Source organism: Mustela lutreola, chromosome 5 (assembly GCF_030435805.1).
Source record: "Mustela lutreola isolate mMusLut2 chromosome 5, mMusLut2.pri, whole genome shotgun sequence".
Classification (NCBI taxonomy): domain Eukaryota; kingdom Metazoa; phylum Chordata; class Mammalia; order Carnivora; family Mustelidae; genus Mustela; species Mustela lutreola.
The window spans coordinates 28,677,183-28,749,271 of record NC_081294.1 but is presented as its reverse complement, the minus strand read 5'-3'; the positions used below and the strand labels follow the sequence as shown (position 1 = coordinate 28,749,271).

The 72,089-nt window shown below is 40.8% G+C and overlaps 1 long non-coding RNA gene across 1 annotated transcript; it reads right to left on the bottom strand.

The window, feature by feature from the left end:
* Positions 1-38,379: 38,379 nt before the first annotated feature.
* LOC131831321 (uncharacterized) lies at positions 38,380-57,488 on the bottom strand. Its single transcript, XR_009353596.1, has 4 exons — positions 57,191-57,488; positions 42,982-43,094; positions 40,850-40,998; positions 38,380-39,013 (listed from the first exon to the last, which is right to left on the bottom strand). It is a non-coding gene; the product is annotated as an uncharacterized LOC131831321 (long non-coding RNA).
* Between the last annotated feature and the right edge of the window lie 14,601 nt (positions 57,489-72,089).

Here is a 72,089-nt window from a genome sequence, read left to right as displayed (position 1 = left end):
CAGGAAGCCTCACTCAGAGCATAGGGGCACTTAGCCTAAGTACTCTGTCAAGTTTGTGCAACCCTCCTTCGTCTTCTGCCTTCCTGTCCTCCACCCCACCAGCTGCTGGGTTTTTAGCCTAGTTATCCTTGTCTAAGGGAAAGAGGAGGGATGTGCATTGAGTCATTCATTGACTGGGTTTCTATGCACCCAAAAGACTTTGGCTTTTTCATCAGAAAGTGATTTCCTAGGTGGCTAAATTAATGCTTCCCAACACATTCTATGACACAGCACATTTGGAAAATGATAGTAGTTTGTGCAGCTCAGGATTGTTGGGGGGAAGTGGACAGAAGAGGATTGAACAGATGTGACTGCTCATGTTTGGAGGCAACTGGGCTTCAGGAGGTCTTATGGGATCAATGTCTCAGCAAAACTATTAGGATGAGAGCATAATCATGATGCACAAGTAAACTTGGGAGTCCGACACTCCCATATTTAAATCCTAGCTTTGCTTCTTGCTAACGAGACAAACTTGGCAAACTTTTAAACCTCCTCTGTAGAATGAGAATAATAATAAAAGCACCTATCTTATAGTGTCTATTTTCATATAAAAATGTGCATGTGATATATGCTTGTACTGCCCTTACTGAGGTGTGTGGTTATTAATCCTAAGTTGAATACATTCTCCTTCTGTTTTAAGTCAATGGTGCTTTTGCATTAAATGAATTTTCTTTACTGAAGAAAGTCTCCAGGAAGTAATAACTTCTAGCCCTTTGAACTTTAGTTTAAAAACTAAATTGTTTAGCGGCTTCTGGATTAAGCCTCTGCCTTCTGCTCAGGTCATGGTCTCAGGGTCCTGGGTTCGAGCCCCACATCGGGCTCCTAGCTCAGCAGGGAGTCTGCTTCTCCCTCTCCCTCCATCTGCTTCCTTGTAATCTCTATCTCTCTGACAAATAAATAAAATCTTAAAAAAAAACAAAAAATGAATTGTTTAAAAATTATTGCTTTTATTATAAAAGTTTTTTTTTTCACTTTGCCTTCCAAGTTTAAGCCTCTGTGGCCTGCATTTTTTATGCAACTCTTTTTGCTGTTCAGACACTCAAAGCCAAAGAATTCCTGCCAATGATACCCAGAGGACACTATGATGAGCAGCAATCTGCAGTTCTTTCTGGCCTATCTTCCTGCTTTCGAGACAATATACTAGAGGCGCTTACATCCTGAAATCCATAAAGAATTAAAACACAATCGTACAGGGTAAGAATTAAACAGAAAGTATGAGATGACATGAAAAAGTCTGGCACATGGTATGGGTTTGCTACGTATTGCATAAACACTTTAAATTAAGTAAAACTTTGGGTTGAGGAGTGTATCCTTAGTGCCAGCAATCAAGTCATTAATAACCACAATTTGCCGATGGATCTGCAGCTGAGCCACCTGGGGGCAATCAGCATTTGGCAGTGCCTGGAGAATGCATCCTCTGTCTCTGAGGCAGGAACCCTTCCAGGGGTCCTGAGCTACAACCACTGCCACAGCAGTAAGAGAGCAACGATGTCAGGAAGTGAAGGATCCCCTTACAAGTGGAAACCACAGGAATCCTGGGCAGGCAGAAAGTAATCAGGAAAATGGCTTTTTGGCAAGGTGACATGGGTCAGCTCTCCTGGCCTCAAGAAGAGGGCTCTGAGATCTGTTGTGGCTTTAATCACATTCAACCGCTCTGTGGTTATGGGAAGGCTGGTTGCAATGAGTTCACAGTACAGTTTTGCTTTCCTCTGCCTAATGCTCTGTGGGGGTGAAGAAGAGATGGAAGATTCTGTTTCTTCATCTAAGATCCTAAAGTCGGATGGTAGGTCAGTACTTCACGCTACAACACTTAAAGATAGTAAGTGATGGGAATAAGGAACTCCCGGCTAGAGGTCCTCCAAATTGCTCTAACAAAACAGTAACAAAAAGGATCTGAGATAAAGAGAGTCTGTGAAGCTCCAAATACTAAATTCTCTCCTAAGGAGTCATAAAGAAGTGACCATGTTAAAGGATCTGAGAAGTCCTGCATTAAATACAAGATGGCTATATCTAACCGAGTTTCACAAGCATAACTGACTTTGGTACCTGCCTTCCTCACCCTCTGCAGTGATCTGGAGTTCTTTGATTCTTTGGCTGAAAGCAGCAGATGCCAACTCTAGCTAAGAAGATGAAAAGCTAATGTTCTGGAGGAATACTGGAAACTTATAGAATTGTCAGGAAGGCTGGAGAACCACACTGCCTCCTCCTGTGGTTGTCTGAGAGTTGACATGACTTAAATTTACTACTGAAAACTGGGTCATTGTGAAGGCTGGAGGGAGACCATGTGAGTACCCAGAAGAAGCAGCTGAAACTGGCAGAAGGGAAATAGCTTAACTCAAGTCCTCTGGCTGGTCGTGGGAGAGTGAGGTAGTTGCTATGTCTACCACACTATCTCCTCTCGTTTATTCTGATCTTTTCTTTGAGGAGATCTCTTTGAGATCTTTTTTTTGAGTCATTTAAAGCACTAGACCTCCATTCCACACACGGAGGAGAAGCCTACATCCTGAGTGTTTGCTTGGGAACCAAGAGCTCTTTACTGATATTTATTTCTACCTCTACCGAACTCCACGGGAGACCTTATATTTTTACAAAATGACCAAAACATGTTTTAATTTATTTCCCTTTTACTTCCAAAAAGGAAGTATTTTGAGGTGGCTTGATACATCCCTATGAAAAAAAGTCCATTGGTCTTTTGAAAGTTGATAGTTTCTTGTGGTTGTGGCTCATCTGAGGTTAAAGGTTTACTAGTCCTTGCTTCCCTCTCTTTCTTCCCTTCCCATTAACCCGAATCTGAAGAAAAAGTACTCATCTTCAGGACTCACCTTCACTATGAATCATATCCCACTACTTCCTCTCTCTCTAGAATTTCCAGATAGAATACAGGACTCTAGTTAAATTTGAATTTCAGATAAATGATGAATAATGTTTTAGTAAAAGTATGTCACAAACACTGCCTGGGACTTATACTAAAAGAGCATTTTTTTGTTTAGCCAAAATTCAAATTTAACTGGGGATCCTGTATTTTTATATGCTAAATCTGGCAAGTGGAGGAAGGTTTACACCTCGGTAACACAGATGGCTTCTTCTCTTGTCTCCCTTCTCTGATAGGACAGGCCAAGATCTCAGCATTACGTCTAGCACTGTCAATCATTTTTGTTATCACTGTATTCTGCCATAGTCCTTGTAACACTTTAACACTCTATTACCTTCGTGTGGTTTGACCTTGACTTTTCTATCAGTCTGCAAATCTCATGTCAGGCGAAAGCGTGTTTTTACACCTTAATCACATTGTTGTGATTAATAAATGTTGAATGAAAAAAAGAAGGAAAGAAAGACACTTGCACAATAGCTAACTGATGTAAGAAGTAATCTAAGGAGAATAGAGAGCGACATGTTGAATAAATAGTGGTTTTAGTCTGTTTTGGCATCTGGCAGTCTTGGGTTTCAAGTCCTAACTCTACCACTGACTACCCATGCGATCTGGGATACAGTTGTCTGTCATCTTCCAGATTCTAGCTCCTCATCTGTGAAACGGGGATAATGCGTTTGTCCAGCATCATGAGATTGTTCTTGCCTGGGCCACATAGAGAAGGTTCTGCCCTGGTGCCCCCGGCAGTTTCCAGGTAGCTTCCCCATGCACGGGGCTTCACCCGCCTTCAGCCAGTTGACCGCACTGATACGGTGTGAGGAGGCAGCGGACTCATTTCCTAGAAAAACAGAACCTACCTTCTAAGGCACCCTTACTTTTCCCCTTTATCCATTTTAGGAGAAAAATCTTCAGAGATTATATACTTTTTTGCTCTTCTTTTTCTGTCTTCTTGTACTTGCATTTCTTTGTTTTTTTAAGATTAATTAACTAATTAATTTTTGAGAAAGGGAGGGAGAGCATGAGCAGGGTGAGGGGCGGAGGCAGAGGGAGAGAGAATATCACGCACCCTCCCTGCTGAGCGTGGAGCCTGATGCGGGGCTCCATCCCAGGACCCCGAGATCATGACATGAGTGGAAATCAAGAGTCGGGCCTTTAACCCACGGAGCCACCCAGGCACCCCTCACACTTGCATTTCTTTTGAATTTTTTTCCTTCCGTTAGCAGTGACAGGCCTCAAGTTCCAGAGCCTCCTTTTTTGGCACCAAGCAGTGTTTATTTCTTTTCCCTGCTTGTGTGAGAAAGGAAAGCCTAGAGGGCCAGGGTTTGTCTGGTCCCCTCATCTGGGGGAGCCCTCTCGCAGTGGGTGGGTTTGTCTCTGGGGTGCACATCCTGCCTTCCAAAACATTTTGGACAGAATGTAAACCGTTTTTGGTGGTGCAGAATTATCATTGTGGACTGTGGCTTTGAAGAGACCTAGGACTTTGAGATTTTGACTGAAAAAATCAATTTATAACAGGAGGAGAAAGAAAAGTTCCCTGCTTAACTAAGCACGATTTACTGTAGTTTAATCAGAGACTACCACCCTTCACCAACGAGAGACTTTCACCCGAGAGCAGGTGGTCAGTAGGTAACACAGCAGCTCATCTCAAAGAGACAGACTTTCAGAACGCAGTCGGCATCATACAGAAGGATCCCGGTTTGAAGAACGTTGATTGTACTCTAGGCACTGAATTTGCCTTGCATCTCCCACCAGTGCAGAGAGTTAAGTCCAGAGGGAAGTGGTTCAGATCTACGGGCTCCTGAGAAATGCTCTTGGTCCAAATCCCAGCTTTGCCTCTCACTAGCTGCAATGTCTTAGGAAAGATGCCTAACTGCATCTCTAAGATTAGAATAATAATAGTGCCTTGTGCTTCAGTTGTAAGAATTAAATGAGATCATGCTCATAAGAAAGCATGGCACAGACGCATTTAATAACTATTAACCTTTATGATTCTCATTTTAGAAAGAAAACTTAGTAATGAGTAGAGCCAAGGTTGGACTCCAGATCCCACTTTTTTCCATTTTGCCACAGGGCCACTGCCAAAGGATAGAGGGGAAGTGGAATTTGGGGGCCTCAATGATCCCCCCCCCAAATTATTTCCCTAGTTAAAAGTTTCACTAGTTGATTAGTTAGGATGTAGGTTCTGTAGCTAAAACCCTTGGCTTAAACAAGGCAAGTTGCTTTTCTTATCAAGAATCAGAACAAGCATAAGCGCAGTATAAGGTAGTTTGGTGGCTCATTATGTCAGTGATCCAGACTCTTTTTATTTATCTGTCATCCTAAATATGTGGCTGCTTGTCCCAGCTCCAGGCATTGGGTCCACACCCAAGCCAGAAGATGATGAGAATGGAAAGCATCAGACTTCTCTTTCAAAGAAGGACATGACCCAGAAGTTGTTTGTATCACTTCCATGCACACCCGATTGGCCATACCCAACTGCATGGGAAGATGGCAAAATGTTGTCTTTGTTTTGAGCAGTCATGTGCTCAGCTATTACACTAAAATAAAAAAAGGAAGAATGGTTGCTTGGAGCTTAGGTGAAATAGTTCTTTCAATGGATTTATTACCTTTGTTTTGTTTTGAACCCATTCCACTCCCACTCTAGATATGGCACAATCCATTTCATTGCCAATGGAGTGAATGGGTCTCTCTATTTCATCATTAAATATCCTAGACTGCAAGAATTCTTAGATTCCCCTTTTGTCATGTTTTTACTGCCTTTTATTTTTCATGTCATTTGTTAGACTATCCCTTCGCATTTTCCTTGGCTGCCCGTCCAGCCATTAGAGGCTCTCCTCTCCCATGCCTGCCTGGTCCTTCCCTTTCTTCACACACATATATGTTTGGCACTTCTACTTTTTAAATTTCTAGGTAGAATTATATGTAATGCAAAAGGGAACTAGTTTGAATGAAGGTTAAGTCATCGCAACTTTTGTGCTGAGTCCATGTTGGCAAAGGGCTAGTGCTTCTTGCTTACTTCCTGGTTCTCAGTTATGTTAGAATAGCTGAGATTGCCAAGTAAGCAAGGAGTCTCGGTATTAGAAGAAGAGAGGAGATGCAGGGAGACCAGGGATGGGGGTGAATGAAGCAATCAGAAAACAACACTCATCCAGGGAATTTTGCCAGAATTAAAAAAAAAAAAAAATAGTACTTAAGAATAGAAAGATGAGGCACATAAGGAATATGGCAGGATTAAGTACGGGAAAGGCCAACCAATAGCCAGAGATAAAAGAAGCTTTATTAAACTTTAATAAATAATTAGAGTTTCTGAATGTGGATGTCTGGAGTGACCCTCGCGACCAGATTTTGTTCTAATTGGAAGCACAATCTGGGGGCGGGGAAGGGTCTTCAGTTTGCTAAAACCATGGTTGAATTCATGTTGGGGAACGCGGGATCTGGAGCTAGTGCGCGGTTCATCATCCTGCAAGCTGAAAAGAAGGCAATTGAGATGCTGGTCACCCAAGACTCTGGCAAGGAATAATCAGGGAGCTGAATGCTGGTCTTCGCACAGTCCATTCTAATCACTGATCCTCTTTGTGATGGTCAATTTACATGTTAGAAGATCTAAAAGGCAGGAAGCATAGAAATGGGCTTTGAATTTTCTTCCTTAGAGCTTGTTTCCAATTAATCTTTCTGAGACAAGAATTGCAATCCACCACAAACTGTTCTGAAGCTTTTCAAGAGCAGGTTTTGCTGCTTCAGACAAGATGCTAACATAGTAAAAAGGAGGAAAACAACTCAGTGTTTGGTTGGATATCTTCCCCCCAAATATGAAAACCACCTCTCCTTATCAATAAAAGAATAGTACAGAAATTTCATTTATGGGGGACTTTAGGCAGCTTTCTTAGAATCACAAGGCTGGGGAGGACTGCCCAGATTTTTTAGAAATGAAAATCCGGAGGCCCAGAGAGGCCAAGCCATTCTCAGAAAGTTGCTCAGCAAATTCATGGTATAGCAGGGGAACTAATCTCCTGATCCCGAGGCATAGCATACTGCCATTTCGTCTCAGGATGTATCTGTAATGAAGAAAAACAGGTGGCAACCTAAGCCTGATCAGTTTCTTTGAAATTTTTTAAAAAAGCCTACATTTTGTATGAGTGGCAAGGTTTTTATGTTCAAAGAGAAACAGTGCAACCCAGCGAAGCTGTCCTGATCTTATGTAGAGGCTGTTGGCTATGATCTGAAAGGCAGTAACAGGATGTTTCCTGCTCCAGAGTCTTTCCTACCTCTCTTGCCATTGGCCTGAGGACTCTCCCATTATTATTTTCTGAAGCAAAGATATTTAAAACATTTTTAAAAAAAGACTTTATTTATTTATTTGACAGAGATCACAAGTAGGCAGAGAGGCAGGCAGAGAGAGAGAGGAAAGTAAGGCTCCCTGCTGAGCAGAGAGCCCAATGTGGGGTTTGATCCTAGGACCCTGGGATCATGACCTGACCTGAAGGCAGAGGCTTTAACCCACTGAGCCACCCAGGTGCCCCATGAAGTAAAGATATTTAACAGATGGTGGTTTCTCTTTCACATGGTGTTTAAAATGTAAACATGACCTGGGAAGAAAACTTCCTATAATTATCAGCTATTAATATTCACCATCAGTGGTTTCAACCTTTTGTGGGGGTCATAGACGTATTTCAGAATCTATTGAAATCTATGGCTCTTTTCTCCAGAAAACGCACAAGCGAAGCTGTTATATCTTACGGTCTTCGCTGCTCTCTGAAGCCTGTCTTGGGAACCAGGTGAAGGACTCCTGTTTTTTAAGTAAATTAGCTTGTCCTAATAGCTGGCTGGTCTTAACAAGCAGAGCCTAATGGGCATGGAACTAAGTTTCCATGGGAGAAAAGAGCCCCAAAAGAGCTTCCCTGAAGGAGGGAGAAGCCAAGATAGAGTCCTGGGCAAGCTCGAGAGAAGGGGACAAAGGGGAAAAATCAGAGAGGAGGGTTCTCAGGGAAGTTTGGAGGGAAGCCGAAGATCAATTTCTCAACTTCATCGCCTTGTCTAGGTTGGTGTAATTATGATTTTCAGACTTATTTAACTGACTTAGCTGACCTCTGTAATTATTCTAAATTCACACATCTTCCTGGAATCCTTCCCCAGTACCCTGACTCTCAAAGGCAGCCCTGTACTAATGAATAAGATATCTAGCTGAGAGCTGAGTCCTTGTTTCCTGGCATCTTGCCATTTTATGCTGCTTGTGGATCTTTTGGATCCCTAGAAGAAGTGGGAAGACCTTGCAATAAACTCTGGGGAGATGATACATCACTAAAACCGAGACATGATCTTGGCAAGCTCACCAGATGGTGATGCATTGATAAACATCAAAAGAAATCATGAATTCCAAGAAAGAAAGTGATTTGGAGTAATTCCAGTAAGTCAGATTTTTTTTTTTTTTTTTTAGATGGAAGGTGATTTGTACTGCTCAGCGGGACATGGTTGAGAAAAGTGTTCAGGCTCCTCTGAGCAGTAGAGTGCCACAGAAAATGACCCAAGCTGTCAGGATATATTTGTGCTCTGCACGCCCTTAGCAGTTCCAACGAAGTGAGTCTGGGGTGAAGCTTGGGTGCTGAGCAGCCATTTCAAAAACTGAAAAGTTGCAGCAACTTTTCATGGGCCCCTTATCAGAACTCCACTAATGCCATTTCAATGGGCAGGTTCTCAGAGACTGGTAATCCTGACAGGAAGAAAGGGAGAATGTGGGAATCCCAGTTAAAAGCAGCTGGAACATACGACTGGATATTGGGACTCCAGGTCTCTGCATCTGGTCAAAATCGTCTAAGAGAACTTATGTTCTATAATCTGACTACCCAGTGGGTAGGCAATAGCTCTGTGTGGTGATTAGTACTTGAAATGTAGCTAGTGCAACCAAGGAGGACAAAAATCTACTTTCACAAGTTGATCCTTCCTGTTAGGACACAGATAGTTGGGACAGACCATTGCTCCCATAATAACTTGGAAACAAAAGTAGATAAACTTAAAAAAAAATCATACTAAAAAAGACAATTGTAGACAGGAATAAATCCAAGAGAATGAAAGTGTCACAGCAGAGTAACATTGTAGCCTTTGCCCATCAAAGTGGAAATGAAAGAGAAGGAAGCAGGCCAGTTAGCTAAAGGAAAAATCCCTAGCATCGACCGATAATGGCAAATACATATCAAGCTTGTATTTTGTGTCAGCCACTGTCTAGGCACTGGATCATGGCATAACTGATCAGCATCCTTCGTCCTCTTCTTCCAGGATCAGCATAATTCTATCTGGTGTAATTCTTAGTTATCTTCCTGCCATAGCATTAGCGTGCCTACCACATGAGAGGCAGTCAAAAAATATTTTTGAGTGACTGACTAAATAACTCCATGAATAATTTACTAATGAGGTTGGCCTGTATTATCTCTCAATGTCTAAGTGGAGGGCATGATGCTGCCCTGCTTACCAGGCCCTGCCTTCTGCAGATACTAGGCTGCTGCCTGGGCTTAGCCCAGAGAAGGTTCCGGGTCAGAGCCCTTATTCCTTCTCTGCCGGGAAACCCTGCTGTACGAAGGGCGGCACTTCCCTTCTCTACTCCCTGTCCGTCCCGGCAGAGGGAGCACAGACATTTTTTTTTTTTTTTACTATTTTTATTTTTTTTTTAATTTTTTTTTTAATTTTTTTTTATAAACATGTATTTTTATCCCCAGGGGTACAGGTCTGTGAATCGCCAGGTTTACACACTTCACAGCACTCACCAAAGCACATACCCTCCCCAATGTCCATAATCCCACCCCCTTCTCCCAACCCCCCTCTCCCCAGCAACCCTCAGTTTGTTTTGTGAGATTAAGAGTCACTTATGGTTTGTCTCCCTCCCAATCCCAGACATTTTTGTTTAGATGTTTGTATTCTAGAGTTTCGAACACATCAAACAAGCGAGTCTCCTATACTTTCACGTGGCCATCAATAGAGCTTGTCAAAAATATTCCTGTTCTGTTGGTGTTGATATTGTTAAGATTTTAGGGTTGTTTTTGTAGCATAATCTAACCCATCCAGACACATATGTATGTGTTTATGTATGTATATGTGTATATATATATATATATATATATATACACTATTTTTATATGTATGTATGTATATTATAGATATTAGTGTATGTGTGTATACATACATATACACATACTCTGTGTGTGTATATATATGTACATATATATATATACTATTTTCTATCAACTAGTAAATTCTTTTACTAAAATTTTTTGATTAATTTTTTTTCTTACTATCATTTGAATTTAAACTATCCCTTTGCCTGGTCATTATTTACCTCTGCTTAGATGCAAAAACAGCCATAAGGATCAGACTCTTCTTCTAACTGGCAAGAGTGATAACATATGTCTACACAGATTTCTAATCAACTAACATTACATCACACATTTAGCTCATTTTAGGGCTCACCATAGCCTTTTAGAACTCAAAGGCAGTTATAGCTCTTGTGCTTATTTGCATTTCTTTTGCACCTTCCATATAATGTAATCTTAAGATTCATGTGGATTCCAATGGTATTGGGAAAACTGGACAGACACATGCAGAAGAATGAAACTGAATCATTTCCTTACACCATCACAAAAATAGACTCAAATGGATGAAAGACCTAAATGTGAGGCAGGAATCCATCAAAATCCTAGAGGAGAACACAGGCAGCAACCTTTATGACCTTGGCCAGAGCAACTTCTTGCTAGATACTTCTCCAAAGGCAAGGGAAACAAAAGCAAAAATGAACTATTGGGACTTCACCAAGATAAAAAATTTTGGACAGCAAAGGAAACAGAAAAACAGAGGCAACCCACAGAATGGGAGAAGATATTCACGAATGACACTCCAGACAAAACGCTGATATCCAAGATCTATAAAGCACTTTTCAAACTCAATACCCAAAAAACAGATAATCAAGTCAAAAAATGGGCAGAAGACATGAGCAGACACTTCTTCAAAGAAGACATGCAAATGGCTAACAGACACATGAAAAAATGTTCATCATCATTAGCCATCAGGGAGATTTAAATCAAAACTGCACATGGAATCTTCTGCAACTTGTATAATTTCTGATTCTTTGCTTCAAAAAAAATTCAAGAATGTAGCAAGTTGTTAGCTGATAAACTATTATTAGTTCAGAAAGAGTTTAAATGATTGAATGACTCTACCATAACAAAACCCCTTCCATTTCTACATAATTATTTATATAAATAAGATTTATCAGGACTTTCACATATGAAAATGGAATATGTTAATATAATGGGGCTGAATGTTGACTCATTCTAATGTTAAGTATTGTCTATCAACAGAAATAATTAGAATAACTCCTATTCATTTAGAGCTGTACTTTTGATAAAATTCACTTTTTATATTTAATGATTTGTAATATATTTATATTGGTTTTACCTAAATTACAGTGTTAACTAAATTCATAAGACATCTTTAAAACTCTTAGATCCCTTTGGTCATTGGGAATTATGAAGAGAACGTTACATACTAGACTTTACATATATCTGTATATCTTTACGTCTAAACATATTTCTATCTCTAGGTATAGATAGATAGATAGATAGATAGATAGATAGTAGAGAAGGTAAGTATGCTGGAATGGCCAATAAAAGACTATAAGAATAAAAATATAATAGGATAAAATTATATGCAGGAAGTCGGATGGAAGTACCAGTCCAAAAGAAAAGACTTGTTTATGTATAGTTTATATAAATGAATGGATGATGGTGAATACCAAATTATAATAGCTTCTATATTCCCTTTGGTACATTTAAAGAGTCATGTAACATTTCACTTAAAAATGTCAAAGTATAGAATATGCCAGAAGTTACATACTTCGCAATGATTTAAACTCATGATGAAAAATGTTAGATGTCTACTTAGAAATGAGTGAGCTTGCTTTGAAGTTTATTTTGAGGGATGCCAAGCAAAACAGATTGAGGATTACATCCTGTTACATAAGATCTGAGTCTGACCAGCAACTCTGGTGATGATACCAAGCGACCAAGACAGGAGCAGAGGTTGTCTCCATCCCTGTTCTAGTTGCTTATTCTAGCAACTGAGAGTGAGCCCGAGCTTAAACGTGAGGCGGGAAATGGCCCTCTGCATGAGGGGTGTGAGGGAGCAGAGTCCGGGAGAAGTCAGGTTACTACTGGCTGTTTGGCCCAACACCTACTTCTTCCTCCTTCCTTTCTGCCTGGGGTCAAGGGGTGAATAGTAGCCCAGAGCTGCAGACCTCAGCCTTCTCCATGCTTGGAAGCCTCTCCTCCACCAGGGGCCTCCAGCCGCCAGGTGGCTGCTTATCCCTAAAGTTTCCTGGGACTTCCTCCCCTCACTGCAGCTGTTTTCAGCTCTTACTACAGGGACCTTCTCTTTCTCCAAAAATGTGGTCCACCTGTCTAGAATCACCTGGAGTGCCCATTAAAGTGCAGGGATTTTGGTCTCACAACAGACCTATTGTATTGGCATCCCTGGGATTCCATATGATTAACTCTTCGGTGTAAGGTTTACTTTTTTGCCTCAACTCTTTTTGTCCAGCCAAAGTTTCCTTCCTAAGGACAGGAACTTGAGGTTGAGGGTTTGGATTTAAAACACTAGCAAATGGAGATGTGGATCCAAATGGATTTCAGCCTGCTTTGTTCTTGGACAGCTAGCAGATACTGGGGACTTCTTGGCTCTAACCTGAAAGAGCGGGAAGAAAAGAATAATGTTCAGAGCAAGATAAAATGCATTAAAAAAAAAAAAAAAAAGAGGAACAGGAAAATCACAAAGCAAGCTGTCTTCTAATCTGATTCTTAGGACCATGACATTGGACCAATGTGTAACACTGACAAAAGAGCAGATGGTTTCCAGCGCTGTACCTAACGCAGAGTTGGATGCCATCCCAGTCCTGGGGTTGAATCAGAGTTTGAACTAGACCAACACAATTATAAGCAGAGGCCAAGAATGGGTGCTCTGTTCAGGGGAAGCTTAGGAAAGAACCGGGTGCTTTGGGGTCTGTACTTAGCAGGGTCAGATTCAAAGCCAGCTGATTCTGGGAGGGAGCCTGAAAGAAAGGCCCCATGAGGAACAGAGCTGGGCAGATGGATCCGTTTGATGGCTTTGAAAGGGGTTTACCTCAAGAGGCTAGTAAAATGGAGTGGGGCAAACTCAGGATCTTTCTCCAATTTTCTACTTTTAAAATTCAGCAACTGTCTCTGAGTTAGAATGTTCAAATTCCCTGATCAGCTACTTAGGCCAGGTTGAAATGCAAGCAACAACCCTTCATTTTTCCTAAGTTGACTACCTGGTGCCTTGTGGCATGGACCATCAGAATGATGTTTTCAATTATTTAAAATAATTCAGGCAATGCAAAAATGTTTGCTTTGTGCCAGACCCAACAAGCTTGGCTTCCTTCTTGTAGCACTGAAGACTCACCTCTTTGTGTTATTGAGAAGGGAAAATTCAATCCCAGGAGGAGCCCTACAAGAATGGAATAAAACAACTGGAGGAATTTAAAAAAAAAAAAAATTCTGTCGTATAATTCCAACTTTGGGGAGGGTGGAATTCTCAGAAACAACTATCTGTCTGGACTATGGAGGAGTTTTAAATTTTTTTGGAGACTTATCTTTGCTTCTTTGATTTCACAACACTCTCTTCTCTATTACCACCTTGTTTTTAGAATAATTTGGCGTATTAAAAGAGTTTATTTTTGGAAATCAGGGAAGGATTTTGTGATGCTTCTGGGAGTGAAATGGAAACCCTTGTGGCCAATAGAACCAGAAATGAGAATTGCTACTCTTCAACTAGAAATATCTGAGAGTGGTCTCTGAGGGTTCTGAGAGTCTTCAACCTTGGACCTTTGTCAGGTAATACTTTGGTTTCTAGCGCACATAAACAATTTGTTTCTAGTCTTTTTTTTTTTTTTCTTTTTTGATATCTCACTTGCATAGGCAACATTCTTTCCATTTATTATATTGACTTAAGAATTGTTTTAAACCACCAAAACAAATAGATAGACACAGATAACTGCTGCAATGTTTTATTTTTCTTGTTTGCTATTCAAATCATTCCCTGTCTCACTTTAAGGACATTGATTATTTTCTTACCTATTTGACCCATCAGTCTGAATCACTTTTGCCTTGTTAGATCACGCATTCATTTATTCAGTTGACAATGGGTATGCAGCACCAATCAGAAACGGACGAGGCCGAGGATAAGGGCAAGTGTGTCTCCTACCTCCGGAAGCTTGCATTCCACTGGAATTCTCTTAGGATCTCTGGGGAGATGACATTCTCTTGCTTCTCTATCATCAAGGACTGGTGGGGACACTTCTTGGCCTCTCCTTTTTTATCCTGGCTATTTTTCCAAGGACTGGAGGCAATGCCCTTTGGCCCTTTCCTTTCTTCACCAGGGAAGAGGCTAGAGGCTTCCTTATAGGCTCTTTACCCTGACTCATAGTGGGAGGTCACAGAAGAAGAGTTCTCCTGGAATGCTGGTAAGCTGATGAAGCATCCTACATAAAGAAAAGAAATCATAGTTTCATACCTGGGGGAGATGGAGGTGTCTGACTACAGCTGAGTAGACAAATATGTCCTTGGGTGTTTTGCCGCAATCCTGAGGATTATTGAACAAATCTTCCATGAGAGCAGCTGTAAATCAAAGAACAGAAGGCCTTCGTGACACGAGGGAGATAACTCTGCATTACCAAATGGATTTGAAAACATCCAGGCTCAACTCGCAATGCAAGGGGTTCCAGCTAGTCAGCCTGGTGCCCCATGTTTGTGGGTCTGCTGGCTTCAGAGTCCTCCCCCTCAGGCGGCTCTCCTCTCCCAGCTATGATAGAAAGGATTCACTTGGCCGACTTGATGAAAGTCTTTCCAATTTCAGGTGTGGAGAGTTGAGTCGACTATAATGTTCAGCACGTTGTACACTTTTATCATTATCAGTACATGGTCCTTTCCTCTATTTGGTGTTGGTTTTCTCCTTCTAGCCTCATTCTCTACTCCCTTTCCTCTTCGTCTGTACTTTTGTTCTCATAAATTATATCGTGCTCGGTCCGCATGGGTTTTCCTGAGCTTTTAATTACAGCCACATTCAAACATAGCGTAAGGTTGAGTGGACATGCCCACGCCTATACCTGATCCTGCAGAATGTCCTCCATTCTGGATTTGTCTGAGAGTTTTCTCCAAGAGTTGCATTTGTTCCTTTATACTATGTATTTCTTGTCAGCTGGAAGTTGGATCTAGAGACTTGATCAGCTTCTGGCAAGCGAAGTTCATGGGTGATTATACTTATAGATCATGCTTAATATCACATCCCATCAAGAGGCTCATAATTTCAAAATTAGTCAGTTGTTTGACTGTAATGTTAAATTTGATCTCTTGGTCAAAATGATGCCTACCAGATCTTTGCATCATAAAAGTATAGTTTACCTTTTGCAAATTAACAAGAAATATGTGAGGATGATACTTCGGTGCCCATGCACGTCCTGGTCTCCAATAACCTCTCCCTTAATAATGTTAGCATCTGTCAGGGATTCTTGTTGGAATAAACGATCTTATTGGCAGCTGTAGAATTGTGATATTCTACAGCTATGATCCTTTCTATACTTATTAGCTGGAGCTGTTCTATAAAGCAGAGCTTTTCTTCCTTGACTGTGGATAAACTCATGTCTCCTGCTTCATAAAAAAGTAGAATAAGATATTCAATTATTTCCCTGTAACAACCAGCTCTTGGAGTAACGGGTTAATATAATAGTTGCCTCCAAAGATATATATATATATAACATATAAACCTATGGGTATTATTTACTCAAGATTTTATAACCAATTATAGTTTTTCTTTTCTTTCTTTCTTTTTTTTTTTAACTGCTCAAATTTATATATTCTGCCTGATTAAAAGACGGTTTATCCTGGACATCACTCTATATCGCTACACAGAGGTCATCTTCACTCTTTTACATGGCTGCTTAGTACTCTATTATATGGATGGACTGTAGTTGGCTCACTCTTTGCGGATCAACTTTGATGTCTCATTTCTCTGCCCTAGAAGTCAGTATGATGAGAATCATTTGTTTCATTTGTTTTCTTTTCTAGTGGGTGACATTGAGCAATGAAGGTCACTTAACCCCTCTGTGCTTCAGGTTTCCCATCTATAAAATGAGGATAATAATGGTACTGACCAATAGGGTTGTTGTGGAGATTTAATGAGTTGATATATGTACAGCTCCCAGAATAGTGCCTAATGTATTTTAAGTACTCAATAACTCTTAGCTATCATAAGAATAACAATTATAATATAATTGTCAATTATTATGACTATTATAACCTTCACATATGTATTCTTATCTGCTTGCTACTAGCCCTAGGCAGTGTGAAGATGAGCAGAAACTTTTAAGGGGGACAGTGTGGTTTACAGAAAAGAGCACTGGGCTTGGAGCCCTGAGATGTGGATTCTAGTCCCTGATTTACTTCTGAGCACTTGGGTAATCCTGGAGGAGTCATGAAACTCTCCTGATGTTATCTGTATAAAGAGGGAGCTGGAGAGAGGAGCTTAATTCTCTCCCTGCTCTCTGGTCTGTGTATTTTACAAGATGACTTATTTCACATTGGCCAGAGGACAGGAAAATCTTCTGCTCTGAAAACTGGGACACCATCATCTGTCATTGGAATTGACAAGCCCTTGGCTTTCTTCCATTCTGTGGTTTTGTGATGCATCGGAGTTAGAATAAAGGTTGTTCAAGAGCTTTCCTCCTGGGAGGAAAGGCAAGAGGGGAAAAAGGGAGGAGAAGGAGGTAAAGCAGGGGAAGAAGGAGGAGGAGAAGAAAGGAGGGAAAGGAGGAGAAAGAGGAGAAATTTCAGCTTCTTCTCAGTTTCTTGGCTGTAGAAGAAATTTTTTGTTTCTGCAAATGGGCGCCATGCCTCTCTGTACACAATATGGACATCTCCAAGCAGAGTTACTACTAAAAAATGAACGAACAAACAAAAAACCCCCAGTAAAGTCCTGAGCTGCATAGCTCTAAAAAGGAACTTTTTGGAAAATTAACACTTGAGATTTCCTTAACATGCCTCCCCCTACCCATGAACATTCCAATCTGCTGGCTGCTCAGTCCCAGCAGTAATAGCGAGGTTTGGGTTAAACTTTTGAACTGCAAGGAGTGTCTCAAGGCGGTCATTTTTGTGGTGTGCAGAGCAGTGTGTGACCTCGACCTCTGAAAGCCCGGGCACAGAATTAATGAGAGATTCCATGGGCCCCTAAAAGAACGTCTTACCAAGAATGTATTACTCTTGTTTTTGTATGTTCTCTTGAAACCCTTCAAATCGGTGGTCAGATTGAAAACTTCAAAATTCCCTTTAAAAACCTCTGCCTGGAGCATGTACACTTCTCTATATGTGTGTTACGTGTTAAAGAAAATGTTAGAAAGAAAGAAAGAAAGAAAGGAAAACAAAAACTTGGCTTCAGTCTTACTTTCTCTAGGATAAACCTAACATACCCATCACTCTTTACCGTCAGGATTTCCCCACTCAGTGCTTACGAAGCCTTTACTTGGACTCTGGAATTGACCAACTGTAGTGTAGTGTCAAGAGCTCTCAGTTCAAGGTCAGCATTCCTGTCTCCAGAACTTCATCTGGGTTTTTTCACCCAGGAGTTACCCATGGTCAGGCAAGACTCTGGACCTTGTTAGGGCTCCATTCTCTCAGCTACGAGACAGGTATAATGTGGACTGCCATGAAGCGTGCTGTTATGAAGATCGGATATGATAAGGGATATAAAAATCGCCTCATATATAAAGTATATATATATACATAAAGTGTATATATATATATATATATGCTTCATATATTAAAATATAAATATAAAAAATGCTTCATTAACAATAAGAAACAGCAAAAAAGAATTACAATTAAGTTTTATATCTTCCTATTATTTTTTTCTGGTCTGTCATGTTATCATCTGACTTCCTGGGGTCTGCCCTGGGCTGTCCACACTTCTTTTCCACCTAGCAGCCAGAAGGAGCTTCTGAATGCACCGTGTCTCTCCTAGGTTCCAGTGGTCCCATTTCTCTCTTAGCCCTCTGGGCTCCTCACTGCCTCTCTGACTTCAATTTCTTTCTTTCTTTCTTTCTTTCTTTCTTTCTTTCTTTCTTTCTTTTTTTTAAGATTTTATTAAAAAAATAAAATCACAAGTAGGCAGAGAGAAAGGAGAGAAGTAGGCTCCCTGCTGAGCAGAGAGCCTGATGTGGGGCTCGATCCCAGGACCCTGGGATCATGACCGGAGCCAAAGGTAGAGGCCTTAACCCACTGAGCCACCCAGGCACCCCTGACTTCAATTTCTACTCTTGCCTCTCTGGCTTGTTGTCTCCCAACCCGCTGGGTTTTATGGATGTTTCTCCAAACCTCCAATTTCGTCCTGCCTCTGAATCTTTGCAATTTACTCCCCCGGAAATGCTTTTCTCCCAGACATCCAAGTGGCACACTTTTTCACTTCCTTCAAGTCTTTGCTTTTCAATGAGGTCTTTTTTGGCCATTGTGTTATAGTTGCAACCCCAGCTCTCCCTAACCCTCCTTCCTGCTTTATATTTTGACATCGTTTAAGCCTCTAATACACTGTCAGTGACTTCTTTATCTTGATTATGATTTGTCTTTCCCTACAAGACCTAAGCTCCACAAGAGAAAGAATTTGTGTCTGTTTTATTAACTGAGGGATCCCTAACACCCAGAGCACAGCCTGACACATAGTAGGCCTTCAGTGACTATTTGTCTAATAAATGAATGAAGACAGTTTCAGGCTCACAATTGGACAAAAGATAGAACTGGCTTTTTGGATACTTTTCCAGATATCACTAGTGAAAATGAGCCCTATTGAAAATCCTGTGTGGATTTCGTATCTTTCCCCAGGATCTTGACCACCTGGAAGATAATTGTATAATCTCTGCATGCTTTAAAGTCGAGGAATGCTGTTTCTGTTCCAAAGACCTGTGGAGAGGCAGTAAAATGCAGTGGAGGTGTTCTTTGGAAAAATAGAACTTGAACCATACAAGGCAAATTTGACCCAATGCACTGATCCACTGTATGTTACTATCTCCCCATCCAGGTTTGTAGTATTTCCTTCAGTAGCATGTAATTTGGTCTTGCAGCTTCTTAAAAGGTAGAATGATGAGCCCACAGCATTCCCCAAACTGTGTGCCAGGGCACACAAGCTCTAGGAAATGCTTACTGTGCTCAAAAAGAATGAGGGCCCCGTAGTTCTGATTCACTGTACATATTTGCATCTTTAAGGTTCTGGGGAGTCACATTGCTTAATATAAAAAAAGGGTGGGTGGCCTGCTTAATAGTTATTAATTTATTGAACTAGGAAAAATTTTTTTCACTCTACAGCTATTAATACCTTACCCCTCTCCCAGAAAATATAAATGAGTACTAACATTTATGGAGTTTTATTTAATATCTTATAAAAGACCAGGCACTAAAATAACATGTATGCACCAAGTCCAGGACATCATGCCAGATTATTTTTAAAATCTAGGCAGTTTTGAATTCTGCTCCAGTACATTCATTCATTTGAAATAACAGAGTGATTTTGAAAGACACTACCTATTTTGTGGCCATGATCCAGATCTTTCCAACTCTCATTTCCCATAGATCTCACTGCATCCTTTTGTTTTTGTTTTTAAGATATTATTTATTTATTTGACAGACAGAGATCACAAGTAGGCAGAGAAGCAGGCAGAGAGAGAGGGAGGAAACAGGCTCCTTGCCGAGCAGAAAGCCCGATGCAGGGCTCCATCCCAGGACCCTGAGATCATGACCCAAGTGGAAGACAGAGGCTTTAACCCATTGAGCCACCCAGGCGCCCTCACTGCCTCTTGTATATGTTTTATTTTGCCGCTAAGTCCTGTTCAGTACTCTGCAAACTTCCTTAAGGAAGGAAATCTGTGAGTGGAGTATCCATTATGTTAATAATATATTCTCTGTGGGACTGCAGTTCTCTCTTGATTTCTTATCAATGAAGAACTTACTGCTCCTTACTTTATGCCAGGAATCCTGTTAGACACACTGAAGCTTACAGGGGAACAAGATGGGACAAGATCATGAAGTTTGCATTCTGGTGTAGCTAGGCAAAGACAACAGGTAAACGAACCAACGATCAAATGTTGAGCCAAGGGTTTTAAAGGAAGAGAGGAGGAAGTGAGGCACAGTGAGATATGTGTGAGGGTGTTTCCTATTCAAGATGAGGCAACCAGGAGAGAAGGATGCTCTGAGGTAAGGACATTTGAGTTGAGGTGTAAAGATCAGAAGGAGCTGGCCATGACAAGGTGGGAAGAAGGACATTCGTTTTAGGCAGAGGGACTGGCATGACTAATGGCTCAGCCACAGGAAGAAACTTGCTAAGAATTAAAAGATCACATGGTTGGACCATTGTTCATGAGAGTCATGAGATGGGGAGAAGGGTGGCATTCAATGGATACGCACAAATCACTCGGGGCTTTTGAGGTTGTGGATTGGACTTTGAGAAAGCAATATGCTCAAATTTATATTTCAAGGAAACTTCCTCAAAGCAGAATATATCTCAATGTACTAAAGTTTTTGTTAAGTGAACAATGGACATTTTAGAGTGCCTTTAACTACCTAAAAAGGCAGATTATATATTTCTCCTTCTCTCTATTCCAAACATACAATATCTTCCAATTCTATGTGAACCACTAGGTCTTGGTGAGATGTTGTTATTCTACATTATGTTTTCTACATGAGTTTTCATAGCTAGGCTCTCTCCGCCTCTCTGCTTTGGAGAACACCAGTTGCCTGAGGCATATGTGAGGATTTTGAGGTCAAAGTCTCCCTTCTACAGTCCTGGAGCTTGCTTTGGGGGCCTACCCCCGCATCATGACCTTTCCTTCTTCCAAGCCCTCAAGTATTCCTCTGATCTCCATCCCACCAGTTCTTGACCCTAGTTCATGCAGAAATCCGTGTTAAAGCGTTCGTAGGTAATGATCGTGTCAAATGAAGTATGTTGAAGAGTGATCCTGACCAGAAGCATTTTCATTTTGAAGATAATTCTTTAGGGCAGCTTTGGCACCTCGGGTGTAGAGAGAAGAACCATAGGGTGAGTAGGTGGGGCAAGAGGAGCTCCTACTCTGGGTGCTCTTAGAGGGTTCCCCATATTAGAAGCTCCCACACAAAATACATTTATTAAGTCATACATTGGTGTCTGTCCCTTGGGTTTCTGTGCCTACTATTGGCACAGTGTGATCCATACCTCTAAACACCCATTCTCGTGACTGACACCTTCAGGCCCCAGGGAAATGCTTTTCCACATCTCTCACCCTGTGCTCCTGCAGTACCGGCGGCTAAGTCTAATGATGTGTGGGTTATTTTACTATTGAAGTCAGAGACAAATGCTACTTTGATATAGAGGAAGGATTTGAGCAATGAAAGAACTGAAGTATGACAAAGTCGATTTTTCAAATCTCTCCTCTCAGAAACCATGAATTTAAGAGATGGGTCGTTTTCCAGTAGTGCTCAACATCCATTTTCTTGCGACTTCAGGCTGTAGTGAGTGGTTCTGGAGGTACCCATGAATTAGCACGATACTTTTAACACTTGCAAATGGTAGTTCAGCAAATAATTCATGTAACCCTTAAAGTCATATTTATGTCAGAACAGATATAACATGCATGAAGTATGGTGGTGATCCTTTTTGTTGGCTACTAGACGAACCCTGAATTCTGGAAAAGCAAAGCTTTATTTTTATAAAAAATGTTTAATAAAATGTATTTAAATTCTCACAAATGAAATTTAGATTTCAGCTTTCCTTGAATAATTTGAATTTCACATGTTGATATTTGAGTTGTAATTTATATTTTGCCTTTTAATTTTAATTGACAATTCTGAGTACTTTGGAAGAAAACTGACTTCTTTGGAAAACTTATAAAATAGTTTTAAATTTTCTTTTTCTTTTAAAGATTTTATTTATTTATTTGAGAGAGACAGAAAGAGCATGAGTGGGGGGGAGGGGCAGAGAGGGAGAAGCAGACTCCCTGCTGAGCAGAGAGCTCCATGTGGGGTTCCATCCCAGGACCCTGGGATCATGTCCTGAGCCAAAAACAGATGCTTAACCAACTGAGCCTCCTAGGTGCCCCAAAGTAATTTTTACTTTTCCAAGTATTTTAAATTTACTATAAATTACTGAATTTGATGAAAACCTATTTAAGTTTTCTAAACTTGGAATTTTAATTAAAAAAATTTTTAATCTTTTAGATTATTGAGAATGAGTATAAATGGTAATTGTGATGGAAATTAAAAATCTAAAACTCTACAAAGTGGAGTTCAGAGAAGAGAAAAGGCTATAAAGGAAAAGTTAGTAAATCTTCAAAGAAGCCCCCTGCTTAAATTTTTAGAAACTGTTAAAAATTGAAGTGAGCAGGCTTCCATCAGGTATGACCCACACGAAATTTGCAAATACGACATTACAACTTAAGTCAGGTTTTTGAGGTATAATTTACATGCAGGAACAGTCCCCCTTTTTAGGTGTTCAGTTTTATGTGTTTTGACAAAGTGTATATACTATTATGTAACTGTGACCCCAATCAAGGGGTCAATGTTTTCCATCAACCCAGAAAGATCTCCCATGTCCTTTTCTAGTCACTCCCCTCACCTACCTCTCCCAGTTCCCAGCTCCTGGCAACCTTTGATCTGATGTCTGTGCCTGTACTTTTGTCTTTTTCAGAAAGTCATGTAAATGGAATTCATACAGTATATAATCTTTTGTATCTGGCTTCTTAGCATAATCCTTTTGACAGCCATTCATGTTGTTGCAAGTATTGATAGATCGTTCTCTTTTATGGCAGAGTATTAGTATGGCAGAGTATTATCCATTAGGTGGTGGAACTACAATTTGTTTAGCCATTCACCAGTTGATGGGCATCTGGGTTCCTTCCAGTTGGGGAGGATTACAAATAAAGCAGCTATAAGCCTACTATACATATCTTTGTGTGGCTATAGTTGGCTAACTAGTTGAGTTACAACTTGAACCCAGGTTGTCTGATTCCACAGCTTGTGTGTTCAATTTCTAAGTTATATTAAGTGAATACAAAATCTGTGATTAACTCCGAGTTGACTGAGAGTATCTTATACACAGACTGTCTCTTGGAAAAGTTGACTTGCCAGCATGATGGGCATTAGAAGATAACCCAAATTTATTTGAAGGTAAATTACTCATTTCTCTTGGGTAAATACCTCGGAGTGTCTTGCTAGGTCATATGCTAAGTGTATGTTTAATTGTGTGAGAAACTGCCAAGGTATTTTTCAAAGTGGCTGTCTATTTTGCCTCCCACCAGCAGTGTGTGAGAGTTCCCCTTACTGTGCACTTTGTATTACTAGGTGGTTTGTTAGTTTCTTTCTTTTAACTTAGCCACTTTTAATAGGAGGACCATTCTCTAATTACTGATTAAAACAGTTAAATTGAACAAAAAAATTATTCTCATCAACAACACAACTCGAATAGGTTAGATAAAATCTTCCATTTCTTACTACTGGTTAAAATGATAAGAATATGTGCCAGCTTCCATTTGTTCTCTTGTGCAGGGCCCACAAATGATAGTAGTGGCGAGGCTTTCCTCACTATATCCTTTCCTTCTGCTCCAAAGTTGACTCTTTGAGGAGGTGTGTTGCTTTGGGATCTGAGACCCAGCTACCACCTCGCTCTGCAGCACCCTCTAGTGGAGGTGGAGACTTCAGGATTCAACTTGTCCTCTCTGCCCACACTGCCCCCTCTTGATGAGGGCTGAAAGGAGAGTCAGCATGCCCCTCTGGGAGGCTGTGCATAAACTTGGACATCATATTTGTCATTTAGTCACATACAGTTTATCTACCAGTAATATTTTATGCAAACCAGACTTTGAAACAGGGAAGTATTTGAAAAAAAGAAATCTAATTCCTTATCATTGTGATACAAACAACTAAAACTGGTTAAATGGTTTTAGGTCATATTTTTGAGATGCCAAGTAGTGCCGATCTGTAGTTAAATAATATGACAATTGAAAGAATATTAAAATTAAATGTTTGTACAAGGTTACAAGTATCTATGAAAATTTTCGTACGCACAAAGCAGGAACTGTAGCTTTAGTGGCGATCAACATGCCACTCTAAGAGGGTGCCAGCCCCTGGTCTAGAAGACAGGACCTGTATTTAGGTAGCTTTCTTTGTAAGAGACCTAGCATGGCTCCATGGGCCACCTGATGGAATGGCGAGTGATGCCATGAACAGTCTTTGGGCAGCTGAGCCTTCATTCCCCAAACTGTCACCATGAGAAGCCTTGTGGGATGTAACAAACAGTAGCATATTCCATTTTTCCCATCACTGTGAGACCTTGTGTAGAGCTTCTCATTGGCCAAGAGTTCAGCTTTAGGATCCTGAAATCCTGGAAGCAGGGCATTGGAGAAGGCTGGCCTGTGATGGACACTGATCGGCCTCTCCTAGTAGGGAGGGTGAGGAGGTGAATCTGAAGCTATCTAATTTACCCTGACAGACTCTAAACTTTTAGTAGTTTGTAAAGAATGCCATGAGGGAAAAATGGACTTCCTCATTTTCAGACTCAGCAAAAAAAAAAAAAAAAAAGAAAAAAAAAAGAAAAAAGGCACTCAAAAGATCAAACTGTTGCCTCTTCCTGCCCACAAGAATGTATCCCCACAGGAGCCGTGTTGTTTTGTCATCTACCAAATGCATGCTGGGGTAAAATATTTCCTGATTTGGCATTTGGGGAACCTTCAAATATTTAAGGGCACCCGTCCCTCCTCTCAGTTATTTCTTCCTTCAGGGATCAGAAAATCCTTGGGAAATGTCAAGCTTTTTTTTTTTTTTTTTTTTTTTTTTTTTTTCTTTTAAGCTATCTAATACATTTGGGCTATCATCTAATGCCCATCATACAGGCAAGTCAACTTTTCCAAAAGGTGATCTGTGTGTAAGATATTCTGGGTCAACTAGGAGTTCATTACTTATTTTGTATTCACTTGATGTAACTTAGAAGCTGAACATGCAAGCTGTGGAATCAGACAACATAGGTCCAAATTATAACTCAACAACTTAGCCAACTATTATACTCTCTTAAAATCTGAATATACTGCCAAACCATTTCCTTATTTATTTATCTTTGAAAGTGCTTGACTGCTTGACTGCAGTTAAGCATTTTCAAAGGCAAGTAAACTTATCCCATTGGTCTCACAGTAAGTAAATAACTTTATTCTTGTAATACAATGCTGTATAATCATGGACAAGGCATTTATCCTCAATGACACTCTTTCTTTAAACAAAAACTTTTTAATTGAGTTGTAGCAAACATGAAGTGTATCAATCTTCATTGCACAACTTGGTGAGTTGTTGTATATACTCACATAATCACATTAATTATTGTTGTATTTTGCTTTTGGAAAGATAAATATACATTTAAACTTCAGCTGCTGGTGGTTAAATATGCAAAGCATGAGAAGAGAGTGGTATTCCAAGTTTCATCTAGAATACTTGACTGTAAATGAAAGTGAATATGCAGGGGCACCTGTGTGGCTCAGTCATTAAGCGTCTGCCTTTGGCTCAGGTTATTATCCCGGGGTCCTGGAATAAAGCCCTGTGTTGGGCTCCCTGCTTGGCGGGAAGCCTGCTTCTCCCTCTCCCACTCCCCCTGCTCGTCTTCCCTCATTCTCCGTGTCTCTCTCTGTCAAATAAATAAATAAAATCTTAAAAAAAAAAAAAAGGAAAGCAAATATTCAGATACTAGCAACATTCCTCATGACAAATTTTGCTTTGTATGATTGACATCGTTACGCTAATTCTATGTGATGTTAGCCTAGGTGATCTTGAGATTGAGTATATTATAAATTTTGATCGAAGAGTTCTCTCCATATTTGTCTGTGTTATACTGCTCGAATATATGATCTATAGTCTTAAGTGCTACTACGAAGCCATTGCCATATCAAATGACTCAACAGCTCATCTTACAATGAAAACAACATAAAGGATGGCCTTAAATCCACGTCTCTAACAGCTACATAATTAGTGGGACCTGGACAATGGTGAAGATCTGGATTTCATAGAATAATGTGAAATTATTCTCACTGACTTTGTCTTTCTTTAGCCAGTAGGGAAGACTGAGAAATAAAAATTAGCTTAGATGGTAAAAAATCTGCCCTGTTTTTCATCTGACTAGAATACAAAAACCAAGATAAAGCTAGTCGCAGAATTAATGGAAAACATTGTTGCCTCCGAGGACATGCTTCAAAGTGTCACAATAACTCCTTTCTTTGAGGGACCACTGCTTTCTTATTTACTGAGAAACTTTGCTGTTTGAACTGAGACTGGTTTAGAATAAAACATCTCCCTCTTGTCCAGAGGATTTAAGTCACTTTGACACAGAGGAACAATCTTAGTTTCCAACCCAGGGGCAGAGCTTGAGATAAGAGGTATCTGGACTCAGCATTTCCCATCCATCTTAACCTTGTAGTTTCCAAGGAAACCGGACCCTGCTTTCACTCGGCAGCCCACACGTGATGTTGACTTCTTTGAGTTTATCACCATACCACTTCAGTTAAATGATACTTAATTCTATCTTTCCCCCAAACCCTAGAATAACCTATCTTTTCCTTTGTCTGGTGCTATATCTCATAATTCTTGGATGTGTGGTTTCCCTCTTTCCAGTGGATCAATAAGTTGGCTTCAGTTGTCCTGTGGGTTTATCCTGGAAATGCTTAAGCTGATTAGGCCAGGACAGTAGGTTTCATTATTCCTGTTTTTCCAGATAAGGGAACTGAAGCTCAAGAAGGTTAAGTAAAATATAAATGAGGACATAGATAATAAGTGGTCACAGAATTCAAACCAAGATCTGAAGTGCGATGCGTGAAGCCCTATCCTTTCCCACTACACCAGGCCGACCCTCTACATCTGTGTAACAACCCCACCCACGGTGAGGCCACATAATCCACTCATGCCACGTTTCTCTTCCTCCTCATAGCTAGTATCCAAGTTCTGACACACACCTCTGTTCCTCAAAGTATGATTCAGTTTTATAGTCTTCCTTTCTGCCAGGAAGCTGAATGAGCCATCCAACAGTTAGTTCAAAGTTCCTTTCTTCCTCAGCCACACCAATCAGCACATATTTCTAACAACACACTCTGAGTTTTCACACTTGCCTGCCCATGCTTGTGCTGTTCCCTGATCTTGGAATTCCTTGCACATAACTCTCTGCCTGTACAAATCTTAAAAGAAAAGAAAAGAAAAATCACACCAAGGTTTTTACTGCAAACATCAGAAACCATGCTACTTTACTTTATCAGATAAGTACTTTACAAAGAATATTGGGTATTCTTTCACAGAAACTGTGAGCAGTTGAACCTTCATTGTCCAAACTCATTATGAGAAGACTTACAGGATGCAACAAATGGTAGCAGGCTCTGTTTTCCCATAATTGGTGAGACCTTAGGTAGAGCTTGGGTAATACTTCACAGAACCTTTGGAAGGACCAGCACGCAGACTTGAAGGCTACTCTGCGGGATGGGTTCAGGGTAGGCAGCAAAGCTGCCAAGGACACAGGTAACACAGTTTCCATCTTCTCTGACATTAGGGAGTGCTAGACCCTTTCTTGCTGCTGTTTCATAAGCTGGGTGTCCCTCATAGGGACTAGTCATGTTGGTGTCTTATTTACATCCTGAGCCTTCAATTACATGACTGAATTTTCTAACCTTTGTCTATGTATTATTACTTTCTAAAACATCAGCCATTCAGGAGGTTGTGGCTCATTGTGGGCACACACTGAAGAATGATTCAATTACTTGGGGCCCTTCAGTGTTGAATGACCTGCTAAAGGCCTTGTGCAAAACACTTCATGAGAAATGCTGGGAACAGACAAAGGGATCTGCTGGACCCTACAGGGGTTTCCTTCACCTTGTACCTCCAGCTTGAATTCATGCCTGAGTGGAGTAATGCTTTTCCTGGCCCCCTTCCTTGTCCCATAAGATGGGCTCCCCACACTCAGAAACAGCTTTAAGATGAGTGGTCTTTTGCTTGTTTTATCCTTGTGATTTTGGTTTTGAAAATAGGCCCAGTGTCTTTGGCCAGGGGGTATAATTTCAATGGATTTGATGGATACGACAAATAAAAGGAATGATGAGTATTATGTAACAGCTGGCAGACTCTGAATGGTTTTGGCTGTGATTCTGGAAAAGAATGAAGGAGGGATATGGTTACACAAAAAGGTGACGTTTGAATGGATCCATCCTAACTTTCTTTGGGATATCAGTTTTTCAGCAGGAGGCTAAAGCAGGATGGCACAGAGTCCCTCTCCCCGGGCTCCTTGCCTCTCTCACAGGAGTGAAGACGATCCCAGACTTCAGACACTCTTGCATGCTTCTGGCAAGGCATGCCCTCTTCTCTACCCACCATCACCTATCTCAGTGGCATTATCTTCTTCCTCTGTATAACTCAGTTACCACGAGACTCCCAAGACTGCCTTCTCATTTCCCATCTCCCAGATTCTCATTTCTGAAAGATCTGAATAGTTCCTTAACTGGCTCCATCTCTCATCCTTTTCCAGAACTCAAAATTCTTTCTCTGTGCCTCTGAAATTCAATGGATAGACAGAAACTCTTCTTCTGTGCGTTCCTTTTACCTTTAGTCCTAACTGGCTCTTCCCTAACCACACTGCTCCCACTGTAGCCCCCTGTGAAGGTAGCTGGATTTTCTTCCACATCTCGGGTCAGTGGGCCTACAACCAGATAGGTGTCCTCTTTGCTTCTTATTGGTGCTTTCAAGCCACCCTCTTCCATAAAAACAGGCAGCACTGAAATTCTTAATGTTGGAATTTGTCATCTGCCACCTTCCTTTTGGCGACCATTTACTGTCTCCAGTGTCACTCCCTCTTCGTTCCTGGCTCACGGTCACTTTCTCTGACATCATGTCTACTATGTTCTTGGTGAATTCAGTACCCATTTTAGACAAATCTTCCAGCTCACGGGCCTTTCGACTCCTTCATCTCCTCTCTTCCAAACATCTCCTACTCCATCCTACCTCAGCCATTCGCTTGCATGGACATACCCCATGACCCTGTTCTTACCAAGAATCTTATCCCCTCCACTATCTTAATTTCAAGCATCCCATTATCTGGGCACCACTTCTTATTCTATTTTATTTGCTTCTACCCTATGTCTTCCTTCTCTGTTCCATTTCCTTGCCTCGTCTTCATGAGTAAACACTATCCCTAATTTTGCACTTTTAATTCCCCTGATACTTAAAATGGCTTTATCACATATGCATGTATTCCTAAACAGTATATTGTTTAGCTGGGTTTTTTTTTTTGGAACTTTATAGAAATGATGTTATACTGCAAATAGTGATTTGGAGTTTGCACTTTTTATATGCTATTTATACACAAAATGTCTCCAAGTTGTGTGCAATGGCTGTCGTTTGGTTTTATTGTTTATTTACTTATATACATATACATATATTTATTTATTTATTTATTTATTTATATTCTGTGGTGTGAATACAATAAAATTTATTCATTCATTCCTCCCAAGGGTATTTCCAGCTTCTTGATATTATTGATTCTGCGGCTATAAGTAGTTTGTGCATATCTTCTGTTGCATATTTGCTGAAGTTTTTCTAGGAGCAGAATCGATGGGTTCAACTTTAACATGATGCTATTTTTTTTTCTTCCAAAAGTAATTGTTCATCACTTCCTATTATTCCACTAAATCCTGATTTTAAAAATTTGCCATCCCCAGGACCTCTAACAATTGACCGGACTATCTTCTTGCTTCCTTCAATTTCTATTTATGCAGCGTATATTTAGTCTGTGGTCTGTAGTAATAGTCATTCCTTCATATACACCCTCAGTTCCTTTGGCTCCCCTTTCTTTGTCATGCTCATCTAGCAAAACCCTAGCTCTGACCATGGCCATTTCTCTGTCCACGCACCCACCCAAGAGATCATGGTTGCAGACAACTTCACAGCCGGGCTGGCTGCTCTCACTTTACATTCATACCAGACCTCAGCCTTGCACTCATACTGTACTTCTCTTGTCTATTAATTCTTCCATGCTTCTGTCTTATACCTTCCCCTCTCTCCTCAAGTCTCTAGGACCGCTTGCTGCATCCTTGCTCTCCGCAGATGACCCTGTTTGCTTCTTCACTGAGAGAACAGAAACGATCTAAAAAGGTACCCCATTGGCTCTCACTTCTGCCATGTTCATCTTTGCTCATTGTGTTGTCCATTGCTAGGTAACAAATCACACTGAAACTTAGTGTCTTAAATAACGTCATTTATGATCTCACAGTTTCTATGGGTCAGGAACGCAGGCATGGCTTAGTTGAGTCCTCTGACTGTGGGTCTCCTAGTAGCCTCCTTTGGAGTGGTCACATACATTGATCAGTAAATAACTAGGCCAGTTGTGCCCCAGACTCTGAGGACAAGTACTTACTATTAATAATGAGCTGGCTGAGAAAGGCCACACACACTCTCCTCTTCCTATAGAAGACACACTAGGCAAAATAAATTTTGTATTATTAGTAAATTATAAAACTCTCTGACATTAAACTATTTTTTCCTTAAATTACCTCTATGGTGTTAGAATAATTAACAGACACCTGGAGAGAGAAAGTGGAATTCTTGCCTCACCTGAGTCCAAAATAATTTACAGATGGATCAATGATTTACTGTAAAGAAAAGAAAGTATAAAGTACAAAGTACCAGGGGGGAAAAAGGAAATAATTTTTCTTATCATCTCACAATAGGAAGAAAGACCTCTCCAAACAGGGTACAAAATCCAAAACTCATTAAAAAGATGGGTAAATTTTATTCTATAATAGTAAAAATGTCTACAGGGTGAGAAAAATAATGAACAAAATGAAATGACAAATTACAAACTAAGGGGGGCGCCTGGGTGGCTAGTTGGTTAAAGCCTCTGCCTTCAGCTCAGGTCATGATCCCCGGGTCCTGGGATCAAGCCCCACATCGGGCTCTCTGCTCAGCGGGGAGCCTGCTTCCTCCTCTCTCTCTGCCTGCCTCTCTGCCTACTTGTAATATCTGTCTGTCAAATAAAATCAATAAAATCTTAAAAAAAATTAAAAACTAGGAAAATATTTTCAACTTATGTCTTAGACAAAGGATATGCAATATATATAATTTATACTTTTAAAACACTTGACAAATCAGGGGCGCCTGGGTGGCTCAGTGGGTTAAAGCCTCTGCCTTCGGCTCAGGTCATGATCTCAGGGTCCTGGGATCGAGTCTGGCATCGGGCTCTGTGCTCAGCAGGGAGCCTGCTTCCCTCTCACTCTCTCTGCCTGCCTCTCTGCCTACTTGTGATCTCTCTCTGTCAAATAAATAAATAAAATCTTAAAAAAAAAACCAAAACACTTGACCAATCAATAAGCAAAACATCAATAATAACCTAATAACAAAACAGGCAAAGGGTATAAACAGACAATTGGAAAGTTGCTCAAATTCACTCAAAGAAATGGGAGTTACAGCTACAACGAATACACATACTTTGTGCTAGACATCAGACTTTGCATGGATTATATACAAACATGTGTTTATGCATTACAAATATTTAACTCATTTACTCCTCTCAGCAACTTTATGAACTAGGTACTATTATTATTCCCATATTGTATATAAAGAAACGCGGCAGGGCGCCTGGGTGGGTCAGTGGGTTAATCCTCGGCCTTCGGCTCAGGTCACGATCCCAGGGTCCTGGATCGAGCTCCCCATTGGGCTGTCTGCTCAGCAGGGAGCCTGCTTCCCTCCTTTTTCTCTGCCTGCTTCTCTGCCTACTTGTGATCTCTGTCGTATAAATAAATAAAAATCTTAAAAAAAAAAAAAAAGAAACCGAGGTGTGGCGGTTTGCTCAAAGACAGCTAAAAAGCAGCAAAACTGCTGTGCTTCTCACATTTTTGCATGTGCAGAAAGTGATATTGACTGCAGAGCATTGCACAAGGCAAGCACTGGGTAAGCGTTAGCTCGTTAAGTAAATAAGTGCTGCTCATAATAGCAAAGATGGGCAACAATCTACATGCCCCAGGAGGAAATGGATTAAATAAATACGGTGCAGTTAAAAGAATGAGCCACTGAGTGCATCCATAGGGAATAATCTCCGAGATTGATTACTGAGGAAAGCAAGATGCAGAAAAGTATGGATAACATGCGTATCAATTACATTAAGATAAGGGACATATTTGTAAAAGTGTGGTCCATCTCTGGAGCTATTCATGAGAAATTCATAAGGAGGTTTGCCTCCCAAGACAGAAGAACTAGGTGGCTGGCTGAAAAAGGAGACATGAAGAGCACTTCTCATTATATTCCACCCCTCCCATCTTTTCTTTTTGTTTTCATGTGTGCATCTGTTACCTATTTGAATGAATGGAAAAAAATTAAACGTGAACTAGTGATAATTTTAAAAGAAATAAAATAGTCTATAAGCAACGGTATGGAAAAATAATAGTATTACAGCATGAGCTGTTCCTTACTGACTATATTGAAAAAAAATAGGAAGGAGTGGTTTTATGGGCAAAAAACAGATGTGGTCCAGGATGGTAATAGAGCATAGAAGCCAAATATTCTGGATTCACCTTTTGCTTTTGACTTTGACTGCTGGTGCCTGAGGCAAGAGGATTAAGCCAGTCAAATCTGGATAATAGTACTTAATGATCAACCTTACCTCTGCATGGTAAAAACCAATTACTCCATGTTGGTGAAATGCTTTGAAGGTGCAGCATTCCATGGTTCAAGGCAGAGCCTGTTGGGACCTGTGTGCTGTCATGGGAACGGACACTGGAGTCAAGGCTTTGAGGAAACATCCAATCACCATTTAGTTACACAAATGTTTTTTAAAGTGCCGGTGCTTCCAGATATTTCTTAAATGTGTGTGCCCAGAGAATTAGCTTCTTTCAATTGAGTTTTCTGCAAACACTGCCAATGGTCCAGTGAGTACATTTTGAATATTATGATTTCAGGAAAATGAGTTCTTTTCGGAGAAGGGAAGTGAGGCTTAAGACATCACAGTGTATAATTCAATAAGGAAATTGTAGGCCCTTTAGAAAATTACCCTGAGTTAGGGGCTGATGTTGGCTTTTTAACAATATTAAATGAATCTATAAAAATATAACATCCACAAGCAGAAATGTATAGTTTAGGAGAAGAAAACTAATGGAAATGAGAATGTTGGTAGATAGTTCTCCCTGGATCTTTAACACTTCTGCTCATCTTGCAAACAATGCACCAACTATCCTTCTGTCTGGAGTGTCTTTTCACAGATGTTTTCGGAATTAACAGCCTTGGAAGACAGAAATAGTGTTTTCTTCCAGAGCAAAGACAGGTTTGCAGACTGTATTTTATCAAAGATCGAAGTTCTCTAAATTCCACATTCTTTCCTGTGGGGCAAGGCAGTATATCTAGTTCTTTTCACATCACTCATGGTAACTGGGGTTTGGGTCTCCTAGTATCTTCCTTCCGAGTGCTCACATACCTTGATTAGTAAATAAATAGGCCAGTTTTGCCCTAACCCTCGAGGACCAGTACTTATTACTAATAATGAGTTGGGTGAGAAAGGCTACACTCACACCCTCCTCTTACTATAGAAAACACACTGGGCAAAATAAATTTCCTATTACTAGTAAATTGTAAAAATCTCTCACATTAAACTATTTTTTCCTTAAATTACTTTTATGGTATTAGAATAATTAAAAGACATATGGAAAAAAAGAAAGTGGTAACTAGGGCTTATGTCGGAATGCTGATACTCTGACTACTGCTGTCACTATGATTAATAAACTATCTTTTGTCTTTGACCCGGGAGTTTCGTATCTTCTACCAGCGTCCGTGAAACTGGGACCAAGTGACTTCTGAGGTTGCAAGTGTAGTAATATCTCAAATTCTTCATAGCTCTTGAGAGAAAAGTACTCTCTAGATTGCTGCTATACAATAGAAATGCAGTGTAAGTCACTCATGTTAGCCACATACATCATTTTCAATTTTACAGAAGCTACATTAAAAAGATAGAAGTAGATAAAATGAATTTTAATAATATGTTTTATTTAACTCAATATATCTGAAATATTATCATCTCAACATGTAATCAATAAAAAATTATTAATAAGCTATTTTCATTCTTTCTTTAGTACAAAGACTTTAAAATCTGTTTTTTTTTAAAGATTTTATTTATTTATTTGACAGGCAGAGATTACAAGTAGGCAGAGAGGCAGGTAGAGAGAGAGAGGAGGAAGCAGGCTCCCCACTGAGCAGAGAGCCTGACGTGGGGCTCAATCCCAGGACCCTGGGATCATGACCTGAGCCAAAGGCAGAGGCTTTAACCCACTGAGCCACCCAGGTGCCCCAAAATCTGGGTTGCTTTTAATACTTATAGTACATCTCAATTTGTCCTAGCAACATTTCAAATGCTCAGTAGCCACTGAGTGACTTTCATTTTGGACAGAACAACTCTAGACTGTAAAATATGGCAAAATGAAAATAAAAGTTTTCAAGCCTGAAATAGATTTTTCTTTTTAAAAAAAAAATTAAGTCCGGAATGTCAGTCATATCACTCATCAGACCTATCACTCTGGGGTCTCTGAACCATGTTTTGCCTGTTCCAGAATTTAAGGCTGACAACTGTCAGGAAATCTTTGACGCATTATTTAACCCTCCTGTGCCCTTTAAGGTACAATCACGATGGCTGGTTCTTCTGCAGCTGCATGTAATAAGATAGGAATGTAGGGTAAGAGTCATTAAAGACAAATATGCTACCAATCCATCAAGCCATGCTTTGTCCACTTGTTTCCAGAAACTGAAATTTCAATGTACGTTCACTTTTTATTTAATTTTCTCCTTTGAGAAGTTTATCTGCCTAACTAGAGGAGGGGGCTATTCCTAACCTCAGCCCATATTATATTGCTGTTTGAATCAGAGATCAGAAGTGAGTACTTACACAATTTTGATGGAGGAAAAATGATTGACTTTCACCAGACTCACTTTGCCTCACATTTGCTCATCTGCCCTGCCTAGTCCACAGGGTTGCCACGTGATCACAAGGAATAATGGCAGCAGTGAGGTGTTGGCAAAGGACAGGGAGAGCCTGAGATGTAAGCTGTACTGATAATGAATATAATCTGTACTTACTATGAAGTTTTTGCTGAATAGCATTCTTCAGACTTCAAAATCTTGCATGAGTTTGATTATGGGAAAATAAGGTAGATAACTGCAAAATTTTAATCTTTGGGACTGAAGGAGGTATAATCCAGATAATATTGAGGTTTCAATATTATCTGATGCAAGAAATATGCATTTACAAGAATCATGCACACTGCTCCTCATATATCCTCAAAATCCTCCATAGATGAAAAAATGTAGAAGTTAAAGAAATTTATGTTCTAACCTCATGAAATCCAATGTTCAAGAAAATGACTCAAATAAAAATATTATAAGTTTTCATCTAAAATATTATGAGATTTCATCTAAAATTCCAGAATCCTTTTTGGTATAATATTGGCACTGGGAAAAGATGCTTAATCAATCAAAGTCTTTTTTTTTTTTTTTAAGAGTTTATTTACTTATTTGACAGACAGAGATCACAAGTAGGCAGAGAGGCAGGCAGAGAGAGAGAAAGAAGCAGGCTCCCTGGGGCTCAATCCCAGGACCCTGAGATCATGACCCGAGCCAATGGCAGAAGCTTTAACCCACTGAGCCACCCAGGCACCCTTCAATCAAACTCTTTGTAAGGGTTCTGTAACTTTGGCAGTGGATGAATTTAAAAATGACCTAAAGTGTGGTCAAGCACCCTACAGAATGGTATCTCAGATATCTTAGATCTCAGATGCTAGACACCTCAGGATCTCCCCATGGGTCTGTGGAGGAGATAATCTGAATCCCAATAAGAACAAAGGGAAAAATTCACCTTCACATAGATTTTCCACCAACTGATGACCTATTGTTATTCATATCATTCTATTCCTTACACGAAGCTGGCAATTGGTCCAAGACTCTCACAGAGGTTCTGCCTTTCCTTCAGAGTTCTATTCAAGAACTACTACCAAGGTGTCTCTGTCACATTGTGTCCCTTTTTGTAGGTACCTTTCTTTTTCATCCAGTACCTTGACTTCCCAATCCTCTCCTCAAGAGTCTTTTCATTTCTTCTATTGCCATTGTCCCAGTAGCACCACCTTTTGGGTTTCATACCTAGGCTTTGGCCAGATCCTTCCTGGTTTGGGACCTCACCCGTGTTGACACTGGCACCTTCCAGACTCACCTTACCATTTGGCTTCAGTTGCTACATCTTTGAGTAACAGAAATGTCACCCTGCATCACTGCCCAGTTGGGTGCTCTTTTCGGCAGCCATTAACTTTGCGGGCAATTGCTCGTTCCTTGTATTAGACGGTCTTTCACCCTCATTTTTCCTCTGCTGTTCTCCCTTCTCTCTCTCCAATGAATGATGGTGAGCTATAGTAAAAAGCCTATGGAATTTGCAGTTAACAAAGACTCCAGATTAGATGCTGAATGCTGGACTCCATGGTGCCACCTTGCTGTGCAACCTTGGCGATACTTTTATCTAAGCTTCGTTCTTCATCTATAAATTTGGGATGATAACAATCAGTGCATGAGTTTCTTATGATGATAAAAAGATGTGTGAGGGCTAGTTGTGCAAGAGTCAGACATAAACTGACACATGAGCATGCCATGTTTGAAGGACAATGAGTTGAGAGTTCTAAAATCATTATTGACTTTTTGTTGGTCTGACTCTTTCTGCCTGAATTGGATTTTTTTTTTTTAACACAGATATATGTCTTCTAACACCTGCTATATTACATTACTATGTCTTTGACATGGTTTTTTAATCTTTCGTATTCCTTTTAGTAGTGCCTTGACCATCACAATCAGGAATTTCTTGGCTTGGGTGGAACAGAGTTCCTACTGGGGTCACGGCACATAAACTTCCCAAAAGAGGACTGCAGATGATGGGAACACTGGTAGGTTTTTGACCAGGAAGTCCATAGCATAAAAGGAACTTGTAGGAAAGCTTGATACCCAGTGTAACAGAACTGCTTGGAAGCAGGGAGGCTAGTGGTCAGAACGCTTGACAGATCTGAGGCTTTACATCCTGTCATCCCTGAGGTTTTGTACAAATTTTTTAGCTCTTCTGCTTTTGTTTCCTTGTTGATATACTGGGGATCCTAATTATATCTTCCGCACAGCACTGAAAGGAGGATGTATGAGAGAATCCATGATATTGGATTATCATGGAATCTGGCATGTAAGGCCTGCTCAACACACACTAACTGTGAGGGTTTCCTTTAAACATCTTCTGAAGCTGTTCTCAATCCAGAGTGATCATATTAAAATGCCAATCAGATCACATCACTCTGCTCAAACCTCTCCAATAACCCTTTCCATTCACTGGGAAAGTCATGATCCTTGCAGACACCAATCAAAATGTACTATTGTTTCCTTTCTCAACTCTATTTCCTTTTTCCCCAAACATGCAAAGCCTCTTTATGAAACATTTAATTTTCTTATTTATTATGTTTACTGTCTATTATCTGTCTCTCCCTACTAGACTGTAAGCTCCGTGAGGGAGGTCTATTCTGTTCACTGTTAGGTCAGTGTTCTAGAATAGTGCCTGGCCAATGTAGGTGCCATTTGTTGAATGAATGAACGAATGAATGAATGAATGAATGAATTTCCCACAGCCAGAAGTAGATGGTCTATACCTCTTCTAAGTTCCTACATCACTTTGATGGCTATTCTTTTATGCTACTTAGTACAGTCTAAATTACTCTGTGGTATTTTGAGATTTGCCTCAGTCCCTTAACCAGAGTGTAAGCTCCATGATTGGGAATGGTGTCCTATATCATTTTGCATTACCCCCAAGGCCTAGCACACAGGCATTCATGCTCTTATTTGGGAAAAATACCTCTGGAGTTCTTGACAATGTTCTCTGTCTTCGCCTCACTACTCTCTCCACCATTTCTTTACTAAGATTATCAAAAATCAATTGGTTAAAGATCTGGCCTTTCATTTTTAAAGAGCAAATGAATTTAATAAATACCACTTAATAAAATCTGTTAGTAAGTGGTCAAATTTAATTCCTGAATATAATACTACATTTTCTTCTTAGAAGAAATTAAAACTCGTGCAATGGCCACCTTCTTTAATGGGGTGGTGAGTATCAGAGTGATATGGACTTGGCAGAAACAGCTCTGCAGTGGGCTCCCTCTTCACCTGTTTCCCCTTGCCTGCACGTGGCTGCCTTGCACAGGGATGGAAAGTGGCTACTTCACCCTCTTCTTCCCCTGGGCCTCCTTGGTGCCATCGCCTGTCATAAAACAGGGTGGCTCAAGGGCAAAATCAAAAGAAGTGGAAAAGAGCCATTTAAGAAAAGAAGCAGACAAAAAATACAATTCTCTCTCTCTTTTATTACATAGGGAATTACAAAAATGTGCTTAAATGGACATTTCTTTTATTTGGATACTAAACTTCATCAGCTTTTTGCCCAACTCGTGATCCCAGTAACTGATGTCTATTAAAATTTGGGCTTATGTAAATCTAAAGAAGAAATTCCCAAACTTGAGCTTCCCACACAAATAGCATGCTTAAGCCCTCAGTCAGCATCTATGATGCTGAAGAAGGAAAAAGAAGGGCCCTCTGCACCTCTGACAGAGGCACACTGAGAGTCCCTGAGACCCAGGGTCATCACTGCAACCCCCGGGGGACCTCCTGGAAGGCAGATGTGCTGATGGCAACGTTTAGCTGCCGCAATCCTCATTTCTTGACACCGAAGCCGTGTCCCTTTTATTTGATGTTTCTATTTGAAACTCTTGTGTTCTCCTTGGGATCCCAAACGGCACAGGGAGGTCTGAATGCTTCTCTTGGTCCCTCGGGGGTCCACTGCCCTCTGTGACACGCTCAGGAGCGTGTCATCCTTGGAGCAACACGCATTTCCCAGGCTGCTGGGCAAGACGTAATGGCCCGAGGGCCGCGGGCTTCAAAGGCCCGGATGAGCCCCGGTGGCAGGTCAGCCCCCGGAAGTGCCTCTGCGGGGAACAGACACCTGCACAAACACAAAGGATGCAGGATGGCTCTTTATTCCTGCCGCACATCTCCCTGAGCGAAATGTGTCAGAACTACCTTCTCAGGGCTCACAACATAAAGAGGCTTTTGTGTGGTGCGGGCTGGGGAAGACGGCGCGAGTTGGATGAGAAGCTTCTGGGAGCTGGGCCTTTCATCTTTAGACACTGAGCCAGCCCGTGCATCTGGACCTTACCGTGTCCAGCAGGGGTTGGCACCTCAGTGGTCCCTTGCCCTGTCACAGCTAACTCTGCCTGTCGTGGGAGATTCTCAGCCAAACAACCATTGGTCTTCCTCAGAGTGAGTCCGTATGGCTTTTCAGCCCTGGGCTCAGCGCCTGATCCCTTCGGAACACAACAAATATTTGTTGAACGAACAAATGAGACACTGAGAAAAACCCTAGAACAATTCTAGAACAAAGCTATCTTTTGAGGAGTTGAGCCATTTGTCTTTGTTTGGATTCTTACCCTTCGCCCCCTGACCTCCCAAGAAGCAGACTCTGAAACAGAGACGTGAGGGAAAATAGTTCATTTGGGAAGTGACCCCGGACACACCGATGGGGGAATAAGGGCGTCGGACAGGCAAGGGAAAGCTGCCAACAGAGGTTGCCTCATTTAGCCAATTGCCTCTGTGGGCAACTGGAACGGAACCCTGCTGGGGAGGTCAGGGAGGCAGGGAGGGACACCCGCCTCAGAGGAACCTTCCCCAGAGTCTGAAGGGGCCGAGATAGGTAGGTATTATCCTTCGCCTCCTGTCAGGCATTGACTAAGGGCAGCTCTCAGGGGCATCATCGATCCCAGCCTGCTTTGTGCCCAGCAGAGTGGGCTCTGGGGCCACAGAAAATCTCCCAGCAGTGTGCAGTCAGGCTGGCGGACGTGTAGATCATAGAGGGCATCGGCAGTATCTGCAACAATCATCCCACTACTCCGGTTTCCTCTCCCTCCATCTCCTCTGTGCGATTAGCTCTCAGGGGACACCGAAGGCCACTGGCTCCTTCAGCCCTAAACACAATAGTAAGTTCCAGAAACTACAGCCTAGTCAGATGAGTAATCTCCACTGTCTTATTCTATTAGTGGTGTGGCTAATACATTTTGCATTTCAGCAAACCACAGGCTAACTTTCTTGCAGTGCCTTTTGGTTGCCCAAAGTGCATTCTCTGCCTTTGTTTCCAGATCTCGAGATCTGTGTTTTAGCACTCACAGGATTGAAGAAACAGTGCTTGTGTTTAAAACTGAAGGGGCTGGAAAGTTTAAAAATCAGTAGTGTTACCATTCAGAGGATGTGAATATATTTAATGGAACTATCATGTCATTTCTCCCAAAACCTGAAATACTAGACCCTTGAAAAATCTTAGACATTGTTGAAATGAGCTCATCTTATTGACAATGAGACCAACTAGCAGAAAGATGAAATGATTTGTCCAAGGCCACACAGCTGGTTAGAGGCGGGACAGGATGAAGGCCTCCTCCCCTGTCCCTGTCCCTTTGCTCTGTTGCTGATCACACTAACCATCTCCAAGGTTTTACTCTTCACAAAATCTCTGGTAGGTGGGTGTCTGGGGTGGTCAAAAACTACACACTATAAACTTTACCCCCCCCACAAAAGTAATTTCTTTGATTTTTTTTTTTTTTAAATAACTGATCTCATCTTGGTTCTAGAACTTCATTCTCTCCCTCTCTCTGTCATACACACACATACACACACACACACACACACACACACACACTAAAGTTTCAGTGTAAAATAGTGGAGTTGCCTAGGGACTGACTCACAAGGCTAATGGTTTTACTTTGTCAACAGCCCAAAACGAGTTACTTACATTTCTCGTGTTCATGAAGAAACTCCTCTGCTGGCCCGTAGTGCACCAAGGCAATCCTGGCCATCTGAATATTGGTGACCTTTATTCTGAGTGTCCTCTAGCTCCATGGAAATTCCAGGTCTCTCTTCTGGTTATGAGATTGGAGATCTCTTTAAGAGACAAATATATTTATAGTGTCATGTTAAAGGATTACCATCCTGTGACACATCTAAAAGAATACATTCATCCGTCTGGTCCGAGCAGAGATCTGGCTGTGCAAGAAACAGGAGGCAGAGGGACAGCCAAGGTGTTGGGCAGGTGGGGTGAGAGGGAGGAAAAGGCGGTGTGGGAAGTATGCTTAAAGCATGAGGGACTTCCAAGAAGGGTGGGCATGGCCAGGGCCGAGCAGCAGCCCAGTGTGAGGGCCCAGGGAGCTTGGAAAAGGGAGCTCTGAGTAGGATGGCATCCAAAGGCATGTAGCAGAGCCACTTCCCATGCAGTGACCACTTGGGGCGGGGTGGGGGGGGGATGACGCTTGGACAGGCAGAAGGAATGTTGAAGCTGGTGCTCACCATCCTCAGAGCCAAGAGGTGGCCTTCTAATCCTGTCTGCACTCGCATGGGAGCCAGAACCCCCTCTCCTGACGCCCATCCAAAGCTCATCATGCCAGGCACAGATGGCATTACCCATCAGTGCCCAAGGGCCAAGGGGTAAGTTTCAAGGCCCGTGCAGTCCTCTCTGAGCTGTGATTTCCTTTGATTCTGTTGTTCTTGTTCTATCCGAGTGGGACTTCTGTTCCCATTCTGAAGGCCACTGTTAAGTCCTATTCACCCTCAATGGCTCATTTAGTTCAGTGGGGGTTTGGGTTTTTAGAAGGTTTCCTCTTTTAAACTCTTTTTTTCTACCACCCCCTTTTTTAAAAGGGGTCATAAAGAGCTTTAAGATGCCATGCATGAAAAGCTCTGGATAAATGCAGCTTGTACTGGATTGTAAAATACTGTATTGTTCCAAGCTTAATTCCTTGTGTGCGACTGGAATCGGTAATTTGCCCATCCTGAGGCAGAGGCCTAGCAGCAGCGGGCTGCAGACTGCACCCAGGGATGGGCGCCCCTGGTGGCCGCGAGGGAAACTGGAGGTCTCCAAGAGAAATTTCTCTTTTGGTCCAGACTTGGTTTCCCTGGCTTTTGCATGAAGATAAAAAGAACATTTTTATGAAAAAAACATGGCTCTGCTCTCTAAAGTGGCACTTTGGGGGCTGGACCAGCTGCCATCTATGGTCACACAGAATTCTAAATCAGAGAAAAGACCTCCTCCCAAACTTCCTGCTCTGAAATCGCTCCCTGGCTAGTCTGTGGTCATGTTTGTATGCGGGGGAAGTCCCCCATGTCTGAGGAAAGAAGACAGTTGGCCCCGAAGATCCTTTTTCCCTCCCATGGTATCCAGGATAGGCTGCCCGGTCTCAGGCCAACAGGATGACTGAGTTTCCCTCCCAACTGCCACACTTATCCCTGGCTCCTTGTCATGGCCTCCCTTGGTCCTTGCTTGGGGTGCTCCTCTCCCCCTCTTCATGTCTGGCTAGATCGTGCTTCCCTGCTTTCAAGCTATGCTTCTTCATAACACTCCTTTCCAACTCTACTGGGCTTCCTCTGTGATCTCTGGGGTAGCCATAGTCATGATTGCACATTTTAACCCCTCTGGGCTTGAGTTTGGTGCCCAGGTTAGACTGCAAGTGGCCTCAAGGGCATGCCTTTCCACGATTTGTATCTGTCATATATACTATCCTACATGGCCAGTACGAAGCAAGCACTTAATGAATTCCCACCATTTGGCTTTCTTTCTTTCTTTTTTTTTTTTTAATTGCTTGATTGGCTGGTTGATCAATCGATTGACTGATGGTGGCCCAGGCACCTCCTGCTCAGATGTGAAGTGTTTTTCTCAGCTGACCCCTGATGTTGGCAGGGGTGTCCCTCGGGCTTTCCTATCTGCACATGCTGACTCTCGCATCTCCACATCATCTCAGGAGCGAGATTCAGTCTCTGCTCCAGTTTCTGGGAAAAATATCCACTCGTGCCAAATGTTCTGTGACTCTTGGTAGACTTTGGCTGAACATGTGGGGATGGTTTGAGGGCTGTGTTGGCAGTGTTGGATCTCACCATCTCCTGTGTCCATTATACAGAATGACCACAATGTCCTTGGGCGTGAGTCTGTGCGTCAACAGCCGCTGTCAACCTAAAAGGTCCATTGGGTACTCCACTCTGGAAGATGTCTAGAAGGACAAGAAAAAACGAAAATTTGCTGGGAAGATGAAAAGAGACATCATGGATAATTTGTAATCAGCATGCAAGGGATTTTAGCTCTTCCACCTCCCATTAGATGCAACAGGAAATTGTCCTCCAGCCCCTTGCCGAGCAGCCCACAGAGCATCATTCGTGACTTGAGGATGTCTCGCTTTGGCAACACACTTTCTACCTCGAGTGCTTTACTGAAGTGTTTCTTCTCAACAAATCTCATGCTTTCTCCAAGAATAATCTCGGGAATTCTCTTTATTCTCCTTATTCTTACAGTATCAGGACTGGGAAGGGCTGAGTTTGCCACCTCTGGATACAATTATTAAAAGGATTCATCAGAGGATGCGGCCACTAACTAGGAGTCAAAGAGGTTCCAGAGATCTCCTGCCCCCATCCCCTTAGCCCTGTGGGATACTAAGAGTGAGGTCTGGGCCGCCTGGGCGTCTGGGCATGAAAAAGTAAACAGATCTCCCAGACATGGAGCTCCGGGTCCCCCCACCCCCCCATCGGGAGCTGTTCACGTGTGCGATGCCAGCCAGGGGCTGCCCCTCTATCCCACGCTTCCAGGCTTCTAGCCGCTTAATTCAATTCCCTTCCATGCCTTCTTCCTGCCTCACGGAAATAGCAGTTTCATTGTCATGTAATTTTGGCACAGCAGAGATTTCATGTTAAGAAAAATAGAATTGGTGCTGGGTCATTGCCATTGAAACTATCACACCATTTTACACTTGCTCTGAAAGAGCCCTCCTCTCGACTCCCGCTCCCAGGCTCCCTTCTCTTGTGTAGCCTTTTGTGCGGCTCCTTTGGTTTTTCTGCTCTTCAGATGTGCACACAGTTTAAATAACATTCCTTCCTGAATTTGTCCCTTCATTTCCCCAGCTTCTGTGCTTGGGGGCTCTCCAGCTCCCATCCTTTTTCTTTCTTGCTAATGTTCTCTTCTCCGTCCTTTGTTTACAGGCCAATTTATTCTGCACTGGCCTCCCCTTCCTCCCCTCTCTGTTTTCCATTCCTCACACTCCCTCTGGCAAACACTCCCCAAACAGTTCGTGTGTGTGTGTGTGTGTGTGTGTGTGCGCGCGCGCGCGCGTGTGTTTGGGATCTAGGAGAGTAAAATCTATTTTTGTCCCGATATCCCTGAAAAGGTGGGAAGAAATATCTCTTCCTCCCCTGCAAATTCTCCTAAATGTCCAGTGCGACCAGTTAAGGGCTGTGTGGTTTGCAGGATGCTGGGAAGGCCACTGCAGCAGTCACTCTTGGTTGCCTGCCCATCAGCCATTTCTCATTTCCTCCTTCCTAACTGAGGCTGGACTTTGGCAGGTGCCTCCTGCTTAGCCCGCCCCCACCCCTCCACACCCCCCCCGCCCCCCCCCCCCCCCCCCGCCTCGGCTCCAGCCTAGGTGGACTTGAGCCCCATTTCCTGCTCTGAATCATGATTGGTCTACCAATCTTGAGTTCCATTCCCCCTTGTCCCTGATTGGTGTAGGCATGGGCGTGCGAAACAAATCTATCCAATGAGTTTGAAGAAGAAGAAGGGCGTGGGGGGGGCATCTGGGAAAGATTTCCCTCTATCTTTAAAAGATAACATGCAGGAATAAAAGTTCTTCTTAATGCCTTGGTATGTTGTCTGTAAGCTGTGATGTTGAGAGCTGCTGAAGTTATCGTGGAAACATGAGAGGACAAGCCCCAGGGAAAAGCTACTCTGCTGAGAACAGCATAAAAGAAATATGAAAAGGAGTTGAGTCCTTGACGTCCATGTACTGCTGAAGCTGCCTTAGTCTGGATTTCTTGTTTTTGAGATAATAAGCCCCCTCCCTTTTAAGTCATTTGTCTTTAGTATGTTCTGTCCCTTGCAACTTAAAGATCTTTAAAACATAGCTTTTCTGACCCAAAGTATTTCCCCTCCATATATACCATCTCTCCCCTACTTAGCTGAACAAGAGGAAGATTGAAAAAATTGCCAATGATCCCAGCTAGGAAGGGGCAGTGGAGGGGTTTGATTGTGGACATTATAGCACCAGAGTCTGTCCTCTTCACTATGACTCCATCAGCTTCCAGGAGTTGAAAGGGCTAGGAACTCTGGACTCTGGTTCTCCTCGGAGGGGCACATGTCCCCATCTAGGGTCAAGTTAGCTGCCTCGCCCTCCCTTGAATGAAGAGCTCTCTTTGCACCTCCGCATGCATTTCTTTTCTGAGGTGAGGAGTCAAGTGTCAAGTTTGTGAGAGCCAAGACTGGTGGTTGCTTCTCTTCTCTGCAGCTGAAGGTGTTGGGGCCAGTGCCCATCAGGTGCCTGGAAAAATGAGATCCCCCATTCTTTTTTTTTTTTTTAAGATTATTTATTTATTTATTTGACAGAGAGAGATATCACAAGTAGGCAGAGAGGCAGGCAGAGAGACATGAGGAAGCAGTCTCCCTGCTGAGCAGAGAGCCCGATGCGGGGCTCGATCCCAGAACCCTGGGATCATGACCTGAGCTGAAGGCAGAGGCTTAACCCACTGAGCTACCCAGGCACCCCGAGATCCCCCATTCTTATGCATTCTTTATTGCTATCACCAGGATGAGCTGAACTGGACATTGGACAGCCTAAAGGCTAGCCCAGAGCCAGAGCTGGGGAACTTTCTCACTTTCCCTGGGCCTTAAGCTCAGATTCTATAAAGATCCCTCTATTACTTAGGGACGCCTGGCTCTTGACCTTGCTCAGTGGACCCAGTCTACGGGACATGGGGATTTGTTGTTGAACGGTCTTTAAAGCCCTCCTGGTCACTTCTCCTCCTACTTCCTCTGCATCACTCAGGATCCAGTCAGGAGACAGAAGTCATACCAACTATTTTCAAAGAGAAAATTTATACATGTAATTGTTACTAGGCTTGAAGAATTGAAAAGGCAAAAAGAGAACACAAAGGTCTCAAAGAACAGCAACTGCGGGAAACAAACAGCTCCCCTCGTTCTGGCTGTGGATCAAAGGAAGAATTACTAAAATTTAGAAACTTTGAGGAGGAGGAATTCTGAGGAGGGAGCTGTGCTCGGCCTGTGCTGATGGAACAAGGAGGTATCACTAGGGTGCTGCTGACGGGACCTTGAGGCCGCTAGAAACCAACCAACAGATAGGAATGAGCAAGTCATTCTGCGTCCTCCAACACTGCAGTTGGCTCCGTGTTCTCAGTGGTTTAATCCAGCACTGAGCCAGATGACAAAGCAGCCCACAGAGTGCAGAAGGGAGGGTTTGAATGTGAAAGACAATAGCTAATTCTCCCTCTCTCTCTCCTGAAGTATGGTGACCAGCTCAAGGGACTGCAAGGCAGAAATTTATCAGTGGGTATTCAAGACAGTAAGAAAGCTTTAATTTTGTCTCCATCCCATTTGCACTGGAGGTATAGACACATGTGAGGGGGCAGCCCCATGGAAGAGAGAACACTCTAGAAAGGCCGGTGCGGGAGGCTTAAAAGGGGTATATATAGTAGAAGCTGGCTGATGGTTTGGTGTAGGAAAGTTTACTATGTAAAGGAGGAGAGCTTTTCTAAATCTTAGGTAGAACAAAGGAAGGAATTAGATAAGTAAGAGTTTGGTACCTGTTATTGTCACAGTACTAATACTGTCCTTCCAGGGACGCCTGGGTGGCTCACTCAGTTAAGCATCTGCCTTCAGCTCAGGTCATGGTTCCAGGGCCCTGGCATTGAGTCCCACTCCTTGCTCAGCGGGGAGCCTGCTTCTCCCTCTGCCCACTGCTCCCCCTGCTTGTGTTTTTTCTCTCTCTCTCCCTCTCCCTTTACTCTGACAAACAAAACAAAACAGAAGAAGAAAAAAAAAAAAAACTGTCCTTCCAAAGATGTTTCTGAAAAAAAAGTTGTCCTCCCCTCTTGAATCTCTGGGAGACACCATTTCTGCTTATGGGGGTAGGAGTGACGTGTTCCTGGAGGAATGGACATTTATTAAGGACTTCCTCTGTGCCAGACTCTTTTCAGTTCTTTTACCACTTACCATCCATGTAACCCTGGTCCAACCATGTTTCTTCTCCAAGACCGAGGACCCACGTCTTTAAGATGAAAATAGTGCTATTTCTTAGAGCTAGGAGGATTAGGGAAATACTGGAAAGCTCTTAGCCCAGTGTTCTGCATACATTGGCTCTCATGGTTTGTTTAGGTACTTTGTCCTTATATATAAATTTTAGAATCAGCTTCTCCATATTTACAAAATATTCGGCTGGTTTAATCTGCAAAAATTGATTAATGTGCCAACATCCTTTCATGAGTAAAAAGCTAGCAAACAAGCCTCAGCAAAAAAGGAACAGAATGCAACTTCTGCAACCTGATAGAAGACATCTTTGAAAAACTCTCAGTTACTATCACACGTACTGGTGAAAGACTGAGTGCTTTTTCCCAGAAGGTCAGTAGCGAGATCAGGATATCTGCTCTTGCTACTTCCGTGCAACATTGTACTGGACAATTAGGCAAGAAAACAAAATAAAGGCCATTCATATAGGGGAAAAAAAGTAAAACAACCTTTATTACCAGATGATGTGATCTTGTATATAGAAAATCCTAAGAATTTATTTAAAAATTTATTAGAACTAATAATTTCAGCAAGATAGCAGAATATACGATCAATAAGCAAAATCAATTGTATTTGTATATACTTTCTGATACAATAGCATCAAAAAAATAAAATATTTAGAAGTAAATTTAACAGTTAAATGCAAAATTTGTACACTAAAAATTATAAAATATTTTGGAAAGAAATTTTTAAAAATCTAAGTAAATGAAAGTCTCAGGTTCATGGCTTGAAAGACCTAATGTTGTTAAAAATGACAGCACTCCCTGAACTTATCTGTAGATTTAACACAATATCTATCAAACTCCTAGCTGACTTCTTTATAGGAATTGACAAGCAGATCCTCAAACTCATATGGAAATGCAAGAAACCTAGAACAGCCAAAACAACCTTGAGAAAGAATAAATGCAGAGAACTATCACTCCAGGTATCAAGACTTACTATAAAATTATAGTTATCAAGACAATGTGATATGTGATAAAAATAGGCATGTAGTTTAATGGAATAAACTAGAGAAATATATATGTATATATATATAATAGAGAAATATATTTCAGTTCCATTCTGTTCCTTTTTGCTGAGGCTTGTTTATCTGTTAGTTTTTTTAAACAAAGATAAGCATGTAGTTTAATGAAATAAACTAGAGAAAAAAAATATACACATTTATTTATATATAAAGAAAGAAGATTATATGTATCTGATTTTTAACAGAATTGCAAAGGCAATCTGGGAGCAAAAGGAAAGTCTTGTCAACAAATGTTGCTGAAGCATGTAGATATACTGAGAAACAAAAACAAAAACAAAACACAAAACAAAATAAAAACTTAGATATATAATTCACCAGAATTAACTCAACATGGATCATGTATCTACATGTAGAATGAAAACTAGAACATGTCTAGAAGAAAGCATAGGAGAAGAATCTTTGTGACTTTGGGTTAGATATATTTCATAGATATGATAGCATGAATCATATTAATCAATGAAACTTCATCAAAGTAAGAATTTTTGCTCTTTGACATAATAGAATGAAAAGCCACTTTGTTGTGAGAAAATATTTATAATTCACATATCTGATATTGTATGTGCATCCAGATTATATTTAAAAATACTCAAAACTCATCATGAAACAACCCAATATCTGGGCAAAAGGTTTTAACAGAAATTTCACCAAAGAAGATATACAAATAACAAAAAAGCATAGGATAGATGCCCTTTATCACTAATCATTAGAGAAATGCACATTAAAACCACATTGAGATAGCACTACAAATGTACTAGAACATCTAAATTTAAAACACTGACCATAGCAAGATTTGGTGATGATTTAGAGCAACTGGAACCTCATACACGTCTAGTGGGAATATAAATCACCCAACCCCTCTGAAAAGCAAATCTGGCAATTTCTTTAGTTAAACATCTAGTCCGTATGATGCAACAGTTTCACTCCTAGGTATTTACCCAAGAGAAATAAAAGCATTTGTTTCTGCAAAAATTTGTAATGAATACTAACAGTTTTATTATATTAAGCCCAAACAGAAAATAATCTTGTGGTTTAGTAAAAAATAAAATAAATAAATAAAAAATATATATGTATTTGGCCTTTGTCCTGGTTCCTGGGATAGAGCTCCTAAAACCCTTGGAATTTCCTGAGTGATAGGATAGGAGGCTCTTTTGTTCTTTGTAACAAGTCACTTTAGACCATATCTGAGTTTATGCTGGTGAGGTACATTGCAGTGAAATCCCTAGTTAGCTTCAGGATAAGGATTGGTCACCAGAAAGAGGGCATGTGATTAGAGGATTAGTCCTTTCAGCCCTACTTCCTGACCTCCCTCCTGGGAGGGGGAAAAGGCTGAATATTCAGTTCATTCACCAATGGTGGGTAATTTAATCAACTGTGCCTTCATCATGAAACCTCCATTAAATCCCTTAAACGATGGGGTTTGGAAAGCTTTCTGGTTGGCAAACACATGACTGTTTCGGGAATGTAGCTCATGGAGAGGGCATGGAAACTCGACACCCTTCTCCCACCATCCCTTGTCCTATGCATCTCTTCTACCTCATTGTTTCTGAGTATCCTTTATGAGAAACTGGAACCATAAATAAACTGCTTTCTGAATTCTGTGAATCATTCAAATAAATTACAACTGAAGAAGGGTTGTGGGAAGCTTGGAAGTAGTAGTCAGCTGGGCGGAAGTGTGGGTTGCATTGGGACTCCACTTCTGGTCGGTGTCTGTAGTAGGCATAGTCTTGTGGGATTGAGCCCTCCCTGCTAACTCTGGGTAGTTAGTATCAGAACTGAGTTGCCGGATACCCGAAGGATATCAGAGAATTGGAGAACTGGTTGTTGGTGTTGGAAAAAGATACCACAAACCCAAATACCATCAATAGACAGGAGAATAAATTGCTATTTAAGCATTTAATAAAATACTACTCAGCAATAAAAAATGAATGAACTATTAATACAGGCTACAATGTGGATGAATCACAAAATAATTACACTGGGAAAAAAAACAGAAGTATATGCTACATGACTCTATTTATATAAAATAACAAACATAACCTAATCTATGGTGGCAGAAAACAGACTGGTGTTGGTCCTGGGGGTGGAAGGAAGAGGAAGGAATTACAAAGGGTCATGGAGTTTTGGGGGGTTGGCAGGTAATGTATATACTTATTATATTAATTTTGGTCATGGTTTCACACATATATATGTGTGTATTCACAGATATATAGATAGATAGATAGATAGATAGATATCTTCTCAAATTATACATCTTAAATATTAGTTTGTTTATTGTATATCAATCATACCTTAGTACTGTTATAATTTTTTATATTCAAATGGTTATCTCTAGGTGATAGATTTTGGGAGTTTTGTTTTGTTTTGTTTTTCTTTTTTTGGTTAAGATTTTATCTATTTATTTGAGAAAGAGAGAAAGAGTGCATGAGTGGGGGTAGGGGCAGACGGAGAGGGAGAGAGAGAACCTCAAGTAGGTTCCATACTGAGCACAGAACCTGACTTGGGGCTCGATCCCATGACCCTGAGATCCTGACTTGAACTGAAATCAAGTGTCAGACTTTTAACCGACTGAACCACCCAGGCACCCCTCTGTTTTGTTTGGGTTTTTGTTTTTTTTTTTGAGAGTTTTGTTTACTTTCATATTGCATTATTTTTATACTTTTCTCTAGTTTTAAATCTTTCTGTAGTGAACTTGTATATGGTAGAAAATGAATGTATACAGGAATAAAAACAAAAAATGATATGAAAACATTGTGCAGGGCTAAGACAACATGATTAACTTTACAGAAAATTTGTGAGTGAAGTAGTCCTTTGTGGGCTCATCTAGGAACCCAGTCACCAGTTATAATGAGGCCACTGTGAAAAAAAAAAAAATGTGCTCTCCATCCCCAAAGCTGATTTGAAGTGGAATTGAATTGGATTTTCAGAACTTTTTTTTTTTTTTTTTAAGCTCTCTTTCCAGTGAAGTCCTTTGTTTCAGGCTTTGTTCTTGAGAGTTTCTTTTATTTTCTTGAGGATATTTTTTTCACAGTGGAATAAAATGGTTCTTTAAAAATTAAAGCAATAGTTGGTGTGGGAAATGTCAGTGAGGACTAAGGGCAGAGAAGTTTTCTGTTTGCTCCACCAGGAAAAGCTTTCAATGTGGTTTTGGTCAGAAACAAGTCTATAAATATTGCACCTTGTTAAGGCAAAACGCTGACTCCTAGTTTATGAGACACTGGTGACAGAATTTCTTGGTGAACTGCCTTCTTTCCCCACATATAGCCCCCGGCTTCTCCTAGACCTCCACCAATGACAAACCTTAAGTCAGCTTCCTGTTTCAGGACATCTGTGGCCTCTACTGAGTCTGCCCTACTGTCTCATCAGACATGATCAAACACTTGTTTTCCAGCAAAGTTTTCACTCTGTGATCTTTTTGCAAGCAATGAAGCATAAAGAAAAAGCAGGCTGAAAATTTTTGAATTGGTGGGACTCATGTGAGTTCTTAGGGGAACAGGACAAAACTCAAATCCAACTGAACTTAAACTAGCTAGAATGGAACCACAACTCGTTAGTCCCTTCAGAACAGGAAAACTCAGGAAACACAAAGGAAGCTTTGCAGAGAGTTACAGTGGTTTTTCAGACTCACAAGGTACAACTATATTTCCCATTATTTATTGCCTTGGACACTTCACACGGTCTCAAAGACACAATCTGATGTCACACCTTGGTCTATTGGAAAGAGCTCAATCCAGATGTTACAGTTTTCTTTGACCACTCAGAGTAGGCTCGTTATGGTTTCTGCCATAGAGCTCTTGTAGTACTCAATATTATGTTGGAATTTCTTGCTTATCTCAAAGAGAAAACCACTTTCTTTCATCTACAAATCTGTTCCGACATCTAGCAAAGTTCCTGACACATAGTAGGCACTCAAAAAATGTGTACATGACTGGTGTATACTGATTTATCAACAAATTCCAAATAACTAATGAAGCTGAAATAAATGCATTGTTTAAAGGTAACTGATGGAACAGTGGAGAAATAACCCAAGAGGATTCTTGTTATTTAATTTCACTCTCGTTGGTATTATTTTGTAAGTTTCTTGGGGTGCTAAAGAGAAGTACAGTAAGTCAGGGGTGTTAAGTCTTGTGTTTTCATCATTCTGTTATCCTCTTCCTCAGCGAAGCTGACTCTCCAAGATGTCTCTTGTTGGAAAATAATTGTCTTTTTTTAAAAGATTTTATTTATTTATTTGAGAGAGAGGGAGAGAGAGAGAACGAGAAGGAGGAGGGTCGGAGGAAGAAGCCAACTCTCCAGTGAGCAGGGAGCCCAAAGCAGGACTCCATCCTGGGATCCAGGATCATGACCTGAGCCGAAAGCAGTCACTTAACCAACTGAGCCACCCAGGCAGAAAATAATTTTTGAAAAATGATTTCTAAGTCATTTCACACATTCAGGATTAAGGTTTGTGTCCCCTAGCATTTTAGTTGCAAGCGATAGAAACCAACTCTAGTTAATTTAAGTGGAAAAGGGACTTATTAAAGGATTTTGGTAGCTCACAGAATCTTGGTTCAGGCCCAGTAATCAGCAAAGCATAATGTCCCAAATGCCATAGTGAACGTATTTCCTAAAGACCCCAGTGTCTCTGGTACTGAGACATCCCCCGCATCGCTAATGTAGACCTGGCTTCTGCCCCTGAACCAGTTGCTACTGTTGGCTCCGGAGATGGAGTGGAGCTGCTCTCACTGTGGCCACCCTTACTGGAATGGGTTGTGAGTTGTCCTGCTCTTTTGTGTCACTGGTCTCCTATTATAAGTCTAGGGCAGAAACAAAATTGAGGTCCAGGGTCTAGCTACGCAGGTGTTGGGACAGTGATTATTTGGCATGTACTCTGGGAATAGAAGGTCTCGCTCTTTCTTAGATGCTGGAGTCATGGATATTCTTTACAAGGCCATCTTATCATTACTTTCTCAAGGATAGGAGGCTGGGAAGTACCGTTAGTATACACCTGCTAAGAACCATCAAATACTGTCTTTGTGACAATGACAGAAGAGGAAAAATAGTGAGACTGAGAATTAGTATAAAACATTGGACAATCATATGTAGAAGTCAGTAAGGGAAGTCTGTGAATGCTCTGCAGTTTTATGCGAAATTAAGTGTATTTCAAAGGCATGCATTATGCAAAAGCTGAAGAAGCTAGATCTAGATCGTCTAAACCCATCACTTCGTAGGCTAGACTAGTAAACTGAGGCCCAGAAAGTGGCTTATTTAAGGATGTACAGGGTCTCCTAGCAGAGTAAGGACTAGAGCTCATGCCTCAAAAATTTGTCTGAAGAACATCTTCCAAGTGCAAAGTACAATTTAAGGTCATAGATGTGTTTGTCTTAGAATAACCATGTCAATTTGTGCCAATGTTTTCACATGTTTTGTGTAAACACAGGAGCCTGAACCCAGGCTTTGATTTCAGCTTTGCTTTTCATTAGGTTGTCTCACATTGGTATAAATCTCACTTGCTTTCCTTTCATTCCCTACCAGTGACCTAGACACATCATCTGCAAGAAAGAGGAAGGTGAATCAAGTGCCCTAGGTGAGGCAACCCCAGGAACTATAGCCACAGTCAGGTTTCTGGAGATCTCTTCCAAGGTGAGCCCTTGTGCACAGCTACTCTGGTCTTATTTAAGTTTCTGCTGCTTGTGCTGAAACTGCCCACCCCTCATAGCAAATTGACTTCCAGAGCGACTGCTAATTGCACTATCTAGCCATTTGTCCAATAATCCAGGTGTTGAGAACTCAAGGGTCTGTCGGGATCAAACAAGTAATGTGAGTAAGCTGTCCAAGGTAAGACAATGGGAAGTGGTGGGAACTTGAATAAATTAGAAACAACAGCTGGAGAAAAACAAAGTCAGATTCCTACTTTACTTTTTACACCAAAATAAATTGGAGAAGAGCCTCAATCAAATATGCGTGTGTGTGTGTGTGTGTGTGTGTGTGTGTGTGTATAGGACTATTGGACAAATGGCTAGATAGTGCAATTAGCAGTCGCTCTGGAGGTCAATTTGCTATGAGGGGTGGGCAGTTTCAGCACAAGCAGCAGAAACTTAAATAAGACCAGAGTAGCTGTGCACAAGGGCTCACCTTGGAAGAGATCTCCAGAAACCTGACTGTGGCTATAGTTCCTGGGGTTGCCTCACTTAGGGGCTTCTCACCTACACTTGATTCACCCCTCTTTCTTGCAGATGATGTGTCTAGGTCACTGGTAGGGAATGTAAGGAAAGCAAGTGAGATTTATATCAATGTGAGACAACATATATAAATATATATGTGTGTGTATATATATTTATATATACATACATCAAATATATATGTATATATAAATATATATATAAGTATATCAGATATGTATATATTTGATCTCAATAACTCAAAGTAATAATTGAGTTTTTTACAAGATATAAGAAATGAAGATGTCCATGAGTAGATAAAGCTGTGTTATATTTTCTTACCCAACTATAAGCATAAGGATCGCCTGTCACTCTTCAAGCAATGTAACAGAAGGGCAGGGAAAACTGTTCAGTATTCTGGAACAGATGAAACTAATTTCAAAGCAATAAGGGGCTGACTTGATTGATTTACAGATTGAGCAGGACCATCAGCAAAGCATGGTGTCATGATTTTATTGGGGTTTTTTCCTTACTTAGTGAACCACAAAATAATGGTGCATCTTGCAGTTGATGGCATCCTAGAAATACAGCATACACATTTGCACATGAGTGCAGATAATATCTCTGGAAGAACACACAAGAACCAGTAACAGTGGTTGTCTCTGGGGAAGTAGCACTCAATGTTAAGGACAGTGTGTTTATATCTTTTGAACTTTCAAACCAGGTACAAGTAATATCTATCTAAAACTTAATATGAATAATAATTTAAAATAAAACAGTTGGTATTTATGTGCTGATGTGGAATGAAATCCAAGATACCATGTTAAATTAAAAAATTAAATAAGTAAATGCATAAAGTAGACAGTTGTTCTCAGGTCCAATCCATTTTGCGACATGGGAATGCCACTGTTCCCAGATCTGATTTTTCAAAAAAAGCTTAAAATTTCAATTTTTTGGTGAAACTTCCTAATTTTTAAGATTGACAAGCAATTTGAATTCTTTCAGACATGATTAGGACTATCAACCCCGTCTGTGAGTGGGCTGAGGTCCATGGACTGCCCTTTGGGGACATCTATGTTGTTCGTGATGGTGGCCTTGCCACACACAGTTATGCACATTGTCCTGAGGCACCTGTCCTGAGGACTGAAGTCAGTCCTGTTCCCTTCTTACTGAGCCATGGGGCCTGGCACAGAGCTGTATGCTCTAGGGAAAGGGCAAAAAATTGACATCCATTCACCAAGCTCTACCAAAGTGAATAAATTTGCCTATGGGGCACCTCTTCCTAACTCAAGCCAAGGTGGTCTGCAGGTTAGTGATGGCCCTGCCTGAGGTGAGAAGAATCAGTGACTTCAGTTTTTTTAAGGTGAAACTAAAACTCAGATCTGTTTCTTTCTGCTATAAAATTGATTGCTCCTTGCCCTCTTGGCTTATGAACTGTTTGAGGTGAAGGATATATTAGCTCGGAAGGCCAAGTGGAATGGATTCATGTGTTTGCACAGGACTCAGAAGGCCTATGACCATTTCAGCCAAGACAGATAGGACAGGTCGTCAAGGATATAGTTCTTTTTGCCTTGTTTGGTTTAAAAAAAGAAAAACAAAAAACAAAAAACTCAGCTGCCAAAGCTCTTGTACTTATTTTTTTCTGGAGATGAACCCACAGCCCTTAGCTGTCACTAGTACCTACCCACCCACTCACCAACCAATACATTATATTGAAGCTAAAGAAAACAAGTTAAGTCAGTAAGGGTGTTTGTTGTCCTGGGCATTAATTAAGATAAGACACTCAAAGGGCTTAGCAGTGCCCGGAGCACAGTGAAGTCTCAGTAAATGGTTGCTTATATTTGAAAAATAAATAGAATGTAGAATTTACATGTAAAATCCTAAACATCTTCAGACCTTATAAAATTCGAAGTGAAACACCTTTTGTGGTAAGGTATCAAAGTCCTAGGCAACCACCCTAGATTACCCAAAATATTGGTCATTACAAGTTATGGATTCATTGAAATCTGGCTTCATTCTAAGTGTCCCTTGTCAACACTGGAAAGCAGGAGAAAATGAGAGACAGAAAAATAATTCCTCCCTGCTGGGTTTTTCCTCTCTGTTCAAAAATGTTAACTCTACTGAAGTGTTGCTGAGATTGCTAAGAAACTGGCTGTTGTGTACTTTGGGCCCTTCACTCTGATTTGAGACAGAGCAATCCCGACATTTTCTACACAGTGCCTGCCCCCCCGCCCCCGCCCATTCCCACAACATCAACAGGGTTAAAAGCAATTTGCAATATATTATTTATACTGGTGTCAAATCTAGGTCTGTTTCTTCATATGGAAATAGTTATGATTAAAACTGATGCTGATAGTACCAACTTCATAAGGTTGTTTTAAGGATTGAAGAAGGTATATCTCTAGAGTATTCAGTACAGTGCCTAGTATGCAGAGGTGTTCAGTTAGTTTTAGCTAGGATTAGGTACCAGAAAGCAGGACTATGAAATGTCATTCATTCATCATACACTTATCAAGTGCCTTCTCTCTCTCTCTTTCTCTCTACTCTTTATCTATCTCTATCTCTGCACCAGAAGCACATTCAAAGACAGGAAGACTGAGCTTTTAAGTGGTTTATGTTCCAATAGAACAATAATTTAGAACAGGATGAAAGAGAAGAGGACACAGTCACAGAGTGATAAGCAACAACCCAGAGGCAATGGGAGTCTGGCCTGTGGGAGTTTAGTGTTTTGCCCAGCATACTTCGATCTTGTTATTACCTGCACTGGAGCTAGAACTTTGTTTTCCATCTGGAGACAAGTGGGATCAGTAATTGGGTAATTTTGACAAAGCCATGACTCATAGAATGAAAAGAATGTTGGCTCACCTAATACGTTCCTTGCAACAGTCTTCAAGAAGGTCAGTTCCCAAACAATCCGAAATATCCATGTCTTCCCTTTTCCACACAGGGCCTTTACTGGTTGAGACTTACCTGTCTCTCTGGAGAGGCACCTGTTTAAGGGCCTTCCAATCAAGGCTGTTTGTTTCACATGTATAACTTCATTTTCCTGTAGCAAATTAAGCAAATTCACTCTAAATGATGGTGAGTAAGCCAGACAGAATTTCTAGGTCATGGGCAGCTCACTGTCCTTTCCACTCCTGCTGAAATCCATCCTCAAGAGGAGTTCTTGGCCATATTCTGGTTTCTCATTGAAGGAGGCATTAGAATGTCATTCTGCCACATTCCTCAGAGAAAGTATTCAGTGCAAGGTCTCCCTGAGAATTTATGGTTAAACTTTAGTAAAACTGGAAATACCCTACTAATGGTCAAGAAGTTTTAGTAAGTGCCATGACCTGGACTAGAATGTGGAGTATGTTTTTTGTTTTGTTTTCACTTTTTACAATGGTTTCTACAACATACTTAGGGCAGCGCCTGTAAGAGTTGAGGGCCAGAGGTCAAGAGAGCCCTGGCTCATCTGTCTCTACCTCAGTGGAAAAGCTCATTTCATTTCAGCAAAAACAAATTGGGTACCTCCTGTGTGCCCAGGATAGAAGTATGACTATTTGGAAGATCATAGAATTCTGTAGGTCTACAGATATCACTCAGCACAGCTAACCCTTTAAAATCCACATAAATTCTTTAGCTTAGACTTAAACTTGCTTAGAGCTGGAAGAGACTTTAGGAATTTTCTAGCACTCGCAGAAAGATCCCTTTTCCAGAATCCCTCATATATGACTGTTCTGCATGAGTGTTCATACCTCTTGGGAGGGGGAAGCCATTCCTTCTGATGATGAACACTGTTCCACCTGCCACCTAAAGTTTTTTGTAAGAATCAAAGTATTACAAGTAAGGAAACTAGAACACAGTATGCCCTCCACACATATTAATTCTTTTACCACTAGGTTGGAAAGTTTTCCCCTAAACTGATCTTAATACAACCTCTCTCCCTTCGAGTCATATTGGTTCTCACTTCACCTTCTGAGTTCAATATGATACCAGTGCCCTGGGTCCTGTGCCTGACAGCCTGTGAAGCGTTGGTGGGTAGCTGCCTTCCAACCCACCATGGCCTCATCCCCTGCTTCTCAGCATCATGGTCTCCAAGCAGCCTACCTGAGGAGTATCGCCACAATACATCCTGATTTTCGGTCACCTCATCAATCACTTTGTCTGTCCTCTTCAAGCACTTTTCAAAGTCTGAAATTATCTCTCACTCATGCATTTGATTATTTCTTTGGGGTTGACTATGGGCAGGGTTCTGGCCTGCTTTATCATTCCCAAATCACTTGTGCCTAGACCTGGGACTAGACCTGGGACTGTTGTTGGTTAGTTGAATGAGTAAGTAACCTGGAACCAGTCTTTCAACCATTCCTTATAAGATTTTATTCTATTCAATCTCTCTGGCCCAGGTAAGCAAGTAGCTCTAACCCATAGATAGGAATGAGAAACAAAGAAGCTACATTAGAGAAAGGGACATCTACAAGCCACTTCCTTTTCTTACTCCTTTGAATACCATAGAAAGAGCTGTCAGGACCTGGATTCTTTTTTGATATCTGCTGGTTTCTTACTGTATGGTCTCAGAAAAGTCTCTCCACCTTTCTGAACTTTAGTTTTCTCACATGGAAAATCCAGAAAGCAGGCAAGTTGATCTTGAAGGTGCCCCGGGGCTCAGAAATTCTCTCAGTGGGAGTATAAGTGTCAAAAAAAGGAGCCTCAGGGTAGTTCAGGTGTACTTAAGATCTGGTCATTCTCTAGTAGGAAAGGGTTTGAGGTTCTCAAGCCTGGATGTACATTTTAATCACCTAGGAAGTATTTTATTAAATCAACTTTATTGAAATACAATTTAAATGCAATTAAAATTACATAATTTTAAGTATTCAGTTACATGAGTTTTGACAACTCTATATGCCTTGTAACCACCACTCCCATATAATATATAATATTACCCTGGTACCAGAAATTTCCCTCATGCCTTTTGCAGTCAGTCTCCATAACCCCCTGCCTTGTGCAACCAGCAGCTTGATTTCGATCACCAGAAACTAAAGGTATTTATTTTAGAACTTTATATATTTATGAAGTGTGCGACATAATCATACAGTGCATTCTCTTCTGTGTTTGGCTTCTTTTGCTCAGAATACTGTTGTTGAGATTCCATCCACGTTGGTGCCTGTATCAGTACTTTGTTCTATTTATGTAGCTGAGTAATCGTCCATTCTAGAAAAGCCTCTTAGATGTAGACCCTTGGGCTCCACTGATCTCGATATTCAGAACTCTGAAGTTGAAATTCAGAAATTTGTGTGTTTCATGTGTGACACATGGAATGCTTTTGAAGAAGTTGGGTTTAGGAAACTTTTAATTAGGAGATTTCCCCTTCAAGTTCAAATAGTTCCCCTGCTACAACCCACTGGTACGGCTGAGAGTAAATTGGTCATACATTCTGTGCAGGGCTGAGAACCCTCATTCCTGTCAGTCTGTCCCAGCCAGATCTTGTGGCTTTCCAAAGCTCATGAAGTTCGCAATGCTTGTAACAAAGCCCCGAGAGTCAGCTCTGCAAATATTCTTTCAGCTGTAAGGCACCTGTAAATTCAGTTATGAGTCTCCCTGTTCGCAGGTAAGTCTATAATTTTAATCTATAAAAGCTCACCCCTGTCACAGAGAACCAGAGGTGCTTAGAACAGCCTTCCATTTCAGCCCAGCTGCTGGAATTACTCATGACAGTTTTATGAGTTGTTTTACTGTCTGGTAAACTTTTTTTGTCTTTCCTCTCTCTCTCTCTCTCTTTTTTTTTTTTTTTTTTTTTTTTTTTTTGTGTGTGTGTGTGTGTGTGTGTGTGTTAATTGAGGGACGTGTTCTTTGACCATAGTACACAGACGCCACCTTCAGGCAGGAAATAGAACATTCTTTTGAAACCTCAGGGAACAGTTTTCCTACATGAGAACTTTTTAAAAAAAGGTTTTGAGATCAGCATATAGTGTGTGTGTCTTTTTTTAAATTTCAGTCCAGATTTTTAAGAGATAGAGCTTACTTTTTAGAGAAGTTTTGGGCTCACAGAAAAATGAGCAAAAGGTATAGAAATTTTCCATGTATTCACTGCCTTTATATATATGCATGCACATCCCATAGCAGAGTGGCCCATTTGTTCCAATAGATGAACCTATATCATTATCTTACAAAGGCTATAGTTTACATTAGGTTTAACTCTTGATCTTGTCCATTCTATGGGTTTGGACTAATGTGGTCACCATTACAATATCATACAGAATAATCTCACTGCTTTAAAAACTCTGTTCTCAGCCTGCTCATCCCTCTCTCCCCTGTGACCCCGACCAATCACTGATCCTTTACCATTTCTATAGTCTTCCAGAATGTCATATAGTTGTATCATACAGTATGTAGCCTTTTCAGATTGGCTTCTTCACCTATTATTATGAATTTAATATTTCCTTACGTCTTTTTGTGGCTTGATAGCACATTGCTTTTTAGTGCTGGATAAAGTCCATTGTCTGGGTGTACCACAGCTGATTTACCCATACATCTGCTGAAGGTCATCCTGACTGCTTCTAAATTTTGACAATCATGAATAAATCTGCTATAAGCATCCAGGTGCAGGGTTTTGTGTAGATAAAAGATTGCAACTTCTTTGGATAAATACCAAGGAGACTGATTCTGGATAACATAATAGATTCCGTTTTATAAGAAACAGTCAAACTATCTTCTTGTTTCTCTACATCCTCACCAGCTTTTGTTGGTGTCATTGTTTTCGAGTCTGGTCACTCTGTCTACGGCCGTACTGCACTGAACATGCCCGATCTCATCTGATCTCGGAAGCTAAGCAGGGTCGGGCCTGATTAGTACTTGGATGGAGTCTGGCCATTCTAACAGGTGTATAGTGATATCTTACTGTTGTTTTGATTTGCAATTCCCTAATATATGATGTAGAGCATCTTTTCATATACTTGCCATCTTTATATCATCTTTGGTGAGGTGTCCATTCATGTATGTTGCCCATTTTTAAATTGGGTTGTTCATTTTCAAATTATTGGGTTTTTGGTGTTGGTTATATATTTTGAATAACAGTTCTTTTTCAGATATGCCTTTTGCAAATATTTTCTTCCAGCTTGTGGCTTGTCTTTTCATTTCTTTGACAGTATCTCTTTCAGACCAGAAGTTTTTCATTTTAATGAAGTCTAGTTTATCAATTATTTCTTTGATGACTGTGTCTTTTGGTGTTGTATCTAAAAACTCATTGTCATGCTAAAGGTCTTCTAAATTTTCTCCTATTTTGCCTTCCAGGAATTTTAGAGTTTGGTATTTTACATTTAGGCCTATGATCCATTTTGAGTTAACTTTTGTAAAGGTTTTTGTAAACGTTCTGTGTCTAGATCCATTTTGTTTTTGTTAATTTTGTATTTTATTTTTTATTTGTTTGTATGTGGTTGTCTACTTGTTCCAGCGCCATTTGTTGAAAGAATGTCTTTTTTCCATTGTATTTTCTTTGCTTCTTTGTCAGCGACTGGTTGACTATGTGTGGGTCTCTTTTTGAGCCCTCTATTCTGTTTCATTGATCTACCTGTCTGTTCTTTCACCAGTACTGTCTGGACTATGGTAGCTTTATTGTAAGTCTTGAAGTTGGGTAGTGGTACTCTTCTGACTTTGCTCTTCTCCTTTAATACTCTGAGTCCTTTGCTTCTCCAAAATCAGTTTGCGAATATCCATGAAATAACTGGCTGGGATTTTGGTTAGGAGTGTGTTGAATTTATAGATCAAGTTGGGAGAACAGACATATTGACAATATCAAATCTCCTTATCAGTGAACCTGGAATCTTTCTCCATTTATTCAGTTCTTACTTGATTTCTTTCATCAGAGTTTTGTGGTTTTCCTCATATAGAAGTTGTACATATTTTGTTACCTTTATACCTAAGTATTCATATTTTGGAGGGCTAGCGTAAATGGTATTGTGTTTTAAATTCAAATTCCACTTGTTAATTGCTGGTAGGAAAGTGATTGATTTTTATATATTAACCTTGTATCTTACAATCTTGCTATAATTTCTTATTAATCCCAGAGTGTTTTTGTTAATTATTTCAGATTTTCTGCATAGATGATCATGTCATTTATGGGCAAAGACAGTTTTGTTTCTTTCTTCCTGATCTGTATACACTTTATTACCTTATCTTATTTTATTATATTAGCGAGGACATCTAGGACAATGTTGAAAAGGAGTGGTGAAAAAGGAATATTCTTGTATTTATTGTTCCTGATCTTAGTGAGAAAGCTTCTAGGCTCATTATTGATGGTAGCTGTAGGTTTTTGTAAGTGTTCATCAGTTCATTTAAATTTCTTATGTATATCTTAAATCTTTTGAAATATTACTAAAAGAGGTAAAGAGTGGATACTTAGGTAACACTGAACCATGAAAGCAGGTTTATGAGACATTCCTTTCATACTTCAAATGGTTAGTTGTGCTTTAAATCAGCTAGTCAAAGAAAATTGTTCATCGGAACCAACCTGCTACTGCCTTGCTATTGTAAATTTCAATAACTGGTTTTACATTAAAATCCAGAATACATGTGTTCCACTGACTAGTCATTTAATTTCTAAACAAGTCTCTTGTATTGTAAAAAGATCTATCTGAAAATCAAAACCAATGTGTCAATTTCTCTTTAGTCCAGTATTGTGAAATGAATTCTTTCCTAATCAGCCACAATTAAATACTATGGATTCTACCACTATGCTCTATATTTTGGTTGCTGTTCGTTTCATGATAGTTTCAGTCATTTATTACATCTTTCAACATCTGTTGTGTGGTTAATACTGTAATAAAATGCAATGAAGTTTAAGTCAGTTTTTACCTTCCAGGGATTTAGAGATCTATTAGGGAATCAAGATAGACATTAGAAACAGCCAAGAGACAACACAAAGCAGAATGTACTTAATCATCAAAAGGAGTGATGTCGGCTATAAGTATAAAAGGAGCCAGGGATATGGTAGATCATTGCAGATTAGAGATGGAAGATCCTACAGAGAAGGCAGTAGCAGGTTGGTTCCAATAGGGTAAGTTGGATATGCAATGTGAAAGGGAGTGGGCAAGGCATTTCTTCCAGACACTCGGTCAGGATGAGTAAGGGTTTGGAGCTGGGAATGGACATGGCATGAGTAAGAAGAGCATAAGCAGGGCATGAAAAGAATGGTCTTGGGGCTTACTCTCCTTGAGGTGATTGTTCATAATGTTATTTTCTATAATGATAAAGGAGGAAGATATTAACATTCTACAGAACAAATAAAACCATGATTTACTTTCATAGTGTATGTTGTTCACTATTAGTAATTGTAACTATCAGAAATATGTTAGAATGATTAAAATCCCGCCCCCGCCCCCACCCCTGGTGTTAATATAGAGCACATCCTTCCTCTTCCTTCCCCTACACTTTTGGGAAGCTGTGAGGGAACTAGCCTGGCTGGAGCAATGGGCTGCTGCATTGTGGGTAGGTTGGGGGCTGATCCTAGAGCCCATTAATAATGGCTGGATTCCATTATTTGACTCTCTGTCCTGGACACCTCTCCCCAAAAGTAAGGGGCTATTCACTCAGAGAATGAAAGCCCTTTTCTACCACTGTAAAGACAGAAGGGACTGCTGCAACCATAGAAAAATGACTAGTATGCCAAGTATGAGTAACATGGATTTCCTGCTTCTCCCATTTGAGCCCCAGTTCTCCATTTTTCTGATAACAGATTTCCTGTGTGTATGGCAAGAGAGAGCCTGCAGGGTAGGGCCTAGTGGTGTTAACGTTGGAGTCTCTCGCTGCCTGGGGGCACAGGTCACAGAGCTGTGTGACCTGCTGATCATATCCCTAGTTCCTATCCTACTCTGGGGAAGTTGAAGAGTTACAGTAGCAATGACAGAAGCCATATAAAGGTTTCAATGTGAACATTACAAAAGCAAGTATTGTAAATTTCAAAAAAGGGCACAGTGAGGGACACCTGGATGGATCAGTGGGTTAAAGCCTCTGCCTTAGGCTCGGGTCATGATCCCAGGGTCCTGGGATCGAGTCCCGCAGGATCAGGCTCTCTGCTCAGCAGGGAGCCTGCATCCCTTCCTTTCCCTCTGCCTGCCCCTCTCTGCCTGCTTATGATCTCTGTCTGTCAAATAAATAAATAAAATCTAAAAAAAAAAAAAGGGCACAGTGAATTTCTCTCTCTTTTCATAGTGTTGATTACTTATAAAAACTCCATCTCTGAAAGACAGCAGTATATATATGTGTGTGTGTGTATATATATATATATTTTTCCTTCTCCTGAAGAGTATTGTTGATTAATGTGGACTAAGACGGTCATCTGCTAATATATTGAACAAGTGTTTATTGTATACTCACTTTGTAAAATGCCCATGCTTGCATATACGGATACAGTGGTGAGCAAAATAGCTAGTCATTTCTTTCAAGGTATTTAGAATCTAGTAGGAAAAGCAATAAACAAACAAACAAACAACAAACTATAGCAATGAAATGCTTTGAATGCTCACATGGAAAGAATACATGGGAGCATATAGCTGAAAATAATGCAGTCAAAGGATAGATTGGGAATTAGCTAGGCATTGGGAAGAGGAAGAGTGCTACAGGAGGAGGGACAGCCTGGGCAAAGAACCAAAGGTGTTACAGGAGCATAGAGTAGTACATACCAAGACCAGAGGCAGAGGCAGGAGTCTGACCATGATGGTTTCTGGAAATCTTCTTGAGGAATGTGGATCTGATCAAAAAATGGGCAGAAGACATGAACAGACACTTCTCCCATGAAGACATACAAATGGCTATCAGACACATGAAAAAATGTTCATCATCACTAGCCATCAGGGAGATTCAAATTAAAATCACATTGAGATACCACCTTACACCAGTTAGAATGGCCAAAATTAGCAAGACAGGAAACAACGTGTGTTGGAGAGGATGTGGAGAAAGGGGAACCCTCTTATACTGTTGGTGGGAATGGAAGTTGGTGCAGCCATTTTGGAGAACAGTGTGGAGATTCCTTAAGAAATTAAAAATAGAGCTTCCCTATGACCTGAAATTGCACTACTGGGTATTTACCCTAAAGATACTGAAAGTAGTGAAAAGAAGGGCCATCTGTACCCCAATGTTTATAGCAGCAATGGCCACGGTCGCCAAACTGTGGAAAGAGCCAAGATGCCCTTCAACGGACGAATGGATAAGGAAGATGTGGTCCATATACACTATGGAGTATTATGCCTCCATCAGAAAGGATGAATACCCAACTTTTGTCGCAACATGGACAGGACTGGAAGAGATTATGCTGAGTGAAGTAAGTCAAGCAGAGAGAGTCAATTATCATATGGTTTCACTTATTTGTGGAGCATAAGAAATAACATAAAGGGCATAGGGAGATCGAGAGGAGAAGGGAGTTGAGGGAAATTGGAAGGGGAGATGATTTAGCTACATATTCAAGTAGTCACCCGTTAGCATTATTTTTCATTTTGGGTAAAGGTGAAATATGAGAAAGAAAGCCAAAAATTGTGCCAGCACATCAGATCCTCTAGGATTCAGAGGTTTTCATGAACGAGGATGTTTCAGGATATGACTCACATTTCCAAATAATGGAGGAAAGAGTTTTCTTGGTGTCTGGATCAGAAAAGGTAAAAGGGAAAGAAGCAAAATGTTGACAGTGGTTATCTCTTTTATGGGTGATTTTATTTTATGACTTATATTTTCCAGCAGTCTCCAAATTTCTGTATGTTTTTTAAAATCTAAGGAAATATTCTGTTTAATTTAGAATATAATAATAAACTTTACAGAATTTTCTCTTCTATTCTTTAATCATCCTTGATCTTTGCATATCGTAAAGGTCATGGAGAGCGTGTTTTGATTCATTATTCATTAGTCAGGATCCTGGGGCCCTGGAGGAGAAGTCTTGGGAGGTCAGCCTTGCACAGAGGTGATAAATTCCATTTCACCATTGATTTTTACAGCTTCTTTGTTTCCTTTGGCCTCTTCTTGCCCCAGGCAGCATTAATAATGGATTTCACGTCTTCTTCCAAATTTAATGTTCAGCTCTAGTCTGACTAGGCTGAACTGGCGCAGGCAAGGAACACTGCTTTTCTTCTGAAATCCTGAATGTCCTTAAATAGCTCAGAAAATACATTAAGAGGTGGAGAGGTGGCTGGCTGTCATCAGGTCGGCAGCCCGATGGAAGGGCTTGGATGATTTGGCAAAGGCCTTACCTGAGATTAGTGATGGGCTCTCTCATTTTAACAGAGAGGTAACGGAGGCCCAGAGAGGTTAACCAACTTGACCAAAGCCATGTAGCTAGGTTAGTGGCAGAACTGGGACAAGGTTTACATTTTCCTGTTTTTAGAATGTTATTCTCATTCATTGCCTCAATCATTGTCTGCCCTTCAATGGTATTGGCTTGGGAGAAGGCATTAGAGCAGGAGAGATGAGTGCATAGTGAGGCAAGAAGGCAAGAACGATTGGGGAAGGGCAAGGATGGAAATCAACAGGACGGGAAAGCAGGGGGTATGCCAACCTCAGGGCAAGGCTCAAACAAACCAGTCCAATCCAAATCAGGCTGGCAAGCTGTCTTTGATTGGTCCATCCGGCTGAGTCCTCCAAGCTGTACTCCCTGAACTGTGCCCAGCTGGTAGGATGAAAATCATTTGAAAAATATCCGGAAATTGCTACTCACCAGGGAGCATCTGTGAAAAATACTGACCACAAATGAGCTGGCAGAGGCTCAGTGACTGCCCTGTCACCCTGCCACAGCAAGTTTGTCTGAAGGGGTTCCGGAGTTATTTCCCAGATGGGCCGCTCAGCTGCCATAAGCACCTGGGCCTTGTGGACTTTTTTGGGTAGTGTTTCTCATAATGCAGGAGATGTGTTCTTGGAGAGCTGTGAGTGGATCAGAGTTTTGTACCTGGAATTATGTTTTTCAAATACATTCATGAAGAATCCCGTGGTGACTCTCTGAAGGGAAATAGCTTTTTCATAAATAATTTTTCATTTTGTAAACCTGGATTTCTTAGTAATGAATTTAGCCAGGGTCATCAGAATGAAGAAACTCTAGGGTGTTGGGACATAATCCGTATTTTTGCACATTGTTGCTGTGAGTGGTAAGCAAGAAGCCGAGTTAGACCCTCTTCCTAGTAGTCTGGGGACCTGGGAACTGGCCCACCCTGGTGGAAATTCGCCCAGACTCTGATACCAAAGCCTCCATAAGAAATCAAAGCTGGAAAAACCTAGCCCAGCATCTTAGCTCATCCTTTCTTATCCCAAGTTGTTTCCAACATAGTTCAGTGATTTTTCTTGTCTCTGACACCCTGAAGTCCTTCTCCAGAATGCTAATATTCTCAGCAGGATGTTAGGTAAACATTTTAGTTTGAGCTCAGGGTCCAGGCTCTTTGATCTCATTTGGGAATGAGACCACTTGCTGACACCTACTGATTGTTTGCTACTTCCTGTGGTCTTTCCACCTGCTGGGTAGGATCAGCAGTTCACCAAAAAAGGGTGCTCTGAGTTTCAATGAGGCAGTTGAAAGTAAGAGAATAAAATGTTTGCTTATCATGTGTATTAGTCTGTGTGTGTTCTCCTGAGAAAAAGAGCTAATAGGGTATACATATGTATATCCTATTATATATATATATATATATATATATATATATATATATATATACACACATATATATGTGTGTGTATATATATGTATACCCTATTAGCTCATATATATATATATATGAGGAAATTTATTACAGGAATTGGCTCACACAATTGTGGAGGCTGAGAAGTCTCACAATCTGCCATCTGCAAACTGGAGAACCAGGAAAGACAGTGGTGTTATTCAGTCTGAGTCCAAAGGCTGGAGAACCAGGGGTGCTTATGGTACAAGTCTGTGTCAACGTCCAAAGATCCAAGAAGCAGAAGTACTGATGTTCAAGGGCAGGAGAAAATGGATCTCCTAAACCAAGCAAAGAAAGTGATTTTCTTTTCCTCTGCCTTTTTGTTCTATTCAGGCCCTCAGTAAATCAAGAGATGCTTACCTTCATTGTTGAGGACAATCTTCTTTACTTAGTGTATGGATTCAAATACTATTCTCTCCTAGAGACACCCTCACAGACGCACCTAGAAATAATGTCTTACCAGCGATCAGGGCATCTCTTAACCCAGCCAAGATGACATATAAAATTAACCTTTACATACTCCAAATTAAATACAAAAACTGTTCTGTTCATGAACTTCTACCCTCTTGACCTGTGATGTGGCTTCTATGTATTGTAAACACATACAAAACCCTATATACTGAAAAGGAAGAAAACAGTGGTGGAAATGACCTCACTAAGAGTAAGGCCCTTTTTAGAGAAGCTGAAAATATCTCAGACAGGTCACACAACAGCTCTCAGAGCTGAAATTCCAAGAATTCAGTATATGAGTTCTTCAAAAGCTTTTGTCTTGTGGGTTCCTTTCCCCTGCACTTGACCTTGCAGCCCTGGAAATACAGAGGCTCTCTGGAGAGAGGACTGAGAATAAGGGCGAGGAAAAAACAGACTTTGGGCAGCTAAGAAGCATGAGGGAGAAAGAACAATGAGAAAAGGGATTTTAAATAGAATCCTATCTTCCATCTGGTCAACCTGCTGGTACAGATGCCGACCTATGTTGCCTAGGCCAGCCCTGTTAGCTATAGGATCCCACCTTTTTATCATGATTTTATAAGTGGTTGCTACTAAGTCCCCTTGACAGATACCTTTTCTTTTTTCATATTCTATAAATATTGATAATCCCACTTAAAAATATTCCTTATCTTTCAGCAAATGGTGTTGGGAAAATTGGACAGCCACATGCAGAAGAATGAAGATGGACCGTTTTCTTACACTATACACAAAAATAGACTAAAAAATGGATGAAAGATCTAAATGTGAAACAGGAATCCATCAAAATCCTAGAGGAGAACACAGGTAGCAACCTCTGTGACCTTGGCCACAGCAACTTCTTACTAGACACATCTCTAAAGGCAAAGGAAACAAAGGCAAAAATGAACTATTGGGACTTCATCAAGATAAAAAGCTTTGCACAGCAAAGGAAACAGTCTACAAAACCAAAACACAACTGACAGAATGGGGGAAGACATTTGCAAATGTCCTATCAAATAAGGGCTGGTATCCAAAATCTATAAAGACTTACCAAACTCAACACCCAAAGAACAAATAATCCAGTCAAGAAATGGTCAGAAGACATAAACAGAACTTTGTGCAAAGAAGACAGACAAATGACTAATAAACACATGAAAAAATGCTCAACATCACTCAGCATCAGGGAAATACAATTCAAAACCACAGTGAGATACCACCTTATACCAGTCAGAATGGCTAAAATTAACAAGTCAGGAAACAACAGATATTGGTAAAGATGCAGAGAAAGGAGAACCATCTTAATGATGGGGATGCTGGTGCGAATACTCTGGAACACAGTATGGAGTTTCCTTAGAAAGTTGAAAATAGAGCTACCCTATGACCCAGCAATTGCACTACTGGGTGTTTACCCTAAAGATAGAAATGTAGTGATCCAAAGGGGCACCCACATCCCAACGTTTATAGCAGCAGTGTCCACAATAGCCAAACTATGGAAAGAGCCCAAATGTCTATTGACAGATGAATTGATAAAGAAGATGTGGTATTTATATACAATGAAATACTACTTAGGTATCAGAAAAATGAAATCTTGCCATTTGCAAAGACATGAATGGAACCAGACTGTATTATGCTAAGCAAAATGAGTCAATCAGAGAAAGACAATTATCATACAATCTCACTCATATGTGGAATTTAAGAAACAAAACAGAAGATCATAGGGAAAGAGAGGAAAAAATAAAACAAGACAAACCATAAAAGACTCTTTTTTTTGAGGGAGACAAACCATAAAAGACTCTTTTTTTTTTAATTTTTTTTTTTTTATTTGACAGAGAGAAATCACAAGTAGATGGAGAGGCAGGCAGAGAGAGAGAGAGAGGGAAGCAGGCTCCCTGCTGAGCAGAAAGCCCGATGCGGGACTCGATCCCAGGACCCTGAGATCATGACCTGAGCCAAAGGCAGCGGCTTAACCCACTGAGCCACCCAGGCGCCCCAAAGACTCTTAATCATAGGAAACAATCTGAGGGTTGCTGGAAGGGAGGGGAGAGGGGGATGCAGTATCTGGGTGATGGACATTAAGGAGGGCCTGTGATATCATAAGAACTGGGTATTACACTAGACTGGTGAATCACTGACCTCTATCTTGAAACTAATAATATATTTTATGTTAATTAATTGAATTTAATTGAAAAAAATTAAAAATTATTCCTTATTTATGTGGCTGCCATCTACCAACATGGACTGCAGTAAAAGGCAACTTGCATGTCATTTAGACATGGTGTTACTTTAGTCTGAGTCTTCAGGCTTGGGTATGTATCAGAATTATTGAGTGAGGGAAGACTCATTAAGCAGTAAGGATTCTAGATCTTACCTTAGGAATTCTGCCCTGGAGTAGGCTGAGGAATCTGTATTTTAACATAGACTTCCAATGTTTCTGATATAGGTGTTTCCTCTTTGCACTTTGAGAGAAGCTGATAAAAGTAATTTTTTAAAGAAGATTTTATGGAGACAAACCATAAGTGACTCTTAATCTCACAAAAGAAACTGAGGGTTGCTGGGGGGAGGGGCATTGGGAGAAGGGGGGTGGGGTTATGGACATTGGGGAGGGTATGTGCTTTGGTGAGTGCTGTGAAGTGTGTAAACCTGACGATTCACAGACCTGTACCCCTGGGGATAAAAATATATTATATGTTTATAAAAAATTTAAAAATTTTTTTAAAAGAGTGAGGCAAAATTAAAAAAAAAAATTTTATTAATTTATTTGACACAGAGAGAGAGCGCGCGCGAGTGCACAAGCAGGGGGAGCAGCAGAGGGAGAGGGAGAAGCTGGCTCTTCACTGAGCAGGGAGCCCAGTGTGAGCTCGATCTTGGGGACCTGGGGTCCTGACCTGAGCCGAAGGCTGACACTTAACCAACTGAGCCACCCAGGTACCATAAAGGTAGTTCTACAGAGCCCATTCAGAGGCATTTGTGGTCCCCAGCTTCCCCTAGACCTGCACCCTGTGGTTACTGGCATAAATGAACCTTTGCAGGGGATGAGCAGGAGCCAGGGAATTTCATGTTTTCATGCTCAAAAGAGTGCCAGGGTCTAGTTATCAGAAACCTAAGAGCCTTCTGGCTAGATAAGGCTTATACACTTCCCAGCAAAGGACCCATGACTAAAAGATTAAAACTGGGCTTGCTTTCTGCTTCTTGCAGCATTTGATCTTACACCATTAAAACATGGTCTTGCACCACTAAAACATTGATCTTGCACCATTAAAATACTTCATTGATGGGGGAGATACGGTGATTTTTCTTTATAAACGACGGGCCGAGTTGGTGGAAAGAAATTACAATTTTCCCATGTGGCTCCAGAAAAGAACCAGGAGTATTAAGTGGAAGTGTGGGGAGGTAGAGTTTAATTCAATAAAAGGAGGTTGATAATTAGGGATCTGGACGTTAAAGGGCTCTGTTGTGTGGTAGTGAGTACTCTGTTATTTGAGAGTCATGATGAAGAGGTTAGGTTAATTCATCAACAAATATATGTGTTCTACATTTTTTAACATAACATAAAATAGCAGGAAGAGTCCTAGACTTGAATCAAGCCTTGAATCAAACCCTAAATTGCTCACTTGCTGTGTGAGCTTGGGAATATAATGTAACTTTCATAAGATTAA